This window comes from Diadema antillarum, unplaced genomic scaffold (genome assembly GCF_040938485.1).
Source record: "Diadema antillarum isolate AM-2024a unplaced genomic scaffold, OU_Dant_1.0 scf00000010, whole genome shotgun sequence".
In the NCBI taxonomy this organism is placed as follows: domain Eukaryota; kingdom Metazoa; phylum Echinodermata; class Echinoidea; order Diadematoida; family Diadematidae; genus Diadema; species Diadema antillarum.
In genome coordinates, this window is record NW_027270899.1 from 2,679,791 (window position 1) to 2,751,879 (window position 72,089).

Here is a 72,089-nt window from a genome sequence, read left to right on the forward strand (position 1 = left end):
TTTGTCTTTTGAGTATATAAATTCTCCTCTTTGGTAGCATAATAATCAAGAAACACTTGAAGGGTTTGTTTGCAAAAACCGATAAGTCCATTTTTGAAGATTTTGAAGTACGATCTCTGTCATAAAGTACAAACTAATACCTTTTAAATGATATATTGGTCACCTTCATATAAAGCTATATTTTTGAAGATATGGTCAAAAGAAGCAAAAATTTTCTTATTATTCTCTTTATTTTTCTTGACCTTTAATCGCAAATATCTCCATTTGGCAAATATGGACTTGTCGGTTTTTGCAAACTCTTCACTTGTATTCTACATAGGGTTTGTTTTGTTTATGACTTTAAATAAATGATTCAGTAAAGTATAAAGTCCCAATTTCTCCATCTTACATTTCAATGACGGACGAACATCTTTCATATCATGAGGCAGAATGCGGTTACGCGCTGTGCTTTTCAGAAAGACACACGGTGAATGGGATGTGGGGAAAACCCAGTACTAAGTGAAAGGGTCGCAATGAAAAGGTCACCGATCAAACGACTGAGAAGGGCGTGATGCACGCACGTACAGAGCACATTCAGTTCTATGCTCTTTGATCATGGTCTGTGTAATAGCTGCTTGTATCACCGACCATTTTGTGAGTACTCTGTAATACATCTCTCTTTTGTTTGACGTGTTTGACTAATCGTCCGTTTTCTATTTGGGCCTTACAAGCAAGACAACATTCCGTCTGACTTGTGACTTCACCTTTCTACAGGCTGAACAACACATCCCTGTCACAGAGTCGGTGGCGATCGCATGCATACGTCGGTGGCGGACATAGGCCCTACATGTAAATCAACAATATTCTGTGTGGGAAACGGCCTACATCATACTGTATACTTGGTAAGCATATGGGACATTGTTCACACACACACACACACACACACACACACTTTGTTTATGCCTAGCATAATTAATTTGTTTCCCAAATGCAACACTTAGGCCTAACACTGTATAAACATTAAATATAAGGTCACTATTATTTTTCATTGTGTCTATGTACTGTGTAGCACCCGTCTGATATGTCGAATGAATGAATAATAATAGTATATCATCATCGTCGTCCTATCTGGCGTAAACGACGTTCAAATGAACAGAGCTACCAAGTCTCACGCATTCTGAGTGAGACTCAAGCATTTAGGGGCCATCTCACGATTTTACGCATGGCATCCATTTTTCTCACGCATCGGGAAAAGTCTGCTAACTTGGGCCTACACTATAATATTAATAATGAGCATAGCCCAAAGGATTAAAGTGATAGTTGGAATTGAAGGTTTATTTCCCTTTTCTCTTTCAAAATAGGTAAGAATAGTCACTTATGTATGCACCTGATCGCACCATAAGAGCTAAAAATTGAAAAAGCTCCCTACCGTGGGAGGGATAAAAAACTCCTCCCCCCCCCCAAAAAAAAAGAGCTATATATATATATATATATGGAACGGGTTTTTGCCCCTCCCCGCGTGTCCCATGTAACAAATAATCTACCAAATAAAAAAAGGCGCTTTTCTTTCTAAAAGTTGTCAATTGAGTATATGAATATAAGAACGACCCAAGTCCATGGAAGACCATTTCGAGTAAACTAAAAAAACCTTCATATCTTTTTTGTTTGTCCAATGATCTATTTAACTGTGATGGGATGGCAACATTGTATATACAAATTAGAACATATATTAGTATGACAATTAACATTAACATTAATTGTGGAGAGGCCATTTTGTGTGATGGACTTGGGTCGTTCTTTGATTCATATACATGATATTCTGCTATAGAGATGAGAGGACGAGAGAGGGCGCTATGATATGAATGTAAGAATGACCCAAGTCCTTCATTCTTACATTCATATAAGATTTAACTCATTTATTTCAGGCACTTCCGGGGTTAATTAGGATTTATCATTTATACACAAGATGAGTCCATGCATAAGCTACAATTTCCCATGTCAAACTGAATTTGGCCAAAAATTGGACTTGGGTCGTTCTTATATTCATATACTCAATTGTCAATTTCATAACTGAAAATTCGCAAACCATAATACACTATTATATACATTATAATATATATACACTAATATTTACTTATGAGTAGATTTAGTGCATACATGGTGGCCTCGCGTCCTCGAGTGTGCTTCCTGAGACATACCTTTAGTAAACCTTACATTTTCCCTTTCTTCTATACTTTTTGGCAATATAAGAAAGAAAAATTATTGCTCAATGCGACCACTTTTAAAGGGATGGTACAGTTTTGGTGGAGATGAGAATTAATCTTTTAACTTATTGCGACATACCAAGAAAACACTTATGATATAGTACAGAACATACCGTTTTAAGAGGAATTCAAAGTTTATTTGATGAAAATCGGGTTTGGAATGACTAAAACATCCAAAAAATCACAAAATAAAACAAAGCTATCGTAATAAAATGCGGGTCCCACACTTCTTTGGTAGAATCGCTCTTTTTTGGATATCTCAGCCATTTCAAAACTAATTTACATCAGATAATTAAAACGTTGAATTCCTCATACAATGATACATGCTCTTTCATATTTCATGAGACTTTTCTCATTATCTAACACAAAAAAGTTAGAAATGTGAAATTAGGTCTCAACCAGGACTGTACGATACCTTTAAGCTTTTAATGAACATATTTCAGACGAATGGCAAAGTGAAAGTGTCTCGCTCGCTCTGCCCGTACTTATAGTAAAATGAACAGTTTTAATTAGCGCCCTCCCCAGGCAGGTCCTTCCACGTCCCCCTGCTTGGTCGCTTCGCTCCCTCGCCGAGAATCTCACACCGCCACATAAATGTACCCCCGTATAATGATAGTTCTTTCCTTTTTAATTCTTTTCCACTATGTTTAATTTCCTTGAAATTTGCTTTTAGGCAAATACTCGATAAACGGGACTTTTTTACTCTGTTTTTACAGAAAACATACACACACACAAAACAAAACAAAAAACAGAAAAAAAACAGAAGTGTTCCGGCACGCTTGACCACCTGTAGCTATGTAGGCGCAAGGAAAGGTATGACTTGGAGAGTTTTGTGTTTTTACATTTGGATTCAGCTTCACTGACATGTTACAGAAGTCCCGTGCCTTCCTGGAAGTGTTGTTAGCGATCATCTATAGGCCTATATGTCACAAAACACTTCTTTTTTTCTTCCCCATTAGAAACATTTCTCTCTGACCTATATGTCCAAGACGTATTAGGAAAAAAAAAAACATTTGCAAAGGGCTTCCAAGAGAGGTAAATCATCGTTTGTTAAGAAATCTGAAATGATAATATTTGCCCGTGCTTATTTTGTATTAAAGTCACCTTGGAAGAATTGCTGAAAAGAAAGACAATGACGAAATTACATCGAAACTGACGTTAAATAGGATGCCATGTTACACGATATGCTGACAGTCAAACGAAAATAATCTGCTGAAGATTCTCCATCTCATTTTACTCAGATTAGTAATTGAAGTTATCATTTTACATTGTAAAGAAAAAAATGAATAAATCGTGCGCTGTGATTTTCACATACACAGTGTGTATATGAGATGTTTGGGAAAACCCGCAACTATTAATAATAGGGTCCCAGTGAAAAGGTCATACGGTAAGTACTGACTTCCTTTGAATCGTCCCGCCATTTTGTGAGAGCCTCGCAATGCATCTCTCTTTCTAATAACTAACTCTCAGTGCTCTGTTTGAGTCTTTAGAGTAAGACCGCACTCATTCTAATTTCTGATCTCACGTTCCTACAGGCCTAACATAAAGTATGTTGTGATTTTATGCATCACTACACTTCGGAGCCCGACAGAAAATCAACAAAATTCAACCCGGAAGCGCAGCATACTTGGTAAGCACATGAAACATTACTCGATCACGCAAGTTATTCATGCCTGTGTAAGTGCACAATGGATCGCCATACAAATTTATGGGGCCACTAATATTCCTCATTTCATCAACGTTATTAAAATCGCAATCATATAGCAGTTTATACCACGTATACTATTCGTTGTTAATTCCAATATTATACAAATGATGCACAGGATAGAGTGCGTTAGTGTAGGCGTAGTGCACTCGAGGGTATTTACAATTGTGAAACATGCACGAGGCGAACACTAACGCCACGAAATAATCCTGTGCATCATTTGTTTTATAAAATGGGTCGAAAATTCGAAAACTAACATCATTTTTCAGCGTTTTTCACGTACCTTTGTGGGTCAAGACGTCCGAAGATGTTCGTCCCAAACTTTTACGCACGTCGCACTCGCGGAAGTCCCGCACATACAGTATAAGTATAATGGGGGGTTGGGTTTCCGGACACCCGCATGAAAACTTACTTATTTTACATGGAATATGCACCCTTTACCTTAAAGACTTGATATAGACTCCTCATATAGGCCTACTAGACAACATACTCTGAAAACGGCGTGAGAATTAACCTACTAAATCGTTGGATTTGCTCTTCAAAGTGACTCCATGTACGCGCGTCCGGTCCCATAACGCTTGGTCTACTGTACTGTACAAAGTGTACGTATAGTACAGTATACGTACGTACGCCACATATGTTATGCACAAGGGAAGACAGGCCGGCCGGCCGGCAGCCCGAACTAGAAGTTGTTTACAGGATTGACAGCGCGTACGCGTATGCATGCAATTCATCATTGGAGCCGCCGCGCGCACAGACGATCGGCAATCTACCATAGGATTACAGGCAGTGCAGTTGTACTGAAGTAAAGGAAGGATGTGTGTCTCATTTCAGCGCTTCCTATTGGCTACATTCTTGAACCCATTTTATAAATTATTTTACTGCCATTCCAGCGTTTCTCCAGCTCCTGAACTTGTTGCCAAATCAAGCGATTAATTCATTCATGTTATTGATTTGGTGAAAGACAACAAGTTATGTATTAGTTTGAAAAATCTTAAATGATCTTCCCAATCCAATATAAGCAGATGAGAGCCCTACAACTGAAGCTATTTTGCAGTTACTGACTAAATTCGTCAATGTCTCTCTTGACAACACATTTTCTTGGAACGTTGGCAGATAAATCTAATAAAACTATTTCCCGTACTATCAGAGTAGGAGACAAACTTGGTGAATTTAGTTGTCGCCGGTAAATATGTGCTTGGATTTAAATGCTATACAAGGAAACTGATAACCCCAGAAATTGAGTAGAATCAGTTCTGAGAATTTCATTTTCCATATCCAAATAACGAAAGATTATTGGAAAGTAACAATGATCATTTTTTTTTATTGGAAAAGCAGATAAACATGGTACATGGGGTTAGTACAATAAAGTAAATACAAATAGATATCAAATTCATCACGTTAATATCAGTATCATTTGATCGTTGTTATTATAAGAACTTGAAGTTGTTTTAATGGTATACAAGTAGTGGAATTTTAAAGACATGAACGTGCATTAGCATGATCAAAAACGGATATTTTGTGACGCACATTACAAGGTAAAGACAATGGAGATCCAATATAATAAGCTGAAATACCAGCATGACCATCAGGGTCTTCAAAACATCGGACAAGGCGTTCAGCGGAGATAACCATTGTATGCAAATAAGGAATGAATCACAAATAGATAGTATTGTCTCGCCAATTCCGTAACGCTCGAAGCTGTCATAAAATAAAAATGTTATGATAATTAGACAAGAGAATGAGAAAGTTATAAAAGAGAAACGTATTTTCTTGTATATTTTCTTTATACTGTTGTACGCATATGACTCATAAGCTGTAGTAGTCTCCTCTTCCAGCGGTTCCAACACAAATATGTTAAAAATTCATAACTTTTGCATCGATTGTCCAATTTTCCTCAAACTTTCACTGATGTGTTCTACTAATATTGTTGCACTCTCTCAATCCTTATGTTTATGAAGGTGAACTTGTCCTTTAACGTATTGGTCCCTCTAAAGCAAGTGTCTCTGCCAGAATGTGGGGAAACCCATTTCTTAAAGACAAAAGGTGAAAGAATACGCCCAGGCTTTCATTCACCACTCGACCATATAGGGCTTGTTTTTATTTTCTAGTTCTCTTTAAGGTTGCACTTACTTGATATTCAAGCTCTTTTGTTCATCAACCATCAGAGCCAGCAGACATACAGTAGGTTCTAATCCTAATCCCTTTCATATGAAACATACCAACAGTGCAGGCGATTGTTTATCAATGTACGATATGATTTTTTAAAGGATGGATTCTATTCCAAAAAGTCTCTAACTTTCGATGAATTGTGTACCTACCTGATACATTTTGCAAACGTTTTATACTATACAGATGCAATTTATTGATTGTTATCACAAAATAATAGTATGAAATGAATTGAAAAGTGAATGCATTGAATTAATCTTTGCCTCGTATCGCTATTCGATCTTTCCCTTTTCCTTTTCTTGTCCTAAATATGATATTTGTTAACATGTATTACTTCTTATATTTCTTGTTTGCTAAAATTCTGCTAGAACTGCCAATACCAAATAATAGCTAATTATTATGTCTTGTGGCTCTTTTTTTTTCTGTTCAACAGACCAAAACTATGGCAACGTTTAATGAAGTCATTAGTCAAGATCTCGAGTGTCCTATTTGCCTGACACTTTTCAACCAGCCTAAAGAATTGGCATGTTCACACACTTTCTGCGAAGATTGCTTGGAGTATATCTTTCAAGATCAACCCAACCAACGAACGCTTAAATGCCCTGTATGCAGGAGAGGAACACCCTTACCCAGTGGAGGTGTTGGTAAGTTACAAACAAACGAACCAGTGAGTTCTCTTTTGGAGGCATTGAAAACCGAGAACCCAACGTGCACAGTTTGTGAGATGGACGAAAAACCGCCAGCTGTGTCCCACTGTCAGGATTGTGGGAAATATATGTGTAAATCGTGTGAGAAAAATCACTCTACCTGGGAAACGCTCTCCAACCACGAAGTGGTGCCCATGAGCGAGGTGCTCTCGGGAAAAGTTCGGCTTAAGAGGAGAAGAAAGTGTAAGAAACACCCTAACGATGATGAAGACTGTTACTGTATCGGATGTCGGGAGTACATTTGCTGTAAGTGCGGGATGTTGGAGCATTCGCAAGCTGGTCATCAGGTGGAAGGAGCACCTATTCATGCGGAACACATTCTCAAAAATATCAAGGAGTTGAAAGAAAGAGTAAATTCAAAGAAAACGACTGTTGAAAACCATATCAAGTTCATAGCCACACAACGCAATGAAATAGCAAACATATTGGAAAAGGTAAATGATGACATTGACAAGGCATACGAGGAATGCATTCAACTATTGTCAGACAGAAAAGAAGCACTGAAAGGTCAAGTGAAACGATGGTCTGAAAAATTCGAGAAGGAATTATACGACATGGATGAAGAGCATCGGCGAACAATCCGTCACATAACCTCCACGGAGGAGCTTGTCACTAATGGTATGAAGGCACCTCTGGAGAATGACGCATTGTTTGCACACGACACGCTGCGCGAAAACTTGACGAATCTCCTGGGACGAAATGATCCAGACGACCAAATACCTAGACGTGTGAAAGAACGAGCTCAGAGGATGTCATTTACTAAACACGTGAAGGCCAATGAACTTTGTCTCGGTGAGCTAACAGATTACAAGTGGGAAGTCAAAGCAGACGTAAAGCTCACTGGTGTAGGACCCACCTGCTTCATGAGGTGTATAGCCGCAACACCAAACGGGAAAATGGCGATGGGCAGGATGGGAAGTTATGAAAGTGGAATCTATCTCTACTCCCCTGATGGCAAGTTACAACAGACGGTGATGGAACATGTTTTTGCTTATTCAATGGCATTCCTGTCTGACGGACGAAGTGTTTTGGGCCTACGTGGTAAAATCTACAAGATATCACTGTACACTCCACACTGGGAGAAGCTTGACGTCACGTTCGAGACTGGAAGCCAGCTAACAGCTGCTGATAGTGTGACTGTTGACGGAGATGATAATATATACGTGAGTTGTGACATACGCCAAAAGATCCAAGTATTTACCCCACGGGGAGGGAAGGCTTTCAGAGAAATAATGTATGATAAATTACATATCTCACCAATGCAAATAGTCTCATTTCTAACAACGGGAAACCTGATATGCGGTGTGCTCAATCGTGTCATATGCCTTGATGGTAATGGGAAGATAAAGAAAGTCTTCAGGGAAAATGGTAGGGATGGCTACCCGGCAGTTTGTCGAGATGATTCGGTCATTATAGCCTGGGTGGATCAAGGGAACGGTCTTGTCAGTATCGATCGATACGCGAGGGATTTGGAGTACGTGCACAATCTCATCACTGATTTCAAAGTGCCAAAAAGTTGTCGGTACGTGTGCCTCCTACAGGTGTTCAAGAGTGGTGAGATAGCCTTGTACATGCCTCCGCAAAGATTCTACATATTTGACACCGTAAGAGCATAGTGTGAACATTGACGATATTTTGAAATTGCCCTGGAAAATCTTTTATTTCCCTTTCTATTTGGGGCTGGAGGTGATGGAGTGGGTGAGGAAATAAGACGGGGGTCTAGGGCAATTACCCTCTGGGCAATTACCCCGTCCCCTTCCCCTGGCCTTAATCCAAATCCTAATAATGAACCTAATCCTAACCCTAAACCTAACCCTAATCTTTTATTACTCCTACCTTAATTACCACTAACCAGTATTTAGCGGGGGGGGGGGGGGGGGGTTATTGCCCTTTGGGGGTAATTGTCCGGATACGGTATTGTGTTGCAACCAAACCCTCCATGCAAGGACAGGCCACCGTCTCCACAAATGGGGGTCACTCGGCTAGCACGGCTTGTGACTGCAGCCATCCTGACCAAACCCTCCGTCACATCGTGGAAGACTGCCACATGTCTGTATATGTATGTAAACACAATACGAAGATTAAATAGCGACGGTTCATAAATACACACGTATTGCACGTTATCTATTGTACAGGCCCTACAGCGCGGGTCTCACGAACCGGCGCAATACAACTTTTCATACGTCGGTTCGTGAGACCCGCGCTTTAGTACATAACCTATGGTGCGCGCAAGAAACGATGGGTTTACGAACCGACGCAGGGAGTTTGAAGACAGAGATATCGTAGATTTTTGAATTCACACTAAAATTACACTATGAATAGGAAGAACAACTTCCACTCTCATCACCCTGTCAAAATTTTTACACACAAGACAGGAAAAAAACATTGAAAACGTTGTCTGAAACTTGTGAGATCTTTAAACGCGATTTTCTCAGAACTGCATTTTCGCTCAAAAACGAAATAGCGTCGTTTCGTGAAACCAACGACGAAATGTTCGGATTAATAAACCCTTTTTCATTTTTCGGATTAACGAACCTCTAGGCATAGGGAATTTGTGTGTTTCGGATTAACTGACCTTCGGAATAACGAACCTTCGAAATAGCGAACAGCACACAATAAGACATGACGTCATTGAAGTGGAATAAGAGTAAGGCCTCTTCAAATTTGAGGGAACTTTTAGCAAAAGAAATGAAGAAAAGAAATTGTGAATATGCATGGAAATGAATGTCTGTAACACTTCTTTTAGAATAAAGTTATAATCTGATACGTCGTCTGAATAAGTTTACCCAAAACACTTTATTTTGGTGTAAATTAGCCACTTGAAGCAACATTCGAGCAGAGTATATTTTATTAATGCAATATTATTGCTCCTTGTAATGGACTGTGTTCAGCATTGGAATCAAAACATTCCAGTCAAAAAGACTTTATAATCATACGCAAATCAAAATTTCCTGTTTGGTAATCATTCCGTTGGTGGGCACTGCCGTGCATTTTAACAACGTCCTTCAAGCATATCTACAGGAAAGGAAAATCAAACTGTGTACATTCTTATCGATTTGATGATTTCGACTGACTGAAAAAAGTACTTTCCTATTCGGTTTGTAAATAGCTGAATCTTGTTATTTCGATATGCTACTGATCATGTACTTCTCTGTCTAATATTTCACGAAGTGTGCTTATAATTGAGTCGTTATTTTGCATGACCCGCAGTGCAGCATCCATAAAGATTCAAAACTCATAATCGGTATGATTTGAATTTTATAGTAAAATTGGATTTGATGTTCCCTTTGAATGCTTTAAAATGTATATAAGAGTAATGTATGTCATGATAATATTGTAAAACGTTTCTCAGCTGTTTCATCCACGTGTCTGTCTCATGCTGCCTTTAATATTTCTAATGTGTGCAATAAATTTCAGAGCGTTTGTAAACAGAACGATGGGTCTGACATCACTTGGTCAGACGTAGTAATATGGAGTGTTGCATTTCCGACAATGTACCAAGTATAAAAGAGTGATTACGTTTTACTATGTGAACATCGTTTACAGAATTGACTTTAACTACAACGTATCACCACATTTTTTTTGGATCTACACTTGTATAAGATATTTGTGTTGTTATATACTTGCGCCTACTATAGGATAAACAATCGTTTTTTTCCCCTATTCATCTTCTGAAAGTTAATGAATATTTATTAGATCACTAACACTTTCTGAGAACTTTATTTCCATATTAGTACCATGTCTGTGTCATAAAATGGGTGTATCTGCGCGCATACGTGTTCGCATGTATCTGGAACAAACATTTAATCCAATTATACAACAGACCCTACTACACTTTGTGACTTCAGAATCTAAAGAGTGTGATCACAGTAAACTCTAACATTAATTCCTTAGTTTTATTTTGTTGCAGTAAGCATAATAAAACATTCATGTAGAAAGCCATCTGCATAAGAATTTTAAAATATGTTTTACCTTCTTTCAGGGCCTTCATAATATGTATGTGCTCATAGAAGAAGACGGTCAAAATGAAATGTATGAGTTTCATTTCGTAACATAATGCTCTTATAGATTTAAACTGATATAAACCATTCGATATAAACTAATATTAAAGGGACTGTAGAGTACTGGTTGAGGTGAGGATTCAGGTTTATAACATTCCTATAAGTGAGATGATGAGAAACCTTTTCTGAAATATGAACGAACATGTAATTTTAATAAGGATTCAAGGTTTTTGATGAAAATTGGTTTTCAAATGGTTGAGATATCCAAAAAAAATTATATTAATAAAAGGCGACAGGCCACGTTTTTTATTAGGATCTCTTTGATTCACCTTGTTTTTGGATATCTCAGCCATTTCAAAACCAGTTTTCAACAAACAAACTTCGGATACCCCTTAGAATTGCATGCTCTTTGACATCTCATAGGGTGGTTCCTAAATATCTCGCAAAACGTTAAAAGCTAAATCCTAACCTCGACGAGAACTGTACAACCTCTTTAATGTTGTTTTATTGAAATTCAATATCTGCATTGAAATTTAACTAATCAATTTCCCGTTTTATAATGCGGATGACGTGAGGGGCAATTCATTTAAGCAATAGTTTCATGGATTATTTACAATTCAGAAGAAAGCCGAGGGGGATCATCGGCAACATTGTTGGCAAAATTGTGTAATATGATTGTATTGTTTGTGTGTGTGCGTGTGTGTGTTTGCGCGTGTGTGTGTCTGTGTGTGTCTGTGTGTCTGATAGAAAACTAATCATGAATAATGTTTATAATCTTCACCTTGAAACCCATATGGTACAACTAAACAATACAGAAGAATCTAATGTCCATGTAACATTATCCGATATTCTTGTAAGAAATATTTTCACCTATCGGTACAATACATGGCATTCTATACATTTTAATTATTTATCAAATTTTCATGAAATATGTTATTACCGAAAAGTGTAGTAATCTCAAACAAAAATACAATTTGAATTTAGTGTATGTAGAATTGTGGAGCTCATTGATACACATGAAAGGGAAAAAATATTGTACTTCATTGACTTCGTTCATTTTCAGTATTTCTGTTCATTTTATGGATACTTTATTTTCTCGAAGGGTATCCCAACTTTCATACCAAGAGTTGCTCATATGAAAGAGCCTGTAATTCCAAGAGGGAGTCAACGCTTAATTAATGAAAATTATCCTTATAAAAGTTGTGACACACCTTCCATTACGATCCCTTTGTTTTGCTTTGTATTTGGATGTCTCAGCCATTCCAAAACTTATTTTCATCCATTAAAAAAAATGAATTCCTGTCATACAGAATGGTATGTTTTGTATTATTGAAAACATGATCTCTTGGTGTTTCACCAAAAGCTATAAGCCCAATCTTCATCTTCATCTTCACCAACAGGCCTAGTACCATCCCTTCAAGTCCTCATTACCAATTAAATTTACATTGACCTATTGCCTCATGAAGGGGCGGAAAGTACAATATTGTTACAGGGTAACATTTCTTTGCAGTAGTAAAAAAAGAGGGAGTAAAAAAAAGAAATAACTGTGTATGTTTATCAAAAGAAAAATAGTTCGAATTCATGCATATTTCTTTTACCCTTCTTAATGTCAGATAGTCACTTTGATCATCGAAAACTCAAAGTCTATAAACTTGATAGTTTACAAAAATTCTTTATTACTCAAATGAAAACAATGTCTCGATTGACATTTTGAATTGGCGTACAATATAGCATGGCATTCTTGCATAATTATGCTGGCAGACAAACAGACGTTATTGCTGGAACTTATTCTCCATCTCATTTTCCTTAAGATTATCATTGAAGTTCTTATTCAACTTCGTATATGCACACATTCAAATTTTTTGGCTCACGCTGATCCCATATTTTATCGCCTAAAAACTTTGAAGGCCCATGATATACATCTATACCTAACTGCCATATTTATGTATAAACACACTCGAAATTTATTACCATTTTTTCATAATACCCTATAGTAACCAATGACCATATTCACTCATACCCTACCCGTCGTTTCCATGATTTTCATTTAAGTAATCCGAAGCTTTTACTTGCTCAAAATTCGATTAGACATCAAGGTCCGGATACATGGAACACTCTTCCTGAGAAGTTGAAACAGTGTGCCTCCTTGTTTTCATTTAAAGCAAAGTTAAAGAAGTACATTTTATTACAGTATACTTCAAATACGAACTAAAAACAAATAAATTATACAACTAATGTTGGTCTCCCGATAGCAACAGCGCATATCGTCCCCTCTTTCAGTAAACCAATTTCATTATTCTAAATTCCAGCCTATCTGTCATTGTGCACCCTCAAGCACCTGCACACACATTCACCACCACCACCATCACACACCAGAGTTTATTTTTCCCTGCTACCTTCGCAGCAGAATTTATATTGTTACAAATCTAGTACGTCCTTATCTTTCCCTCGGGCCGGCCATATTTTCAAGCAATGCTTATAATGGCGGCCCTCTGCATAATCGTTTCTTAACTACAAATGTTATTCGTATCACTGCTGCATAGACATGCATACTGTATATTAAATCTCTTTCATATCGTTGTTTATGCAAGTCAATAGACTGTGTTAAATTTATTTCATATATTTCCTACATGTTCATGATTATGTATTATATGTATCGTGGTTTATGCAAGTCAAACGATTCTGCGTTGAATTTACTTTGTATATTTCCTGCATCTTCATGATTATGTAACTTATGTATATTGATTTGCAGAAAATAAAGTGTTAAATCTATTTTATATATTTCCTACATGTTCATGATTATGTACTTATATGTATTGTGGTTTGTGCAAGTCAAACGACTCTGCGTTGAATTTACTTTGTATATTTCCTGCATCTTCATGATTATGTAACTTATGTATATTGATTTGCAGAAAATAAAGTATCTATCAAACAAACAACTTCAGGATATTTGTTTACATCTTTGTCTTTTGAGTATATAAATTCTCCTCTTTGGTAGCATAATAATCAAGAAACACTTGAAGGGTTTGTTTGCAAAAACCGATAAGTCCATTTTTGAAGATTTTGAAGTACGATCTCTGTCATAAAGTACAAACTAATACCTTTTAAATGATATATTGGTCACTACATATAAAGCTATATTTTTGAAGATATGGTCAAAAGAAGCAAAAATTTTCTTATTATTCTCTTTATTTTTCTTGACCTTTAATCGCAAATATCTCCATTTGGCAAATATGGACTTGTCGGTTTTTGCAAACTCTTCACTTGTATTCTACATAGGGTTTGTTTTGTTTATGACTTTAAATAAATGATTCAGTAAAGTATAAAGTCCCAATTTCTCCATCTTACATTTCAATGACGGACGAACATCTTTCATATCATGAGGCAGAATGCGGTTACGCGCTGTGCTTTTCAGAAAGACACACGGTGAATGGGATGTGGGGAAAACCCAGTACTAAGTGAAAGGGTCGCAATGAAAAGGTCACCGATCAAACGACTGAGAAGGGCGTGATGCACGCACGTACAGAGCACATTCAGTTCTATGCTCTTTGATCATGGTCTGTGTAATAGCTGCTTGTATCACCGACCATTTTGTGAGTACTCTGTAATACATCTCTCTTTTGTTTGACGTGTTTGACTAATCGTCCGTTTTCTATTTGGGCCTTACAAGCAAGACAACATTCCGTCTGACTTGTGACTTCACCTTTCTACAGGCTGAACAACACATCCCTGTCACAGAGTCGGTGGCGATCGCATGCATACGTCGGTGGCGGACATAGGCCCTACATGTAAATCAACAATATTCTGTGTGGGAAACGGCCTACATCATACTGTATACTTGGTAAGCATATGGGACATTGTTCACACACACACACACACACACACACACACACACTTTGTTTATGCCTAGCATAATTAATTTGTTTCCCAAATGCAACACTTAGGCCTAACACTGTATAAACATTAAATATAAGGTCACTATTATTTTTCATTGTGTCTATGTACTGTGTAGCACCCGTCTGATATGTCGAATGAATGAATAATAATAGTATATCATCATCGTCGTCCTATCTGGCGTAAACGACGTTCAAATGAACAGAGCTACCAAGTCTCACGCATTCTGAGTGAGACTCAAGCATTTAGGGGCCATCTCACGATTTTACGCATGGCATCCATTTTTCTCACGCATCGGGAAAAGTCTGCTAACTTGGGCCTACACTATAATATTAATAATGAGCATAGCCCAAAGGATTAAAGTGATAGTTGGAATTGAAGGTTTATTTCCCTTTTCTCTTTCAAAATAGGTAAGAATAGTCACTTATGTATGCACCTGATCGCACCATAAGAGCTAAAAATTGAAAAAGCTCCCTACCGTGGGAGGGATAAAAAACTCCTCCCCCCCCCCCAAAAAAAAAGAGCTATATATATATATATATATATATATATATGGGGGGGGGGGGGGGCAAAACGGGTTTTTGCCCCTCCCCGCGTGTCCCATGTAACAAATAATCTACCAAATAAAAAAAGGCGCTTTTCTTTCTAAAAGTTGTCAATTGAGTATATGAATATAAGAACGACCCAAGTCCATGGAAGACCATTTCGAGTAAACTAAAAAAACCTTCATATCTTTTTTGTTTGTCCAATGATCTATTTAACTGTGATGGGATGGCAACATTGTATATACAAATTAGAACATATATTAGTATGACAATTAACATTAACATTAATTGTGGAGAGGCCATTTTGTGTGATGGACTTGGGTCGTTCTTTGATTCATATACATGATATTCTGCTATAGAGATGAGAGGACGAGAGAGGGCGCTATGATATGAATGTAAGAATGACCCAAGTCCTTCATTCTTACATTCATATAAGATTTAACTCATTTATTTCAGGCACTTCCGGGGTTAATTAGGATTTATCATTTATACACAAGATGAGTCCATGCATAAGCTACAATTTCCCATGTCAAACTGAATTTGGCCAAAAATTGGACTTGGGTCGTTCTTATATTCATATACTCAATTGTCAATTTCATAACTGAAAATTCGCAAACCATAATACACTATTATATACATTATAATATATATACACTAATATTTACTTATGAGTAGATTTAGTGCATACATGGTGGCCTCGCGTCCTCGAGTGTGCTTCCTGAGACATACCTTTAGTAAACCTTACATTTTCCCTTTCTTCTATACTTTTTGGCAATATAAGAAAGAAAAATTATTGCTCAATGCGACCACTTTTAAAGGGATGGTACAGTTTTGGTGGAGATGAGAATTAATCTTTTAACTTATTGCGACATACCAAGAAAACACTTATGATATAGTACAGAACATACCGTTTTAAGAGGAATTCAAAGTTTATTTGATGAAAATCGGGTTTGGAATGACTAAAACATCCAAAAAATCACAAAATAAAACAAAGCTATCGTAATAAAATGCGGGTCCCACACTTCTTTGGTAGAATCGCTCTTTTTTGGATATCTCAGCCATTTCAAAACTAATTTACATCAGATAATTAAAACGTTGAATTCCTCATACAATGATACATGCTCTTTCATATTTCATGAGACTTTTCTCATTATCTAACACAAAAAAGTTAGAAATGTGAAATTAGGTCTCAACCAGGACTGTACGATACCTTTAAGCTTTTAATGAACATATTTCAGACGAATGGCAAAGTGAAAGTGTCTCGCTCGCTCTGCCCGTACTTATAGTAAAATGAACAGTTTTAATTAGCGCCCTCCCCAGGCAGGTCCTTCCACGTCCCCCTGCTCGGTCGCTTCGCTCCCTCGCCGAGAATCTCACACCGCCACATAAATGTACCCCCGTATAATGATAGTTCTTTCCTTTTTAATTCTTTTCCACTATGTTTAATTTCCTTGAAATTTGCTTTTAGGCAAATACTCGATAAACGGGACTTTTTTACTCTGTTTTTACAGAAAGTCCCTACCCTACAACCGCTCGATCGCTTCGCTCCTTCGGCGAGGATCTCACACCGTCACATTATATGCCCCCGTCGAGATTTTGCCCCCCCCCCCCCCCCCCCAAAAAAAAAAAAAAAAAAAAAACACACACACACACACAAACACACACACACACATACACACACACAAAACAAAACAAAAAACAGAAAAAAAACAGAAGTGTTCCGGCACGCTTGACCACCTGTAGCTATGTAGGCGCAAGGAAAGGTATGACTTGGAGAGTTTTGTGTTTTTACATTTGGATTCAGCTTCACTGACATGTTACAGAAGTCCCGTGCCTTCCTGGAAGTGTTGTTAGCGATCATCTATAGGCCTATATGTCACAAAACACTTCTTTTTTTCTTCCCCATTAGAAACATTTCTCTCTGACCTATATGTCCAAGACGTATTAGGAAAAAAAAAAAACATTTGCAAAGGGCTTCCAAGAGAGGTAAATCATCGTTTGTTAAGAAATCTGAAATGATAATATTTGCCCGTGCTTATTTTGTATTAAAGTCACCTTGGAAGAATTGCTGAAAAGAAAGACAATGACGAAATTACATCGAAACTGACGTTAAATAGGATGCCATGTTACACGATATGCTGACAGTCAAACGAAAATAATCTGCTGAAGATTCTCCATCTCATTTTACTCAGATTAGTAATTGAAGTTATCATTTTACATTGTAAAGAAAAAAATGAATAAATCGTGCGCTGTGATTTTCACATACACAGTGTGTATATGAGATGTTTGGGAAAACCCGCAACTATTAATAATAGGGTCCCAGTGAAAAGGTCATACGGTAAGTACTGACTTCCTTTGAATCGTCCCGCCATTTTGTGAGAGCCTCGCAATGCATCTCTCTTTCTAATAACTAACTCTCAGTGCTCTGTTTGAGTCTTTAGAGTAAGACCGCACTCATTCTAATTTCTGATCTCACGTTCCTACAGGCCTAACATAAAGTATGTTGTGATTTTATGCATCACTACACTTCGGAGCCCGACAGAAAATCAACAAAATTCAACCCGGAAGCGCAGCATACTTGGTAAGCACATGAAACATTACTCGATCACGCAAGTTATTCATGCCTGTGTAAGTGCACAATGGATCGCCATACAAATTTATGGGGCCACTAATATTCCTCATTTCATCAACGTTATTAAAATCGCAATCATATAGCAGTTTATACCACGTATACTATTCGTTGTTAATTCCAATATTATACAAATGATGCACAGGATAGAGTGCGTTAGTGTAGGCGTAGTGCACTCGAGGGTATTTACAATTGTGAAACATGCACGAGGCGAACACTAACGCCACGAAATAATCCTGTGCATCATTTGTTTTATAAAATGGGTCGAAAATTCGAAAACTAACATCATTTTTCAGCGTTTTTCACGTACCTTTGTGGGTCAAGACGTCCGAAGATGTTCGTCCCAAACTTTTACGCACGTCGCACTCGCGGAAGTCCCGCACATACAGTATAAGTATAATGGGGGGTTGGGTTTCCGGACACCCGCATGAAAACTTACTTATTTTACATGGAATATGCACCCTTTACCTTAAAGACTTGATATAGACTCCTCATATAGGCCTACTAGACAACATACTCTGAAAACGGCGTGAGAATTAACCTACTAAATCGTTGGATTTGCTCTTCAAAGTGACTCCATGTACGCGCGTCCGGTCCCATAACGCTTGGTCTACTGTACTGTACAAAGTGTACGTATAGTACAGTATACGTACGTACGCCACATATGTTATGCACAAGGGAAGACAGGCCGGCCGGCCGGCAGCCCGAACTAGAAGTTGTTTACAGGATTGACAGCGCGTACGCGTATGCATGCAATTCATCATTGGAGCCGCCGCGCGCACAGACGTCGGCAATCTACCATAGGATTACAGGCAGTGCAGTTGTACTGAAGTAAAGGAAGGATATGTGTCTCATTTCAGCGCTTCCTATTGGCTACATTCTTGAACCCATTTTATAAATTATTTTACTGCCATTCCAGCGTTTCTCCAGCTCCTGAACTTGTTGCCAAATCAAGCGATTAATTCATTCATGTTATTGATTTGGTGAAAGACAACAAGTTATGTATTAGTTTGAAAAATCTTAAATGATCTTCCCAATCCAATATAAGCAGATGAGAGCCCTACAACTGAAGCTATTTTGCAGTTACTGACTAAATTCGTCAATGTCTCTCTTGACAACACATTTTCTTGGAACGTTGGCAGATAAATCTAATAAAACTATTTCCCGTACTATCAGAGTAGGAGACAAACTTGGTGAATTTAGTTGTCGCCGGTAAATATGTGCTTGGATTTAAATGCTATACAAGGAAACTGCTAACCCCAGAAATTGAGTAGAATCAGTTCTGAGAATTTCATTTTCCATATCCAAATAACGAAAGATTATTGGAAAGTAACAATGATCTTTTTTTTTTTGATTGAAAAAGCAGATAAACATAGTACATGGGGTCAGTACAATAAAGTAAATACAAATAGATATCAAATTCATCACGTTAATATTAGTATCATTTGATCGTTGTTATTATAAGAACTTGAAGTTGTTTTAATGGTATACAAGTAGTGGAATTTTAAAGACATGAACGTGCATTAGCATGATCAAAAACGGATATTTTGTGACGCACATTACAAGGTAAAGACAATGGAGATCCAATATAATAAGTTGAAATACCAGCATGACCAGGGTCTTCAAAACATCGAACAAGGCGTTCAACGGAGATAACCATTGTATGCAAATAAGGAATGAATCACAAATAAATAGTATAGTCTCGCCAATTCCGTAACGCTCGAAGCTGACATAAAATAAAAATGTTATGATAATTAGACAAGAGAATGAGAAAGTTATAAAAGAGAAACGTGACCACTAGTTATAGAAATAGTTTTCTAATGTACCTCTTTAGGCTGCGAATAGAGATCGACCATATTTTTTCTCTCTTACTCTTTCTCTTTATCTTCAACTTTCGCAATCCCTTTTTTCTTCTTAGCGTGATATGTGTTCATTCTGTTATTGCTTTGATTTGTGAAATAGTTATTGTTTTGTTGTAACTAATCACATCGATAGTTTATCAAAACTAGGCCTATTACTCTTTCTGTGTATCTATTGAGGCCCCAAACATTAGTCTTTGTTTACTGGGGACCCCCCTGCATCGTAACTTCACTTTTTTCATAACTCTGTTTTCTGTCACTATGATTTTTTACTAAAAAAAAAAATGATTTGCATAACTTGGTATATTTTCAAGTGATATGTTAAATTGCACTATGCAGAAACAGCAAATTATATGAAAAATATGATTATTCAAATCCAGCAACCATATAGTTTCCCCATGATTCTGGATTTCCAATGTGTCGTTTCACGTACATAAGAGTGTGCAGAAGATGGGAATTAATATTCAAAACATGTGTAATTTGACGACAGTGCCTTGTACGAGTGGACAAGAACCTAATTACATATAGTTAATGCACCTCACGCTCAGGGAAGAGGCTCCTCAATCAACAGCTACTATATTTCGTAAGCACTTTGAACTATGAATGATCATTTCTTGGGATTGATATTTATATTTCTTGTATTGCTATTTCGGCCACAAATGTCAGGTGTTTTCTTTTGCATAATCCTCTCTATTGATCTCTCTCCGTTTGGTCCATGAAATATGCCAGCCCCCCCCCCCCTAACACACACAAACACACACATAAACATATGCATGCTTTAAGGACAAGTTCACCTTCATAAACATAAGGATTGAGAGAAAGTAGCAATATTGGTAGAACACATCATTGAAAGTTTGAGGAAAATCAGACAATCCGTTTAAAAGTTATGAATTTTTGAAGTTTTTGTGCAGTAACCGCTGGATGAGAAGACTACTGCGGTGTATGAATAAGTTATGTCACATGCGTACAACAATAAATGGAAAATATAAAGAGAATTTCACAAAATTCCATCTTTTGAAACAAGTATACATTCCCTTGACTCGTTACCAACAAATTTTATGGGTAATATTATTCCCCCTGCCTTTAGAAAGAGGCAAGTCAAGTGCACTGTAAAAACATGGGTGTTAGATTTAACACCACGGGTGTTAAATCTAACACCGATCAAACTTCAATAAAGGACCACACCCACAGGTGTTAAAAATCCACTGTGATGGTGTTGAAAAGTGTTCACCTGACACTTCGTGGTGTCAATTTGACACTGTATCTGGTGTTATTTTGACACTGTACTGGCGTTAATTAAAAAATGACACCACATGGTGTTGATTTTATATTTGTTGGTGTTCATATCAATGGATTAACACCCGTCCAGCTTCAATAAGGGACCACACCAGCTGGTGTTACTTCGGTGTAAATTTATTTTCACATATTTTCAAAAATCTAGTATTTTAATGTAAAATTCTTGATCGTCTTGTTTAAATTAAAAAACAACAAGAAGTGCAGTTACTAAGAAACTCTTCAAAAAACAGTTTAAAATTTGGAAATGACACCCGGGGGTGTTAATTTAACACCATAAATGAGCACCGAAAATTTAACACCAGCTCGGTGTTCACTATTTAACACCGGACTTTTTGCAGTGTGCTTTTTTATTATGCGAAAAAAATGAAAATATGTTGAATTTTCTTCTATATTTTCTTTATACTGTTGTACGCATATGACTCACAAGCTGAAGTAGTCTCCTCTTCCAGCGGTTCCAACACAAAAATGTTAAAAATTCATAACTTTTGCATCGATTGTCCAATTTTCCTGAAACTTTCACTGATGTGTTCTACTAATATTGTTGCACTCTCTCAATCCTTGTTTATGAAGGTGAACTTGTCCTTTAACGTATTGGTCCCTCTAAAGCAAGTGTCTCTGCCAGAATGTGGGGAAACCCATTTCTTAAAGACAAAAGGTGAAAGAATACGCCCAGGCTTTCATTCACCACTCGACCATATAGGGCTTGTTTTTATTTTCTAGTTCTCTTTAAGGTTGCACTTACTTGATATTCAAGCTCTTTTGTTCATCAACCATCAGAGTCAGCAGACATACAGTAGGTTCTAATCCTAATCCCTTTCACATGAAACATACCAACAGTGCAGGCGATTGTTTATCAATGTACGACATGATTTTTTTAAGGATGGATTCTATTCCAAAAAGTCTCTAACTTTCGATGAATTGTGTACCTACCTGATACATTTTGCAAACGTTTTATACTATACAGATGCAATTTATTGATTGTTATCATGAAATAATAGTATGAAATGAATTGAAAAGTGAATGCATTGAATTAATCTTTGCCTCGTATCGCTATTCGATCTTTCCCTTTTCCTTTTCTTGTCCTAAATATGATATTTGTTAACATGTATTACTTCTTATATTTCTTGTTTGCTAAAATTCTGCTAGAACTGCCTGATACCAAATAATACCTAATTATTATGTCTTGTGGCTCTTTTTTTCTGTTCAACAGACCAAAACTATGGCAACGTTTAATAAAGTCATTAGTCAAGATCTCGAGTGTCCTATTTGCCTGACACTTTTCAACAAGCCTAAAGAATTGGCATGTTCACACACTTTCTGCGAAGATTGCTTGGAGTATATCTTTCAAGCTCAACCCAACCAACAAACGCTTAAATGCCCTGTATGCAGGAGAGGAGCACCCTTACCCAGTGGAGGTGTTGGTAAGTTACAAACAAACGAACCAGTGAGTTCTCTTTTGGAGGCATTGAAAACCGAGAACCCAACATGCACAGTTTGTGAGATGGACGAAAAACCGCTAGCTGTGTCCCACTGTCAGGATTGTGGGAAATATATGTGTAAATCGTGTGAGAAAAACCACTCCACCTGGAAAGCGCTCTCCAACCACGAAGTGGTGCCCATGAGCGAGGTGCTCTCGGGAAAAGTTCGGCTTAAGAGGAGAAGAAAGTGTAAGAAACACCCTAACGATGATGAAGACTGTTACTGTATCGGATGTCGGGAGTACATTTGCTGTAAGTGCGGGATGTTGGAGCATTCGCAAGCTGGTCATCAGGTGGAAGGAGCACCTATTCATGAGGAAAACATTCTCAAAAATATCAAGGAGTTGAAAGAAAGAGTAAATTCAAAGAAAACGACTGTTGAAAACCATATCAAGTTCATAGCCACACAACGCAATGAAATAGCAAACATATTGGAAAAGGTAAATGATGACATTGACAAGGCATACGAGGAATGCATTCAACTATTGTCAGACAGAAAAGAAGCGCTGAAAGGTCAAGTGAAACGATGGTCTGAAAAATTCGAGAAGGAATTATACGACATGGATGAAGAGCATCGGCGAACAATCCGTCACATAACCTCCACGGAGGAGCTTGTCACTAATGGTATGAAGGCACCTCTGGAGAAAGACGCATTGTTTGCACACGACACGCTGCGCGAAAACTTGACGAATCTCCTGGGACGAAATGATCCAGACGACCAAATACCTAGACGTGTGAAAGAACGAGCTCAGAGGATTTCATTCAGTAAACACGTGAAGGCCAATGAACTTTGTCTCGGTGAGCTAAAAGATTACAAGTGGGAAGTCAAAGCAGACGTAAAGCTCACTGGTGTAGGACCTACCTGCCGCATGAGGTGTATAGCCGCAACACCAAACGGGAAAATGGCGATGGGCAGGATGGGAAGTTATGAAAGTGGAATCTATCTCTACTCCCCTGATGGCAAGTTACAACAGACGGTGATGGAACATGTTTTTGCTTATTCAATGGCATTCCTGTCTGACGGACGAAGTGTTTTGGGCCTACGTGGTAAAATCTACAAGATATCACTGTACACTCCACACTGGGAGAAGCTTGACGTCACGTTCGAGACTGGAAGCCAGCTAACAGCTGCTGATAGTGTGACTGTTGACGGAGGTGATAATATATACGTGAGTTGTGACATACGCCAAAAGATCCAAGTATTTACCCCACGGGGAGGGAAGGCTTTCAGAGAAATAATGTATGATAAATTACATATCTCACCAATGCAAATAGTCTCATTTCTAACAACGGGAAACCTGATATGCGGTGTGCTCAATCGTGTCATATGCCTTGATGGTAATGGGAAGATAAAGAAAGTCTTCAGGGAAAATGGTAGGGATGGCTACCCGGCAGTTTGTCGAGATGATTCGGTCATTATAGCCTTGGTGGATCAAGGGAACGGTCTTGTCAGTATCGATCGATACGCGAGGGATTTGGAGTACGTGCACAATCTCATCACTGATTTCAAAGTGCCAAAAAGTTGTCGGTACGTGTGCCTCCTACAGGTGTTCAAGAGTGGTGAGATAGCCTTGTACATGCCTCCGCAAAGATTCTACATATTTGACACCGTAAGAGCATAGTGTGAACATTGACGATATTTTGAAATTGCCCTGGAAAATTTTTTATTTCCCTTTCTATGTGGGGCTGGAGGTGATGGAGTGGGTGAGGAAATAAGACGGGGGTCTAGGGCAATTACCCTCTGGGCAATTACCCCGTCCCCTTCCCCTGGCCTTAATCCAAATCCTAATAATGAACCTAATCCTAGCCCTAAACCTAACCCTAACCCTAATCTTTTATTACTCCTACCTTACCACTAACCAGTATTTAGCGGGGGGGGGGGGGGGGGGGGGTTATTGCCCTTTGGGGGTAATTGCCCGGATACGGTATTGTGTTGCAACCAAACCCTCCATGCAAGGACAGGCCACCGTCTCCACAAATGGGGGTCACTCGACTAGCCCGGCTTGTGACTGCAGCCATCCTGACCAAACCCTCCGTCACATCGTGGAAGACTGCCACATGTCTGTATATGTATGTAAACACAATACGAAGATGAAATAGCGACGGTTCATAAATACACGCGTATTGCACGTTCTCTATTGTACAGGCCCTACAGCGCGGGTCTCACGAACCGGCGCAATACAACTTTTCATACGTAGGTTCGTGAGACCCGCGCTTTAGTACATAACCTATGGTGCGCGCAAGAAACGATGCGTTTACGAACCGACGCAGTGAGTTTGAAGACAGAAATATCGTAGATTTTTGAATTCACCCTAAAATTACACTATGAATAGGAAGAACAACTTCCACTTTCATCACCCTGTCAAAATTTTTACACACAAGACAGGAAAAAACATTGAAAACGTTGTCTAAAACTTGTGAGATCTTTAAACGCGATTTTCTCAGAATTGCATTTTCGCTCAAAAAAACGAAATAGCGTCGGTTCGTGAAACCAACGACGAAATGTTCGGATTAACAAACCCTTTTTCATTTTTCGGATTAACGAACCTCTAGGCATAGGGAATTTGTGTGTTTCGAATTAACTGACCTTCGGAATACCGAACCTTCGGAATAGCGAACAGCACACAATAAGACATGACGTCATTGAAGTGGAATAAGAGTACGGCCTCTTCAAATTTGAAGGAACTTTTAGAAAAAGAAATTAAGAAAAGAAATTGTGAATATGCATGGAAATGAATGTCTGTAACACTTTTTTTTAGAATAAAGTTATAATCTGATACGTCGTCTGAATAAGTTTACCCAAAACACTTTATTTTGGTGTAAATTAGCCACTTGAAGCAACATTCGAGCAGATTATATTTTATTAATGCAATATTATTGCTCCCTGTCATTGACTGTGTTCAACATTGAAATCAAAATATTCCAGTCAAAAAGACTTTATAATCATACGCAAATTAAAATTTCCTGTTTGGCAATCATTCCTTTGGTGGCCACTGCCGTGCATTTTAACAACGTCCTTCAAGCATATCTACAGGAAAGGAAAATTAAACTGTGTACATTCTTATCGATTTGATGATTTCGACTGACTGAAAAAAGTACTTTCCTATTCGGTTTGTAAATAGCTGAATCTTGTTATTTCGATATGCTACTGATCATGTACTTCTCTGTCTAATATTTCACGAAGTGTGCTTATAATTGAGTCGTTATTTTGCATGACCCGTAGTGCAGCATCCATAAAGATTCAAAACTCATATTCGGTATGATTTGAATTTTATAGTAAAATTGGATTTGATGTTCCCTTTGAATGCTTTAAAATGTATATAAGAGTAATGTATGTCATGATAATGTTGTAAAACGTTTCTCAGCTGTTTCATCCACGTGTCTGTCTCATGCTGCCTTTAATATTTCTAATGTGTGCAATAAATACCAGAGCGTTTGTAAACAGAACGATGGGTCTGACATCACTTGGTCAGACGTAGTAATATGAAGTGTTGCATTTCCGACAATGTACCAAGTATAAAAGAGTGATTACGTTTTACTATGTGAACATCGTTTACAGAATTGACTTTAACTACAACGTATCACCACATTTTTTTTCGATCTACACTTGTATAAGATATTTGTGTTGTTATATACTTGTGCCTACTATAGGATAAACAATCGCTTTATTCCCTATTCATCTTCTGAAAGTTAATGAATATTTATTAGATCACTAACACTTTCTGAGAACTTTATGTTCATATTAGTACCATGTCTGTGTCATAAAATGGGTGTATCTGCGCGCATACGTGTTCCCATGTATCTGGAACAAACATTTAATCCAATTTTACAACAGACCCTACTACACTTTGTGACTTCAGAATCTAAAGAGTGTGATCACAGTAAACTCTGTAACATTAATTCCTTAGTTTTATTTTGTTGCAGTAAGCATAATAAAACATTCATGTAGAAAGCCATCTGCATAAGAATTTCAAAATATGTTTTACCTTCTTTCAGGGCCTTCATAATATGTATGTGCTCATAGAAGAAGAAGATCAAAATGAAATGTATGAGTTTCATTTCGTAACATAATGCTCTTATAGATTTAAACTGATATAAACCATTCGATATAAACTAATATTAGAGGGACTGTACAGTACTGGTTGAGGTGAGGATTCAGGTTTATAACATTCCTAAGTGAGATAATGAGAAACCTTTTCTGAAAAATGAACGAATATGTAATTTTAATAAGGATTCAAGGTTTTTGATAAAAATTGGTTTTCAAATGGTTGAGATATCCAAAAAAAATGATAGTAAATAAAAGGCGACAGCCCACGTTTTTTTATTAGGATCTCTTTGATTCACCTTGTTTTTGGATATCTCAGCCATTTCAAAACCAGTTTTCAACAAATAAACTTCGGATACCCCTTAGAATTGCATGCTCTTTGACATTTCATAGGGTGGTTCCTGAATATCTCGCAAAACGTTAAAAGCTAAATCCTCACCTCGACGAGAACTGTACAACCTCTTTAATGTTGTTTTATTGAAATTCAATATCTGCATTGAAATTTAACGAATCAATTTCCCGTTTTATAATGCGGATGACATGAGGGGCAATTCATTTAAGCAATAGTTTCATGGATTATTTACAATTGAGAAGAAAGCCGAGGGGGATCATCGGCAACATTGTTGGCAAAATTGTCTAATATGATTGTATTGTTTGTGTGTGTGCGTGTTGTGTTTCCGTGTGTGTGTGTGTCTGTGCGTGTCTGTTTGTCTGATAGAAAACTAATCATGAATAATGTTTATAATCTTCACCTTGAAACCCATATATGGTACAACTAAACAATACACAAGAATCTAATGTCCATGTAACATTATCCGATATTCTTGTAAGAAATATTTTCACCTATCGGTACAATACATGGCATTCTATACATTTTAATCATTTATCAAATTTTCATGAAATATCTTATTACCGAAAAGTGTAGTAATCTCAAACAAAAATACAATTTGAATTTAGTGTATGTAGAATTGTGGAGCTCATTGATACACATGAAAGGGAAAAAATATTGTACTTCATTGACTTCGTTCATTTTCAGTATTTCTGTTCATTTTATGGATACTTTCTTTTCCCGAAGGGTATCCCAACTTTCATACCAAGAGTTGCTCATATGAAAGAGCCTGTAATTCCAAGAGGGAGTCAACGCTTAATTAATGAAAATTATCCTTATAAAAGTTGGGACACACCTTCCATTACGATCCCTTTGTTTTGCTTTGTTTTTGGATGTCTCAGCCATTCCAAAACTTATTTTCATCCATTAAAAAAAAAAATGAATTCCTGTCATACAGAATGGTATGCTTTGTATTATTAAAAAAATGATCTCTTGGTGTTTCACCAAAAGCTATAAGCCCAATCTTCATCTTCATCTTCACCAACAGGCCTAGTATCATCCCTTCAAGTCCTCATTACCAATTAAATTTACATTGACCTATTGCCTCATGAAGGGGCGGAAAGTACAATATTGTTACAGGGTAACATTTCTTGGCAGTAGTAAAAAAAGAGGGAGTTAAAAAAAGAAATAACTGTGTATGTTTATCAAAAGAAAAATAGTTCGAATTCATGCATATTTCTTTTACCCTTCTTAATGTTAGATAGTCACTTTGATCATCGAAAACTCAAAGTCTATAAACTTGATAGTTTACAAAAATTCTTTATTACTCAAATGAAAACAATGTCTCGATTGACATTTTGAATTGGCGTACAATATAGCAAGGCATTGTTGCATAATTATGCTGGCAGACAAACAGACGTTATTGCTGGAACTTATTCTCCATCTCATTTTCCTTAAGATTATCATTGAAGTTCTTATTCAACTTCGTATATGCACACATTCAAATTTTTTGGCTCACACTGATCCCATATTTTATCGCCTAAAAACTTTGAAGGCCCATGATATACATCTATACCTAACTTCCATATTTATGTATAAACACACTCGAAATTTATTACCATTTTTTCATAATACCCTATAGTAACCAATGACCATATTCACTCATACCCTACCCGTCGTTTCCATGATTTTCATTTAAGTAATCCGAAGCTTTTACTTGCTCAAAATTCGATTAGACATCAAGGTCCGGATACATGGAACACTCTTCCTGAGAAGTTGAAACAGTGTGCCTCCTTGTTTTCATTTAAAGCAAAGTTAAAGAAGTACATTTTATTACAGTATACTTCAAATACGAACTAAAAACAAATAAATTATACAACTAATGTTGGTCTCCCGATAGCAACAGCGCATATCGTCCCCTCTTTCAGTAAACCAATTTCATTATTCTAAATTCCAGCCTATCTGTCATTGTGCACCCTCAAGCACCTGAACACACATTCACCACCACCACCATCACACACCAGAGTTTATTTTCCCTGCTACCTTCGCAGCAGAATTTATATTGTTACGAATCTAGCACGTCCTTATCTTTTCCTCGGGCCGGCCATATTTTCAAGCAATGCTTATAATGGCGGCCCTCTGCATAATCGTTTCTTAACTACAAATGTTATTCATATCACTGCTGCATAGACATGCATACTGTATATTAAATCTCTTTCATATCGTTGTTTATGCAAGTCAAAAGACTGTGTTAAATTTATTTTATATATTTCCTACATGTTCATGATTATGTACTTATATGTATCGTGGTTTATGCAAGTCAAACGACTCTGCGTTGAATTTACTTTGTATATTTCCTGCATCTTCATGATTATGTAACTTATGTATATTGATTTGCAGAAAATAAAGTGTTAAATTTATTCTATATATTTCCTACATGTTCATGATTATGTACTTATATGTATCGTGGTTTGTGCAAGTCAAACGACTCTGCGTTGAATTTACTTTGTATATTTCCTGCATTTTCATGATTATGTAACTTATAGTTGATTTGCAGAAAATAAAGTATCTATCAAACAAACAACTTCAGGACATTTGTTTACATCTTTGTCTTTTGAGTATATAAATTCTCCTCTTTGGTAGCATAATAATCAAGAAACACTTGTATTCTACATAAGGTTTGTTCTGTTTATGATTTTGAATAAATGATTCACTAAAGTATGAAGTCCCAATTTCTCCATCTTACATTTCAATGACGGACGAACATCTTTCATACCATGAGGCAGAATGCGGTTACGCGCTGTGCTTTTCAGAAAGACACACGGTGAATGGGATGTGGGGAAAACCCAGCACTAAGTGAAAGGGTCGTAATGAAAAGGTCACCGATCAAACGGCAGAGAAGGGCATGATGCACGCACGTACAGAGCACATTCATTTCTATGCTCTTTGATCATGGTCTGTGTAATAGCTGCTTGTACCACCGACCATTTCGTGAGTACTCTGTAATACATCTCTCTTTTGTTTGACGTGTTTTACTAATCGTCCGTTTTCTATTTGGGCCTTACAAGCAAGACAACATTCCGTCTGACTTGTGACTTCACCTTTCTACAGGCTGAACAACACATCCCTGTCACAGAGTCGGTGGCGATCGCATGCATACGTCGGTGGCGGACATAGGCCCTACATGTAAATCAACAATATTCTGTGTGGGAAACGGCCTACATCATACTGTATACTTGGTAAGCATATGGGACATTGTTCACACACACACACACACACACACACACACACACTTTGTTTATGCCTAGCATAATTAATTTGTTTCCCAAATGCAACACTTAGGCCTAACACTGTATAAACATTAAATATAAGGTCACTATTATTTTTCATTGTGTCTATGTACTGTGTAGCACCCGTCTGATATGTCGAATGAATGAATAATAATAGTATATCATCATCGTCGTCCTATCTGGCGTAAACGACGTTCAAATGAACAGAGCTACCAAGTCTCACGCATTCTGAGTGAGACTCAAGCATTTAGGGGCCATCTCACGATTTTACGCATGGCATCCATTTTTCTCACGCATCGGGAAAAGTCTGCTAACTTGGGCCTACACTATAATATTAATAATGAGCATAGCCCAAAGGATTAAAGTGATAGTTGGAATTGAAGGTTTATTTCCCTTTTCTCTTTCAAAATAGGTAAGAATAGTCACTTATGTATGCACCTGATCGCACCATAAGAGCTAAAAATTGAAAAAGCTCCCTACCGTGGGAGGGATAAAAAACTCCTCCCCCCCCCCCCAAAAAAAAAGAGCTATATATATATATATATATATATATATATGGGGGGGGGGGCAAAACGGGTTTTTGCCCCTCCCCGCGTGTCCCATGTAACAAATAATCTACCAAATAAAAAAAGGCGCTTTTCTTTCTAAAAGTTGTCAATTGAGTATATGAATATAAGAACGACCCAAGTCCATGGAAGACCATTTCGAGTAAACTAAAAAAACCTTCATATCTTTTTTGTTTGTCCAATGATCTATTTAACTGTGATGGGATGGCAACATTGTATATACAAATTAGAACATATATTAGTATGACAATTAACATTAACATTAATTGTGGAGAGGCCATTTTGTGTGATGGACTTGGGTCGTTCTTTGATTCATATACATGATATTCTGCTATAGAGATGAGAGGACGAGAGAGGGCGCTATGATATGAATGTAAGAATGACCCAAGTCCTTCATTCTTACATTCATATAAGATTTAACTCATTTATTTCAGGCACTTCCGGGGTTAATTAGGATTTATCATTTATACACAAGATGAGTCCATGCATAAGCTACAATTTCCCATGTCAAACTGAATTTGGCCAAAAATTGGACTTGGGTCGTTCTTATATTCATATACTCAATTGTCAATTTCATAACTGAAAATTCGCAAACCATAATACACTATTATATACATTATAATATATATACACTAATATTTACTTATGAGTAGATTTAGTGCATACATGGTGGCCTCGCGTCCTCGAGTGTGCTTCCTGAGACATACCTTTAGTAAACCTTACATTTTCCCTTTCTTCTATACTTTTTGGCAATATAAGAAAGAAAAATTATTGCTCAATGCGACCACTTTTAAAGGGATGGTACAGTTTTGGTGGAGATGAGAATTAATCTTTTAACTTATTGCGACATACCAAGAAAACACTTATGATATAGTACAGAACATACCGTTTTAAGAGGAATTCAAAGTTTATTTGATGAAAATCGGGTTTGGAATGACTAAAACATCCAAAAAATCACAAAATAAAACAAAGCTATCGTAATAAAATGCGGGTCCCACACTTCTTTGGTAGAATCGCTCTTTTTTGGATATCTCAGCCATTTCAAAACTAATTTACATCAGATAATTAAAACGTTGAATTCCTCATACAATGATACATGCTCTTTCATATTTCATGAGACTTTTCTCATTATCTAACACAAAAAAGTTAGAAATGTGAAATTAGGTCTCAACCAGGACTGTACGATACCTTTAAGCTTTTAATGAACATATTTCAGACGAATGGCAAAGTGAAAGTGTCTCGCTCGCTCTGCCCGTACTTATAGTAAAATGAACAGTTTTAATTAGCGCCCTCCCCAGGCAGGTCCTTCCACGTCCCCCTGCTCGGTCGCTTCGCTCCCTCGCCGAGAATCTCACACCGCCACATAAATGTACCCCCGTATAATGATAGTTCTTTCCTTTTTAATTCTTTTCCACTATGTTTAATTTCCTTGAAATTTGCTTTTAGGCAAATACTCGATAAACGGGACTTTTTTACTCTGTTTTTACAGAAAGTCCCTACCCTACAACCGCTCGATCGCTTCGCTCCTTCGGCGAGGATCTCACACCGTCACATTATATGCCCCCGTCGAGATTTTGCCCCCCCCCCCCCCCAAAAAAAAAAAAAAAAACACACACACACACACACACAAACACACACACACATACACACACACAAAACAAAACAAAAAACAGAAAAAAAACAGAAGTGTTCCGGCACGCTTGACCACCTGTAGGGATGTAGGCGCAAGGAAAGGTATGACTTGGAGAGTTTTGTGTTTTTACATTTGGATTCAGCTTCACTGACATGTTACAGAAGTCCCGTGCCTTCCTGGAAGTGTTGTTAGCGATCATCTATAGGCCTATATGTCACAAAACACTTCTTTTTTTCTTCCCCATTAGAAACATTTCTCTCTGACCTATATGTCCAAGACGTATTAGGAAAAAAAAAAAACATTTGCAAAGGGCTTCCAAGAGAAGTAAATCATCGTTTGTTAAGAAATCTGAAATGATAATATTTGCCCGTGCTTATTTTGTATTAAAGTCACCTTGGAAGAATTGCTGAAAAGAAAGACAATGACGAAATTACATCGAAACTGACGTTAAATAGGATGCCATGTTACACGATATGCTGACAGTCAAACGAAAATAATCTGCTGAAGATTCTCCATCTCATTTTACTCAGATTAGTAATTGAAGTTATCATTTTACATTGTAAAGAAAAAAATGAATAAATCGTGCGCTGTGATTTTCACATACACAGTGTGTATATGAGATGTTTGGGAAAACCCGCAACTATTAATAATAGGGTCCCAGTGAAAAGGTCATACGGTAAGTACTGACTTCCTTTGAATCGTCCCGCCATTTTGTGAGAGCCTCGCAATGCATCTCTCTTTCTAATAACTAACTCTCAGTGCTCTGTTTGAGTCTTTAGAGTAAGACCGCACTCATTCTAATTTCTGATCTCACGTTCCTACAGGCCTAACATAAAGTATGTTGTGATTTTATGCATCACTACACTTCGGAGCCCGACAGAAAATCAACAAAATTCAACCCGGAAGCGCAGCATACTTGGTAAGCACATGAAACATTACTCGATCACGCAAGTTATTCATGCCTGTGTAAGTGCACAATGGATCGCCATACAAATTTATGGGGCCACTAATATTCCTCATTTCATCAACGTTATTAAAATCGCAATCATATAGCAGTTTATACCACGTATACTATTCGTTGTTAATTCCAATATTATACAAATGATGCACAGGATAGAGTGCGTTAGTGTAGGCGTAGTGCACTCGAGGGTATTTACAATTGTGAAACATGCACGAGGCGAACACTAACGCCACGAAATAATCCTGTGCATCATTTGTTTTATAAAATGGGTCGAAAATTCGAAAACTAACATCATTTTTCAGCGTTTTTCACGTACCTTTGTGGGTCAAGACGTCCGAAGATGTTCGTCCCAAACTTTTACGCACGTCGCACTCGCGGAAGTCCCGCACATACAGTATAAGTATAATGGGGGGTTGGGTTTCCGGACACCCGCATGAAAACTTACTTATTTTACATGGAATATGCACCCTTTACCTTAAAGACTTGATATAGACTCCTCATATAGGCCTACTAGACAACATACTCTGAAAACGGCGTGAGAATTAACCTACTAAATCGTTGGATTTGCTCTTCAAAGTGACTCCATGTACGCGCGTCCGGTCCCATAACGCTTGGTCTACTGTACTGTACAAAGTGTACGTATAGTACAGTATACGTACGTACGCCACATATGTTATGCACAAGGGAAGACAGGCCGGCCGGCCGGCAGCCCGAACTAGAAGTTGTTTACAGGATTGACAGCGCGTACGCGTATGCATGCAATTCATCATTGGAGCCGCCGCGCGCACAGACGATCGGCAATCTACCATAGGATTACAGGCAGTGCAGTTGTACTGAAGTAAAGGAAGGATGTGTGTCTCATTTCAGCGCTTCCTATTGGCTACATTCTTGAACCCATTTTATAAATTATTTTACTGCCATTCCAGCGTTTCTCCAGCTCCTGAACTTGTTGCCAAATCAAGCGATTAATTCATTCATGTTATTGATTTGGTGAAAGACAACAAGTTATGTATTAGTTTGAAAAATCTTAAATGATCTTCCCAATCCAATATAAGCAGATGAGAGCCCTACAACTGAAGCTATTTTGCAGTTACTGACTAAATTCGTCAATGTCTCTCTTGACAACACATTTTCTTGGAACGTTGGCAGATAAATCTAATAAAACTATTTCCCGTACTATCAGAGTAGGAGACAAACTTGGTGAATTTAGTTGTCGCCGGTAAATATGTGCTTGGATTTAAATGCTATACAAGGAAACTGATAACCCCAGAAATTGAGTAGAATCAGTTCTGAGAATTTCATTTTCCATATCCAAATAACGAAAGATTATTGGAAAGTAACAATGATCATTTTTTTTTTTATTGGAAAAGCAGATAAACATGGTACATGGGGTTAGTACAATAAAGTAAATACAAATAGATATCAAATTCATCACGTTAATATCAGTATCATTTGATCGTTGTTATTATAAGAACTTGAAGTTGTTTTAATGGTATACAAGTAGTGGAATTTTAAAGACATGAACGTGCATTAGCATGATCAAAAACGGATATTTTGTGACGCACATTACAAGGTAAAGACAATGGAGATCCAATATAATAAGCTGAAATACCAGCATGACCAGGGTCTTCAAAACATCGAACAAGGCGTTCAGCGGAGATAACCGTAGTATGTAAATAAGGAATGAATCACAAATAGATAGTATAGTCTCGCCAATTCCGTAACGCTCGAAGGTGTCATAAAATAAAAGTGTTATGATAATTAGCCAAGAGAATGAGAAAGTTATGCAGGAGAAACGTGACCACAAGTTATAGAAATAGTTTTCCAATGTACCTCTTTAGGCTGCGAATAAAGATCGACCATATTTTTTCTCTCTTACTCTTTCTCTTTATCTTCAACTTTCGCAATCCCTTTTTTCTTCTTAGCGTCATATGTGTACATTCTGTTATTGCTTTGATTTGTGAAATAGTTATTGTTTTGTTGTAACTAATCACATCGAAAGTTTATCAAAACTATTTCTCTTTCTGTGTATCTATTGAGGCCCCAACCATTACGCTTTGTTTACTGGGGACCCTTTTGTATGGTAACGTGATTGTCTTGATTGTTTTGTATAACTGTATTCTGTCACTATGATTTTTTTAAATACATTTTTAAACTACTTTGTAAAATCTGTATAATGTGTTGATTGACACCAAGCAGAAACAGTAAATGAAATGAAATTCTTGGTTATTCAAAACCAGCAACCAAAGAAGAGTACACACACGATGGGAATTAATGTTCAAAAGATGTGTAATTTGACGAAAGTGCCTTGTAGAGGACAAAATTATAATCCTATAGTTATTACACCTTACGGTCAGTGGAGAAGTTTTAATATCCAACAGCTGTTCAACAGGCTTGCTGACCACAATTAAGTGTTTAAGCGCCATTTATATTTACTATTTTTTGGGATTCGCTTTGTCGTACATTCCTTGTATTGATATTTATAAGGTATACATTTTAGTTTTCTTCGTAGAAAATCTCTTTTTTTTCTGAGTGATCTTCTCTCTTGATACATCTCCGTTTGGTTCATGAAGTATGCCAGACCCGCTCCCCCCACCACACTCACACACACACACACACACACACACACATAAACCCAGGGATCCTTGTCTTATTTTCCTCAGGTTCGCGTCGATATCATTGTATTAAGATCAATGTCACAAGTATTGGTTTCCCTATTAAAGCATGTGTTCTTGCCAGAATGTGGGGAAAACCATTTCTTAAACACACAAGGACAAGGTCAATATGAAAGAATAGGCCCAGACATTCTTTAACCACACAACCTTTTTTAATGTTCTTTCATTCTGTAAATAACTTTTTATACAAGGTCTAACTCACGTGATATTCAAGCTCTTTTGTTCATCCACGAACAGACTCAACGGACAATATGTGGTAGGCCTAATCTCTCTCACATAAAGAATACCAGCAATGCACGCGATATTCACAGACGACTGATTGTTAATGTACGATTTGATTTCTTGTAAGACAAATTATGTATCAACAAACCTCTTGCTTTCACTACTCACTTATACCTAAAACATTTTGTAAACGTTTTATACTGTACAGTATGTCCCAAAAAATTACAACGGGACCCCCCGCAATGATATCTTTAAAAATAGTGAATCAGTCTAAATACAAATTCAGGGTATGAAACTATAACTCATTGCCCACATCTTACAGAAAACCCCATTCGATTTGCTTCAGTGGTCAAAGAGAAATGAGGAATTTTGTAGAAAATGTCGGGAATCTCTTTTGTCCAAGTTCTGTCTATTATTCACGCGCTAGAGCATTGAATTGCTAAAATGACATGCTTTACAACAATCTATATTTCTCTGTGACCGCTTAACCAAATTGAATGAGGTTTTCTGCAAAATAGAGCTAAGATGTTATGTTTTAAGGCCCCGAAGTAGCACTTAGACAGGTCGATCATTTTGGATGTTATCAATTCGAAAATTTGATTGTAATTTTTGAGGGACATACTGCAGTATGTCCGACAAAAATTACAATCAGATTTTCGCATTGATAACATCCAATATAATTATTTTTTTTTCAATGCTACTTCAGGGTCTTAAAATATAATATCTTAGCTCTATTTTGTAGAAATCCCCATTCGATTTGGTGAAGCGGTCACAGAGAAATGGGGATTGTAGTAAAGCATGTCATGAGTCTGATTCTTCCAAGTTTAGCACTTCGATGATTTTGTGTGTGAACAATAGACAGAACTTGGACAAAAGAGATTCCCGACATCCTCTACAAAATTCCTCATATCTCTTTTAAATTGACCACTGAAGCAAATCGAATGGGATTTTCTGTAAGATGTGGGCAATGAGTTATAGTTTCATACCCTGAATTTGTATTTAGATTGATGCAATATTTTTAAAGATATCATTGCGTAGGGCCCCGTTGTAATTTTTTTTGGGACATACGGTATATCCAAATGATTGTTATCATTGAATAAATGTATGTAATAAATTAAATTGAATTGAATTATTCTTTTATTTAACCTTATGTGATCTTCCCCTGTTCCTTCTTTTTTGTCAGAATATGATACTTAATAATATATATTACTCTTTGGTTTCTTGTGAGATATGCACTGAGTGACATCAAATATGTCTTATTGCTCTTTTTCTCTGTTCAACAGGCAAACAGCATGGCAACGTTTCATGACGTCATCAGCCAGAATCTGGAGTGTCCTGTTTGTCTAATGCACTTCAACGAACCTAAGTTACTGGTATGTTCCCACACCATCTGTAAAGACTGCTTGGAACGCATTTTTCAAACCCAGTCCGATCAACAAACTATTACATGCCCTGTATGCAGGAAAAAAACGCGCTTACCCAGTGGAGGTGTGGGAAAGTTACAAACAAACATACCGCTGAGTTCTCTTGTGGAAGAAGTGAAAACCAAGAATATCTGTTCAACATGTACAGTTTGTGACACGGAGGAAAAACCACCTGCAGAGTCTTACTGTCTGGATTGTGGGAAATATATGTGTATATCGTGCGAGAAAAACCACTCCACCTGGAAAGCGCTCTCCAACCACGAAGTGGTGCCCATGAGCGAGGTGCTTTCGGGAAAAGTTCCTAAGGTGAGACGAAAGTGTAAGAAACATCCGACTGATGATGAGGACTGTTTCTGCATTGGATGTCGGGAGTACGTTTGCTGTAAATGCGGGGTGTTGGAACATTTGGAAGACGGCCATCAGTTGGAAGGAGCAGCCATCCATGAGGAGAAAATTCTCAAAAATATAAAGGAGTTGAGAGAAAGAATTAAATCAAAGAAAGCTACCGTTGAAAACTATACGGAGTTCATAGCCACCCAACACAATAAAATAACGAAAATGTTCAGAAGGCTCAATGATGACATTGACAAGACATACGAAGAATGCATTCAACTATTGTCAGACAGAAGAGACGCCCTGAAATGTAAACTCAAAGGTTGGTCCGAGAAATTCAACAAGGAATTATATCACATGAATAAAGGGAGTCGGCAAACAATCGGTCACATGAACGCAATGGAAGAGCTGCTGGTAACTGACAGTATGAAGGTACCTATAGAGAAAGATGCCTTGTTTGCACACGACACACTGTGCGAGAACTTGGAGACCATTCTGGGACGAGATGATCCTGACTACCAATTACCAAGAGATGTGACAGATCGAGCTCAGAAAATTTCATTTCGTAAACACGTGAAGGTCAATGAACTTTGTCTTGGAGCGCTGGAAGGTTACATTGAGTTAATTAATGCACAAGTACAGCTCACTAAAATTGTTAGATTCATCACACGTGCTCCACACTGTAGGATTGCGTTGGTAGAACGGGATAAAAAAGGTATCGATTTCTACTCTCCTAATGGCGAATTACTGCAGACGGTGCGGATGAATTATTCTGTTTGGCTAGCTCGATTTCTGTCTGATGGCCGATGTGTTGCATGTCATAGTGGAAGCAATGCGATTCTATTGTACAATACACAGTGGGAGATGCTTGACGTCACGTTCGGGACGGGGAATTTCGATGAGACACAGCTTGGAGGTCTCAGAGTAGATAGAGATGATAATATCTACGTGATTGGCTGTAAGTATCCCAAACGTATCCAGGTATTTACCCCACGGGGTGGTAAGGCAGTCAGGGAGATTATGTTTGATGACTCTTCGACCTACCGACTATGGATTATATGCTACTTTAAAACCACGGGAGACCTGGTACTGAAAGATGAGACACATGTCGTGTGTGTTGATGGTAATGGCAAGGAGAAAAATGAGCTGAAGGTAGAGAAGGATATGTCAGCCTACCCAGCTGTGTGTCGAGATGATTCAGTTATTATAGCCTGGGTGAAGGACAAGGAGTGTCTCCTCAGTATCAATCGGTACACGGCAGATTTTGTGTACGTTTCCAATGTCATAACTGATTTCAAATTACACAAATTTTATAACTGCTGGCTAGAAGAGTTTGAGAGTGGTGAGATAGCCTTCTGCTGCTTTGACAGACTATATATTTTTCACGTTGCATAATATGAGAATCGACGATGTTTTGTCCTGTCGTTGTATAGGAAAGACATCTTTTCCCCCTATTGTTGTAGGGGGTGGGGAAATTTTTTATGTACCTCCAGTTTACATCAATTCTTCCTTCGCGTATGCCACGCAAGCATATTATGACAATTTACATAAAATGTCACTACCTAGAAATGTACTTCGTAATGTGAATGACAATGCCTGCAACGACGAATCTTTATGATTGCATTTTAAAGACCAGTGCCTTTTGAAGGCAGACTTTCATGTTTTGTTTTTTCTTCCGCTTCTTCATCTTCTTCTATTACGGTGATGTACTTGTATCTTCAGTCTTTTTGCTTTGATGTAAAGCGCCTTGAGCATCTAATCTATGTATTATCATTATTATTATTATCATTGTTACTATTATTATTATAATTATTATTATTATTATTATTATTGTTATAATTGCTTGATTTTGGACAATAAACCGTCAAGAAATCACGTTGACGAGATTTTGCTCTTTAGATGAAATCAGTTTGTATAGCCATCATCATTTTTTTTTTTTGTGCATGTTCTATTATGGGGAACATACATCTTTTTAGTGAAATTGGTGAATACATACATTTCTTACTGTGTACTACCCATGTCTACTGTAAGCTTGTCTGTGTGGTAATTCGTATTTTCTTTCCAATTCTCTGTATCTCTAGCCCTCTAGTTTGTCTGGACCCATTTCAAATCAAACATCCAGCTAACATTCAATGATTGAGTGTTTTGCAAAACATCATTTAGGTTCCTACTTATCTAGAAGGTTTTCATCGATATACCTGTTCATTACATCAATATCATGCATGTTAGCATGTACTTATGATAACTTGACCGGCATTAACATAATTAATGCAGAAATGAGTTCAAAATCCGTTACTCTGAACAAACAATATTGTAAATATCATTGCTTATCATTCTACTTTGGATACATGAATATACAGCTAGACCGCCATAGAGTCGTCACAATCAGTCCAGAGCAGTTCCGTGATCACAACGTCAGGTACATGTAGTATGGTTTCACCTATTCATGACGTCACCTAAGTGGAATGAAAGTAGAGCTTCTTCAAACTTTTCCAAATTACACGCCAAAAATGTGACGATGCTTCGAAATGTTTAAATGTAGATACAATCTATATTACCTTAAAATGTCACTATGATATGTATTACAGTGGTAACCTGACGGTTCATATATAAAGAGTTTGGGTAAAGAATACATTGTTTGTAGTAAATGTCTAATGTGGTCAACGGAAGCAAAAACCGTTGCCGTGTGTTTTATTACTAGAATTATTTAATGAAATTACTGCTTTCAACATCATTGGTCACAATTTTCCTGCCAAGGAGACATCGAGTTCATGGCTCGATTGAGTGGGATACATTCTTGACTATCTGTGCTATTGGCAAAGCATTCTATTTTGAGTAAGTCGTGATCATGTATGTCTCGTCTATGTAAAAATACATGAGGTGTGATTTTAGAGGTATTGTTTTGCATGACTTGCAGTGATGCTACGATGTTATTTCAAAAAAAAAATGAAGAATTTACATCTGACAGTGAAATAGCCAACATTTGTTTTTCGTTCTTGTATGTTTGATTCAGTAGAGTGCATTCAATTTATAACGTGCATAGTTATAACGAAATTCCGGTCACAACGAAACAAAAAATCAGGCCCCAACATCATCCGTTTTGTCTTTCAGTGTTTTTTTCGTATGTAACGAAATTTCGATGTGTCGAAAGGGAACTGCCAGTTCCCAGGACTTTGTTATAACGGGAGTCCGCTGTATTTTAAAGTATTGCATGCAATCCCAATTATGTCGACCATTGTGTGATGAGAGGACGTTCGGTTTAACAGCACGAGGATTTTAATAATGATTTCTTATCCTTAAACAGCGTTGATGTTGGCGGATTTTCATCTTCTCCTCCTCGTTCTGTTTGCCTTCTTTTTCTACTTCTTGTTCATTATGGAGAGCTTTAATGTATTGCTATAGCGGACCGGAAGCAACTGTCTGCGTAGAAAAGAATGTCTTGTCAAAATCTAATTTAATTTCGTTAATGTTTAACAATTTGAGATGCGAAGAAAATATATATTGTGTCTTCCAACTGTCATTCTCCTCTTTTCAACCACCTCCCCCGGTTTTTTTTTTTTTCTTATCTGTCTTCTTGTATTCTTTATTTTCTATTTCATCCACGTTTCTATCATTGTTTCTCATGTCAAGTGTGTATGATACAAACGAAATAATCTCCACTTATGTATACTTCAAAACAAAACAGTGGAGTCTGGCGTATTTGTCTTACTAACACGCAGTAATTCAAATTGTTGTATTGATTATTTTCTATTAGCTGTACCAAGCAGAGTGATCAAGTCATATCATGTTAACATTGCTATGAAAAAGTGAATTTAATTACGATGTATCCTTCACACTATTGTTCTACACGAGTCACGTAAGATAGACTGCAATGTATACTAGTGCACCCTGTAGTCCTTAAAACGAAATTCCGCCCCATTACATTTCCATTTAAAGTGCATGGACGGAAAAAAAGTATAGCAACGATACCATACAAAGTCGTTTTACTATCGTTTTATATCAGTTCCAATCGCATGGACTGAGTCTACATTTCCGCTAAAGCTGCAGGTGAGCTCACCTTACTGCATCCGTGACGGTTGGTAGATCATTGTTTTATTTGCAGACATATATCCTGAGGACCCATATGTGTAGCTCTATAATTATGTAAATCGTATTGAAAGCACTGTGAATATTGCTGTAAATTATAATTGCATTAAGTTTGTCAGGACCGTGTGACTTATCTATTCTCGTAGTCTGTATTTGAGAAGACTTATCCAAATCCCAGAGTAATGTTGTGTATTTCTTTTCTTTTCTCTGTTTTTGACCTACGTTTCCTGCTTGAAAGAGCACGGTGTCTCACAGTGTGAAATACAATTTGAAACAAACTCTGAACACATTCTGAACACAATGTGAAATCTATTCAGAATGTGTTCACACTTTGTTTCAAATAGTATTTCACACTGAGACACTTTGCTCTTTTCAGAAGGAAACGTTGGTCAAAAATAGAGAAAAGAAAGTGAATTATATTCAAGCATCTTAAAGGGATGGAATAGTATAAATTATAAAATGGGCTTTAGAATACCTGTAATCTAATTGGTCGATTGGGATTGCATTGATTGTTACTGATCCACACTGAGTTGTGCGTCTGATAAAATCAGAACGCATGACTTAAGTCTTGTTTAGTGTAGTAGGTGTACCGGACGCATAATAGGGAAAACGGTTGCATACTATGAATTTACGGACCCATTTTATACACAAAATGATGAACACGCCTTTTTCGTGGATCACTGAGAATTTCATGCTCTCGTTTAACTTTGGAACAGTCTAAAACCTACTCGCTGCGCTCGTGCCTTTGAACAGTTCCAAAATTAAACTCGCGCATCCGATTCTCACCGATCCACTCTGTCCTGGCAGTGCATCATTTTTATATTGGTTGAGGTGAGGATTCTAAGTTAAACCTTTTTTTTTTTTTTCCAAGGAAGCACTTCATGAAATCCTAAAGGGCATGTATTTCTAAGAGGAATTCAAATTTTCATATTTGATGAAAATCAGTTTCAAAATGGCTGAGATATCCAAAATCAAAATAAAACAAAGCGATCAAAATGAAAGGATGGTCCTATCTTTTTGTTAGGATCACTTCATTTGGGATATCGCAGCCATTTCAAAACCGATTTCCATCAAGTAAACTTTAAATTACTTTTAGAAGTACATGTTTATTCAGTGACTTTGAAAGATCATGAAATTATAAAAGGAATTTAAATTATTAGTCATAAATACAGGTTCCTCGTTAACGCTAAGTTGTACGTCATTTTTGTCATTTCTATTTTATCTCTTTCCTGTGGTACTTAAAGGAAATTAAGATATCGCAGTTTTCTTGACAATCCTTTATTAATTATCCTGATAATCCACGGATTCTTAATGTTTTTGTGATGACAGCACGCATCTACAATGTCCGAACATCAAACTGGTAGTGAATAAAATGGAAAGGGTTCTTCATTGAGCTTTTATTTCGCTGGGAATTAGTTCTGAAAATATGTGATTTGTAATGAAATAAAAGGCGGACATTTGAAATGGATTCTTAGTTTTTCTTGTCATTGTTGTCATGGATGTATAAAGAATGATATGAATAAGACAAACCTCACTTAGTTCCTCTATAAAATGTAGGTTAGGTTTAGTATAGGGTTCTTACCATTATTATTGTACAGAAAAAACCCCCAAGAGGATTGGGTAAAACCAGATGTCTCTGAAATTGCATATTAATCTAGAAGTGCATTGTATCGAAGTATGTCCCCTCCATAATAACACCATATAAAGTGAAATTTAAGACTTAATACCTGAAAGAAAATGCTTCTAAACCACATTGAAAATTACTTTTTTATCATATCCCACGGACGAATAGCCTCCGTATTACCACTCTTGCCTATACATCTCTCTCTCTCTCTCTCTCTCTCGCTCTCTCTCTTTCTCTCTTTCTATTCTTTATACACGCTGAATGAGTCAAGGAAAATGCATCAGGCAATTTTAAAAAGTCATTTGTATCCTTTAATGCCGATATTAAAATTCTAAAACATTATAAACTACACCTTCATTCACATTGATGTTAATTCAAATTAGTGTTTTCATAGAAATTAAAAATTCAACCACTCTTTAACAAGGCATCCCATTGATATTGACACATTTGAATCATTCCATAATACATTATACTCTTAACAGCATTGCATCATTCTTGCTGCTATGAAATCTAAAACTCATAGGAACACGTTAATAATGTCTATGTGATGATTTGATCAATATCAGCACAAGAATAAAATCGTCAACAAATTCTCACAATATTCTCTCTTTTCTGCAGAACAGCAAAGCTACGTAGACAAGATATGACATAATTTCATTTTCTCTTCTGCCATTCCTTGCTTCATTGCAAATGCTTTTGCAATCTTAATTAATTTTGACGTTAGGTGACAATTACATACATTTACAGAACATCATTTTACTCAATTACTGTGCTTAGAAAAGCACAATGACTTAAAATAAGTCCATAATGACCACATCATGGATTTATATTCCTATCATTTCGATACCATTTTATGTATTGAAGGGTGATCTTTTGAACATAATTGGCAAGGTGGCAAATATAGCAGGCCTTCTATTGATATTGGCAGCCAAGAATAATTTGACATAAGAGACTTAGAGATGGACAGAGATGGACTGATATATATATATATATATATATATATATAGAGAGAGAGAGAGAGAGAGAGAGAGAAAGAGAAGGGGAGGGAGAAAGGATGTCTTCAATATATTGATAGATAGACTGATAGATAGATAGATAGATAGATAGATAGATAGATAGAATGAATGAGGGGGGGAGAACGGATATCTTCAGCATCTATACCCCCTTTCTTTGCTTCAAATATGGGTTCAATGTTCACGGTAGGCCTACTGCATTCGCCCGTTATCACACTCACTAAATTCATCGTTTACGGTCAGGATGTAGTCTTCCCTCAAGTCTGTTTAATCGTCATTCGCTGAAAACACCCCGAGTTAAAGTCACCGGACAGTAAATGCCAACGAATTCATTTACACATTTACAAGGGAAATTGCTACAATCAAGAAGCGTACACAAAGTTTGTATTTCGAGATTAGAATTCCCATGCACGTGATAAAATGCGAAGCAAATATGATGTATACGGAAAAATAATACAAAGCGATATTACACCCAGTATTGCAGATGACACCTCAGTAATGATTATGTTTTCATAAGCAGTGATAGACTATGATGATATCCATTGATATCACCGTATCAAAAATACCGAAGAAATATTGTTTACAGTCATAGAATGAAGTGCTGCGAACCCCACAATACATTTCGTTCCTCACAATGTTTTTTTGAGGAAGACTTAGTTAATCTCAATTGATCACCAGAAATAATAACAACAAGAGCAACAGCAACAATGCGTAATGTATTAAAACAAAACATACGGCATGTAGGAATGAAGTAAAAGTGCATGTCGATTTGTATTTTTACTTTTGTATTATTTCTACCTTTTTAAACAAAATGAGAACGAAGAAACATGAATCTTTCTTGATGTCTTTAAAAGAGTTAGTAGAATTGTAAATAAGCGTCTTCCGGTAAAGTCTAGTCAAGGCTTGTAAGCTGCAATCAAGACGCATTCCACAAACCAGACTATGAGGGCAGTATTCCTAACTGGCTCCATTTCTTTGCCAGACTGAAAATAACGTGATTGATTTCTTGCATTTAGTTTTTTGAGGACGACTTTTCTTTTTAATCTCCTAGCGAACTTTGCACAGGCTTTTGAAACCCCATAACCAGATAATAATCATAGTGAAGAATAATAGTTTCAAAGAGAAATAGAAATGAAATAATTTACATTTAATATGGATTAAAGAAAAAAAGTATAGAATCATTAAAAAAATCGTTGACAGACTAAAATCAAAACAATCTTTAAAAAAAGAGAGAAAGTAAGGACCACTTTAACATTAGCGATTCACCACGCGCGTCATTATTATAGACGCTTCGTTGTTTTAATCCTAGTGTGTTCATTAAATTTATTTCCATTGATTTATATAAAATGCCTCATCGGAAGAAAGCCTGTTGGTGTTAAGATGTAACATGCTCTTACCGACAAATTGCAAAATAAAAAACAAAACAAAAATTATTTCCAAGTTGACGAACTGCTGTTTTATAAGTGGAATATACCTTCTTACTTCTGGAAAATGAATACAAAAGGGTGTTGAGATGAATCTGCGGGAATGGTAAAATAGATTTAATCATTGAATAATCGTCCTTGAATGATAATACCAGCCGAATACCAGCTCCGTACAAATGTGCCAGGCAAACATCCAAACATTCCTCCCGTGTAGATTACGCATGCGTAGATAAATTCATAATCACGTACACAGCTTTCAAACAGTTTGTTCTGCGCATGCTCAGTGGGACCTGCTGAAGAACTTGATTTCTCGTCTGCTCGATCAGGTGGTGCATGGAGTCAGTCACGTGGCTTCAATGAATTGCGTCTCTTATACCTTGCGAATAATAGGTGCCATCCCTCAAGAGGGTGATGCAGTTTTCCCGACGTTAAAACGATGAATGTGCCAGAATGCCCTCTTGGTTAGATATAATACATACCATGGTCCCTGCCGTCGGCGTGTTATGTCTTGTATATTTCATTATCCTTTACAATCTGTAAGAAAAATATAGAAAACGATTATGATGAATTTCTACTCGTCTTTTTATGCCTATTGTTCCCCGCCTGGAAGCTCATTTCTGTGGCATAATCAAACTCTGATTGTTTTATTTTCTGTTTTTCTGCATTGATGATTAACAGCAAACTGCTTACATTCATTTAATTGCTTCCAAAGCTCTTGATATCCCTTGAGAAGATTCAATAATTTCTTTGCAGCATTTTACGGCGGAATATGGTGTCAAAGAAGAGTAATCCCGAGTTTGTAATATATGGAAATAAAGTCAGCATTCACCAAATAGATAGAGACTCGTCTAGACATATACATGTAAGCTTCAAACACCCAGGTTTCCAGATACTTTTCTTATAGCAGATAATACACTTAAATGTTTACAAGAATCTCATTGAATGCATGAAAGTTGTCGTCAAATCAAGAATTGTGATTAGACAATTCCGATAGAGGCACGAAGACACAAGAAGCGTTCATTTGTCAAGGGTCGAGTCATTGATGAGGGATGTTTCTGGCCGGAACACATGATGCCTTTGAACCAAAGATGGCGCTCTATCGTTTGACTGCCTTTTTTTTGGGGGGGGGGGGGGGGATGGCGGCATTCATAGTATTGGTCACTTTGTCCTACTACCCACAGTGCCCGACATCCGAAATGCAGAGCAAAGCAACATTAAACGCCTTCTCAAAAAAGAGTTTATAGGAAACGGAGACCAAGGTTGAGGCGATGGCAATCTTCAGACTCCGAGACTCGCACCACACACAAGACTTTAAAAATGTAATTTTGTTGGACTGTGGTTAAACACGACACAGGTATATCTGAACTGTCAAAAAGAATGATTATAAAATCGGAAAATGAACGTGCCCTTCAAAAAGAAGAAAGATATAAAGGTAATTACCAAATGAAAGCAAAAACAAAGAAGCAAAATTCCATGCGAATGGTGTCATACACCAAATAATAAAAGAAAAGACAGTGCAAGAAAAATACTGGTGAAACAAACAAACAAAATACAAACAAGGCATAAATAGAGCGTATAATGCATAAAATGAAATAAACAATGTAAATAATCATATAAACTGTCAGCTTTAACAGTGCTGCCCTTTACTTACCGACTTTTCATCGAGAATCTAATACGATTGCATGAGTATGAGTAGAAATATAGACAAAAATATGGAAACATGAATCGTTTATGTTATGTCAAGTGCTGTTATTCAGTGCATGACCCTTACATGCTGTATATTGCCTGATTATGTTGACCTTCTAGCTTTGCTATCTTGACGTAATTAAAGATTATGATTGTAATCTCAGAGGTTGTTTGCTAGTCTTTGTTTTCGAAAGTCATTGAAAAATAACAAGGAAACAAGATGAATTGTATTTGCTTGCCTTGAAAGCACACATTATACCCCACCACTGCAAAAGACGTATTCCGAATTTCCTCCTCAGTGAATTTTGCGAATCCTGTTTGAAGTATAGTATGATTCAGTTCTAGATTAAGTACTTATAATGGAAATCAACCTACTAAGTATCTTCGGATGTGTATAAAACACATAACTTGTTTCTGTGTGGTTTTCTTGCCTCATATTACTGTTGCAATGATCTTAATCATGTCTACAAGAATAAAGACCGGGTAGAGTGGCGAAAGAATGATGGCCCGATTGAATAAACCAGTTCGTAGTTAGGTCATGTGCACGTTGGTATAAATGACTTTTCTTTTTCCTCATTTGGTCAGGCACTTCATTGTCATTTTCAAAGCGACAATACCAAATAATGAAATTGATGCCTGCTATGTTAACTGACCGACAATTCCGGTGAACTTGTCTACGTGAAAGTTCATTCTTTGTTTAAACACGAACTCCATAAACTGTTACGTTGGACAAGCGTATGCCGCTGCGTTGAAAACGAGTGAAATGCCTATAACCAACTGAGAAAAAAAAAAGAAGAAAGGTAATTTGCACCAATGCGTACATGAGTTGATTACGAACTGGTCTATTGATCTTTGTGCGCTGACCAATGGGGGTTGATTAAAAAAAAATACTAATAGCGCCGGCCTGTTAGAATAGAATTGCTGTCAGCAATATTGTGCATCGCAGCGTACGGTGTTTGTACACTATTCGGTAACGTTCGACTCCTGTCGGTTTTCTTCGATTACCTGTGTATACTCGTATAGAAATCAGTGATAAAGCTGTACAATTATTCCTTACGAGAATTCCAAAATACCATATGTCCCCCCCCCCCCCCTCAAAACAAAAAAATACAACGGGACCCTCCGCAATGATAACTTTAAAGATAATAAACACAATTTCTTGATACAAACTACAACTCATTGCCCACATCATACAGAAAACCCCATTCAATTTGATTCAGAGGTCAAAGAGAAATGAGGAATTTTGTATAGCATGTCAGAAATCTCTTCCCTCCCAGTTCTGTCTATTGTATTCACACACAAGAGCATCCAAGTGCTAAACTTGGAAGAATCAGACTCATGACGTCCTTTACAACAATCCACATTTCTCTATGACCGCTTAACCAAACTGAATGGGGTTTTCCGCAAAATAGAGCTTAGATGTTGTATTTTAAGACCCTGAGGGAGCATTTAGACAAATTAATCATATTGGGTGTTATCAATGCGAAAATCTGATTGTATTTTTTTTTTTGACATACTGTATATCCGACTCGGGCCAGCCTTGACAATTCATGGCACCCCCCCCCCCCCCCCCACCCACACATACTAGGTATTTAATGTCTGAAGTCCTAAAGGTGTTATTGTTAAAGAAAAAATTGTTCTGTCATATCCAAGAACTAAACTTTTGTGATAGATACAACAAGAAAACTTCGACTTTAAGGGCAGAATCGTGATGATAATAGAAAAAAAGATCGATGCAAATAAACGGGTTTTTATCCGGGTTTCCATATGGGTTTCTAATTGACTCACCTCCGAACGTCCGGGGCAACAACAACTTATGCAACAGACTAGCATGTCAGTGACCGAAAAGGGCGTGGTCATCGCATTGGCTGTTGACATGGCTTCCGTCATATTGGTTGAGCTCGCGTTCGAGTTCATCATGGTGTCATTCATCATGGCGGTGGTCGTATCGTTCATCATGGCGGTGGTCGTATCGTTCATCATGGTGGTCGTCGTATCGTTCATCATGTCCATTCCTATGGCTGTGACGTTCATCATACTCGTCATATTCGAGTTCGTTCCGTTTATCGCGCCTGTGGTCGTTTCGTTCGACGTGCTGTTCAAAAACCCTTCTGATGTCATCCCCACTGTCATAGCAGCTGTTGTCGCCGCCGTCGTCGCTACCGATGTCGTAGTAGTCGAGGAATTTTGAAATCTGGGAGGGATCTCGACGAAGTAGCCCCCCTCGTATAGCTGCCAGGCTGGGAGTCCCACAGCAGCCAAGGAGCAGACAATGGTCAGTAAAGCCAGGATCGAGAGACCACGTGTACTCTGCATGTCACAAGAAAAATTATGAAGCAACAGAAGTTGATACAATCCATGGAGGGCTCACACCTGTAAATAAAATGGAATGTCCCTGACCGCCTCACCAATTCGTACCAAAGATATTAACATAAATGAAGAAAAAAAACATAGTAAAAATCAGAAATGCAGTTTGGCAAAAAAAAAACCTGAAAATAGGGCCTATTAGGTGCAGATATTGAGTATTAATTCCTCTACAAACTGCATTTTGGTTGGAAGATGACAGCTTTTCTCATGGAATTTGAAGGGACTATATATATTTCACTGTGTGTACGTACAGAAAATACGTGATTTTTTGTTTGTTTTTTTTTTGGTGAAAAGAACTCGTAGTTGCCAGGGCTTTGAGAATCCCTGGAAAAATTCAGGTTAGTGAAAATGAAACACCTCATTTCTCCCAGCTATTTTACAGAATCGTTTGAAATGTGAATCTTAACACACGTCTCTATGGGGAAATATTTACTCGTGTGAGCCCTGTAATAAACATGTGACTATTCACTGAAGAGAATGCGCCCTCTTTCGACAGCTATCATATATTCACATAATATGTGAATATTATTCCTACTGTACAACATAATAATTCTCTCGAACTTTCAATGTGTTCCCATCAGGTCACTTGTAAATGTTAAGCAGGTCGATATGCTAAGGCAACCTTGTTTGAAAGACGCTCGTGGTGGAACATATTTGTCTAACTATCATTGACATCAGGTACCAGACGTTTTCTTTAATAGTAATGAGCAAAGGGATAGGGAGAGGGAGGGGGATAAAGTATGAAAAGTCATGTTTTCATCGTGTTCTGTATTGTATCTAAATTGTATCGGTCATTTAAAATTGATTTCATATGCACTTGGCAATGAATTGAGGTAAACATTGCATGTATACTGGTATCTCCATTATGTTAAGAGTTTTTATGTGTATGATTTCCCCAAAATGTTTCTCTCTCTTGTCACTTTTGAATTCATTGCCAATTGTGTGAAAATTATGTGATTTTGATTTAATTTTAAACAACACATCAATAGAAAAAAAAATACATATTTGCCATTTTCAATATGCCCTCATGATGTGTTTCGGTACTTTACTATAATTCCTCGAGCGAACAAATTTTGCGTGGGATGTGTGAACAAACATTATAAGTCCAATTTCAACTCTCTTCTACATTGTAGCTTCACGTAGCGAGTACTTACATCTCTCTCTCTCCCTCTCTCTCCCTCTCTCTCTCTCTCTTTGTCAATGCATTGACGTGTAGAAGACACCAGGCGGAGATCAATATGTAAAACAATAGCAGGATATGTCCGCGAACATATGGTATTGTCGTATGATATATATCTATCACACTTCAGTGATAAATTAATCTTCATCCCTCCGTTCCCTCTCTCTCCCTCTTTCCCTCTCTCTCTTTATCTCTCTCTTTCTGCTTGCAGTCTAGATCATAATTATATTACTCCCGGAGTATTCAGATTATTAAACAGCCCCTATGAGACACAGACAGACAGACAGATAGACATGCAGACACACGAACATACAACCACACACAAAAGCTACGTACAATAAACTTTAACTACCGTAAACTTGCGCAATTTGGCCTACTTTGTTGTCATAATTTGCAGATGATATTGACAGAACAAGTCTAGTATAAACTTATGTTTAAAGATTAAAAAGTGATGACTCAACAGTGAGGGATCGTATGGGCGAGGTGGGCGAGGAGCATTTGTAAACAAAGGAAGTTAACGTGTCAGGAAAATTGAAAGAAGACACTTAGGAAAAGAGAAAAAATTCCAGTATTTTGTAACCTGAAAGTGATCTGAATGAATAGAAACATTGATAAAATAACATTAGTAAAGGACATTATAAATGACCCCGTATTATCATTATCATTATCATGAGTATACAAAGCGTTTTCTTTCACTTTGGCATGAACATTGACTTAAGAAATTTGAAAATTTAAAGTTGTACCACGACATTGATGAATCGTTCTCAAACACAGAATGTAACAAACTCACGCAGCCGTCGTCACTCCACGTCTTGGCCATGTGTATCGCCCCCAGTCCAGTAACCACCGCCTGGAGGAGGATTGAGAAATATGAAATAGTATAGTATATATTTTGAGATAGGTATATAGATAGAAAGATGTCTGCAGATAGATAGATAGATAGATAAATAGATAGATAGATAGATAGATAGATAGATATATGGATAGACAGATAGATAGATAGATAGATTGATAGATTGATATACGGAAAGATAGATAGATGGGTAAATATATATATATATATATATATAATTTATATATATATATATATATATATATATGGATAGATAAATAGATAGATAGACAGATAGATAGATGAATAGATAGATTGATATACGGATATAGATATATAGATGGATAAATACATGTAGGGTAGATAGCTAGATATTATATCTAGGGATAGACGGATAGATATATAGATAAATAGATATGGAGAGATGATAGATAGATAGATAGATAGATAGATAGATAGATAGATAGATGATAGATGATAGATAGATAGATAGATAGATTGATAGATAGATGATAGGTGATAGATAGATATATTTAAATAGATATACAGACAACTGAGTAGATTATAATGGAGCGGTAGATAAACAAAGAGAAAAATAAATTTTATCTATAAATGGACAAAGAAAAAGAAAGAGAGATACACAGAGATAGATAGATACACAGATGAATAGATGGACGACAGACATGAAGAGATAGGAGATACATAATATGTATCAATAGAGTAATAGATAAATTGATGGATAGATATCGATTGAGGAACAGGAAAATTGACAAAACAAAATGTGTAGACAGATATGACGAAAAGAGAATACTGACCAGCTCAATGAAAATGTGATAAATTATTATTGAATAAGTACTTCATTTTGTGCCTCCTCTCAGGAAAATCAGAATCAAAGAGGGTTTATTGACGAGTAAGGGGTCTGTTTAAACCCCTAAGCATTGCTCATTGTAAGGACGTCCAGCTCGAAACCATTATGACTACACGGACGATCACACGTTGCAGTATGTTACCTTTTATGATGCATTAATGGATTCGGGGAAAAAAAGAAATTACAAAAAAAAGAGAGATATGAATTTGTCTCTGGTCAAATAAAGATACGTCTCTTTCCAAGTTATTGGCGTTCGTTTAAGAAATACATGTATATCAAGATACTGTGTGAGTGTCTGTGGGGAGGGTGCATGTGTGTGCTCAGTTGCAGTATTGGGATATTTGTCCGTATTCATAAATTATGTGTTTTGATGCGTAGATGTGATTTTGTGTATCAAAATACCATAAGTTTCCAGTCAAACTTCTAATAGTGTAAGATGTCTTACCGCTATCCCTGTGGTCGTGACGAGGACGAAGTAGAGATAGTACTCCGCCATGACATCGGGGAGAGTCACGTAGCTGTCGATGAAGAAAGCGATGGCGATGCCGGCCAGGGCGAAGATGATACCTAAGATGATAAGGAACGCGCCCGACGCTTTCAGAGTGCGGAGTCGGCAGTCGACCGACTCGAAGCTACAGCAGCGGCAACACATGCTGAATGAGCGGAGGAGGTTGTGGCGTATCGCTGGTATCAATTAGGGAGGAGTAGGAGCTGAGATGGACGCCGGTACCACGGGGGACCTATGAAGAGAGAGAGGGGGAGGTCATTAGTGGAGAGATTTCGTCGCTTTGTCAGCAATATGACCACACAGAACACGTAGCAGTCTACTGTCATTGGAGAGAAAACGATTTCGAAAAGTGTCATAGGTGTGAATAATTAAAGGTACACGTGAATCGAACTGAAAATGGTTCATTGTGAAGTTACATGACATATATCATTTTATGATGTGTACGGTTTTTTTTTTTCTGCCACTTTCTATGCATTAGATTAGAATAAAAGTACTCTCTGAAAAAAAAATAGAGTGAAAATACTCACTCTCAAAAGAGTGAATACAAAAAAGAGTGAATTTAGAGTGAAATTGGGGTGAATTTTGAGTGAAAATGTTCATTTTCACTCATTTTGTAGTGACCTCAGGGATCACTCGAAGATTTTGGAGTGATCCCTGAGGTCACTCTAAAACGAGTGAAAATGAAAATTTTCACTCAAAATTCACTCCAATTTCACTCTAAATTCACTCTTTTTTGTATTCACTCTTTTAGGAGTGAATATTTTCACTCGATTTTTTTTTTAGAGAGTAGCCTCGAAGGTTTCAGAAAAGTGGTTCAACATAATTCTGAAAACGTAATTATGACAGCACTTATAAAGTCAGAGGTAATCTTAGTTCTTTTCTTTTTCATCCTAGACAGTCAGATCTTGGAAGTGATAATTGCAAATTATTGCAATCGTGTGAATATTTAGAACAAGTTTGAGAAGTTTGTAGTTAGAACCGATTGCTGATAAACCCCTTCCCATTATTTATAGCAATCGTAGAATTAATTCAATGTTTGAATGCTCTCTTGTAGATCTTCTTTATTTTTGAATACATTGTAATTCTGTCATCAGGGACTGCGAAATCGCACCCCCCCCCCCCCTCCCAAAAAAAAGGGGGGAGGAAGAAGAAGAAGAAGAAGAAGAAGAAGAAGAAGAAGAAGAAGAAGAAGAAGAAGAAGAAAAGGTAGTTAGACGGGTAAAGGTCTAACTATTCGCTTGGTTCCATACGTTTCTGAATGAGAAACTAATGCGCAAGAATTCCACGGGATACCTTGAGTGTTAAAGGACAGATGGGCGCGGGCATAATACCATACAATGTCGCCAATGACTGTTTATGATGTCATCAATCCCCAATTGTGATGAATAATTATCCGCAAGACTACAATGAAAGAAGTATCGTTTACATTTGAATCGGCATGCATACAGTGTATACAGTGTATTTCAATTTCAGTTTCAGCCTGCTACATTTGTATGTATATTTGCCCACTTCTACAACCACAAATCAACAACTTTACGTCAAAATTTGAGTGAAAAAAAGTATAGACATGGATATGATTACGTGAATATATACGCGAACATATAAGTCTCTACATTTTGGTCGTTTCTTATGCTATAGTGTAGGATGGCACTGCCGGAAGAGACCGTTATATTGAGAAGAACGGGCAGCTGGCATACACGTACCAAAAATTTTTCAGTTCAGGCAAACAGCTTTAGTGATCTATAACAAGTGAAATGCACATCTTTGTGTATTCCGAGGACATTTCGGAGCGACTGGTGAGCGAAAGGTCTTTGGACAACTATTGTTGGACATAGACGTACACTAAAGTTCTATTCTCTGCTTTCAACGTTTACCAACGTCCCGCTAAAGTTCCGTAGGCTGAATATCTCTTATCCTTGCAATACAGGGGCTTGCATGACACAATGCGTTCCCTCTGCATATAGCGAGTGCTGTGCTGTACTCGCCTATAGTCGGGGAAACAATTATGTACTAAACTATGGGAGCGAGCACCTGCAGTCTCCGAGGCCAAAACAGTTTGGGACCCTCTGACGACACGACGACGCCGCTTTCCGGTTTTTTTTTTTCTATATAATCCATTCACAAACACAAACACACAGACACACACATACACACACACACACACACACACACACACACACACAAATGCATTTATACGCTGCCATACAACACATATTTATATAAATACATCGTATGTAAACAAACACACATACCGATAATTATATTTGAGTTATGACTCCCTCTTTGAATAATGTACAACATCGAATGGAATAACCCAAGTGGAAGAAAAACCTTTTTTGTGGCTGACTATTGGTTGAACCAGGCACAATAATCTTCTAAAATTTGCTGCATAGTTTAATCTATCCAGTTCTTATGCGGGCTGCAATATGTAAAGAAATGATCAATCTAATAAGAAATAAAGTAGTTATTAAACTAGCATTTCAGAGATTGCCAGTTCTATGCCTTGTTCATCCCCACCCTCCAAACTTACCCCTCCCACAGCTACCAGCATCATGTTTAGTGTCTTACTATAACAGCCTATAGAGGGCGACAAATTGAAGAATATCACACCTGAACCTTCATCCCGCTGAATAATATCTTTCTTTCATACACTGTATGTAAACAGCCTAATTGGAAATCTCCATTGTACCAAAAGGTGTATCAGCCTCGCAGGCTAGGTCATGTTATTAAAACTCGGGTCGTTCCACATGATGTTTCATGTCCACGGCTCCCACCTTGTGCATTGTGTAAGGCAGTGACAGCCTGTACAAATCCGTTTCACTGCACACCAGGTAAAACCTGGAATGCATGAAGACCAACCATGGAGGAGAGCATTAAGCTCCATGGACCACCATGGATCTATAATATTGCTGTGGTTCCAGGGATGAAAGCCTGTCATAACAGGATACAAACTTGCTGCACCTGTACCTCAACAAGACGAACAATAACGATTCCTCATTATGATGACGATAACAGTAATACGAAAACTTAAGGACTTGTGATGATACTACTATGAGTAATGACTGTCAGAATAAAGATGATATTATAAGAAGGTTGATTATAAAAGTCACAAAGGTCGTATCTTTCCACAGTTGATAACTTGAATATAGTGTCAGCCCAAACCAATGCAATCACGAAGGCATTTAATTAGCATTATGATTGACGCATTGTGCAACTTGGTTGGGAGGGGCAATAACGGTGAGTAAAAAAACCTGCTGTCCCAGAACTGGGATTCGAACTCCGAACCTCCGTTTTGAAAAGGAATGGTCTTATAATATCGTACCACTATGCCCTCTCCCGCTCCCCCATTTTAACCGTGAGGAATGGAGATTGATTAGCTGCTGAGAATGATACAGTGATACCCCTGTTACTCACAAACGTGATTACGTTGTCGTAAAGTTAGTGTGTTATAGCTTCTGTGGTGAACGCCCAATATGCACAATGTTCTCTCAAAAAGCAATGTATACCAGTACTGTTCAACCAGACACATTCCATGCATAGAACTTTGGCAATTCTTGGTATCGTCAATGAGCAAAAATACAAACAAACGAACAAACTTCTGCGCTCGCTGAAGAGCCCTGTCAAAGATGTGTTGTGGGACTCATCGGGAGCATTTCAGCTTCCGATTGCCTTGTGGGAGTCTTAATTAGTTCCTATGCGATTCCGTGCAATTTTCGTCACGCCCCTACTTTTCTTTCTTTGTTATCTTTTTGTTGTTGTTGTTGCTTCGTTTAGAATTCAACTAAAAAAAAATCAAAGTTTCAAAATTTTACTGGTTTGCGGCTTCTAGAGTCATGGTTCACTACTGCAATGCTTCAATGTGCTGGTCGCATGATAGAAAGCGAGAAAATCTTCAACAAAAAATACCCTTGGATAGAGACGGCACATAATCTGAGTGCATGTAGCAGCCAAAAACTGGGGCAAGTTTGTCCCTTAATTGAGCTATCCCACAATGCACCTACAACGCTGCTCTCTGTACGGCACGGCTCACACGGGTAAATAATTCCCCATGGAGACGTGTGTTAAAATTCAAATTTCAAACAATTCTGTTAAATAGCTGGGAGAAATGAGGTGTTTCATCTTCACTAACCTGGATAAATGAGCTATACCTGTCATCCATCAAATTTGCAAGGCAGGTTCTTCGGCTCAAACTCTGTCCAAGGGTCCTCAAAGCCAGACTACGAGTTCTTGTCACTCAAAAAAATCACCTATTTTCCGTACACGCACCCAATGAAATATAGTCCCTTCAAATTTCAGTAGAAAAGCCTTCATCTTCAAACCAAAATGCAGTTTGTAGAGGAATTCATACTCAATATCTGCAGCTATTCAGTTTTGTGCCAAACTGCATTACTGATTTTTTGTAATTTTTTCTTCATTCATTTTGGTATCTATGGTTATAGTTATACCCACATGAATTTCTGATGTACTTCCCAAGCACTGCCATGACTAAACTGTACCTTGGCCCCAGTCTTATACATCCGAGAAAGAGCCAGATGATAAGTAAAAATATTTTGCCTAGCATAAATGATCGCTAGTCTCAAACCCTAGTCCTCTTGCTCCCCAGTCTTGGAGATGTTTCACGACGCAGTTAAAATTATAGTATACCATTGGCTTCCATATTCAATTTTACTTGATGCTTTCAGCATTCACTATTTTTGTTATCATCGTTCAGAGAAAACTTGTTTGTCCCTTATTATAATTTGCATGCAAATGTCTGCATGAAAAAGTTTCTAAAATATTCAATTTCATTTGGAAGTTAAAATACTGATGACACACACAGCATAAGGTAATTTCACGTTGATCTGAAAAATATATTTGATAGCTAGACTTCAATTCCTTTTTGGAATACTCGCTGTTGTTATACTTTAACCACTTTAGTACAATACTGTCACTGACTGTGATGAGTGCTACCATACGCTACAGACAGGTTTGACTGTATCATTATCAGTCATCATCACCATAATTGTTATTGCCACTATTACATTGTTATGATGATGATGATGATGATGATGATGATGATGATGGTGATGATGATGATGATGATGGTGATGATGATGATGATAATAATCATGATGTAGATGATTGTGATGATGATAATGCTGATCATTAACCGCAGTGACTACAAAAATATGGAGATAAATAGCGGGGTGGTGGGAGGGGAAAAAAAACTAAGCCTGTAGATTGGGAAAAAAAACCTCCATCAAACCGTTATGGCATCATTCAAAGTAATCATGATAGCAAATAAGAGTTACCACGTGAGTTGGCTCAGTCGGTAGCGCGTCTGCCTCACGACCACGCGGCCCGGGTTCGAACCCGAGTCTGGACTGAGCAATGTTGTGTGTAAACATACCGTCCCCTCTAGCAAGAGGCAAAACACTCTGTCCCTCGGATAGGACATAAAATGGAGGTCCCGTGTATGAGAGAGTCACAGCTCATGCACGTAAAAGATCCCGCTTCATTCATTCATCGAAAAGAGCAGGGTGTCTAACCCGGTGAAGTGGTTCCACCCCACATCCAACTGGACCCCATGGAAGACCAGCTTAGTGTAGCTGAATATGGGCTATCCAGCCATCTTCACAGATGGAAAATGAACAACAACAACAACAACAACGTGTAGATCACAGACAGACTGCAACATTTGTGTATAGAAAATCTTCCTCTCTCCCTCTCTCTCTCTCTCTCTCTCTCTCCGTCCTTTATCAAACACAATTCGCCCGCAAAATTGCCCTTGGGATTCTCATTCGGGAATGTATTGATCCTAGAAATGTGTAAACAAACCAAGTGTACAAAACATATCTCTGTAAATCTCGCAGTTTCTATTTAGAAGAGACATTTGTTTCTTGAGCATGTAAAAGTGATGCAAACACATTCGGTGGCACGAAATATGGAGACAAGCTATAAGAATTCTCAAAATGATATTCAAACAAAACAAATTTGAATAAAGATCCTATGAAATGCTGTTAATGGACATTGCGTTCTATGAATACAGTGACGTTTATACGGGTGAAGGCGGGTATAATGAGATTATTTATTATGACATTTTTATGCATTGTCAATGTATAATTGAGGGCAACGTAATATCTAAGTTAACAACGCTATTTACTTCCAGCAATAATAATGATAACACCGCACTAAATCGTAACGTAGACAGCTTAATTAACAGTGCGACCACTGAACGACTTGTGCTACACATGTATTATTATTTTTATCTATCTCTCCATTTTCTAGCTCTGTCTTACCCAGCCTTTTCATAGAAAGTCGAACAACTTCATGCTCACTTCAAACCACTCCCTTGTCACACAAACATACCGAAAAAGAGGAATATTGTCATGAACCTATAGATTATTTACATTCGCTCGAAAAGCAAACATTTACAGAAAAGATGATATTTTCAAGCTCCATAATGGTCTGTATTAAGGATGATTGATTAGCTTGTAGACATACAAATATAAGACATGGTACTTGTCGAAAAGTACTGTTCCAGTGTATCCAGTACAGAATCAAAGTCTGCCTGAGTGTGTGCACTGTGTACTCTCTAAAAAAAATCGAGTGAAAATTTTCACTCTAAAAAGAGTGAATACAAAAAAGAGTGAATTTCGAGTGAAATTGGAGTGAATTTTGAGTGAAAATGTTCATTTTCACTCATTTTGGAGTGACGTCAGGGATCACTCCAAAATCTTCGAGTGATCCCTGACGTCACTCCAAAATGAGTGAAAATGTGCATTTTCACTCAAAATTCACTCCAATTTCACTTGAAATTCACTCTTTTTTGTATTCACTCTTTTTAGAGTGAAAATTTTCACTCGATTTTTTTCAGAGAGTATTTGATGCGTCTCAGTTGTATTGCATTCTTCAACCCAGGCTAAGCTGTTCATCTTTTTAATACCTTAAGAACGGTAAGCTTCTTGCCTACTTGATTCGTTTTGTGGGCCATATCATTGTGGGAACGATAGAGGCGTTTCCATTTCGGGAGAAGTATATTACTTCCTTTCTAGTTTGGAATATTCACTGCAATTTACAATTTAGTATATAGGCCACCTAAAGTCTTGAAAAACCATTAAAAAATACGTAAACACAATCCACATGTACACTACACAGACACAAATACACATATGCAAAGCACTCACGTTCTGCCATACACTACCACACATAACTATCAATCCTCGCACATCCAGTATCAACACATGATATGAAGAGTTTGTTCGCAAAACCGATAAGTCCATTTTTGAAGATTTTGAAGTACGGTCTCTGTCATAAAGTACAAAATAATACCTTTTAAATGATATATTGGTCACTACATATAAAGGTACATTTTTGAAGTTATGGTCAAAAGAAGCAAATATTTTCTTATTATTCTCTATATTTTTCTTGACCTTTAATGGCAAATATCTCCATTTGACAAATATGGACTTATCGGTTTTTGCAAAGAAACTCTTCATATATCTATACGCCTGTAACATGTGTAAGATAGCTAAACCAGTGCCACCACCAAGACCAAATCAACAGCAATACTTGATACACCCAAGGAGGTACTAGGCTCGCTCGCCTAGTACCTCCTTGATACACCTAGATTAAAAGCTACGAACTTTTCCTTCTTTCTCTCTGTTTAAAGTGACCTTTCTATAGTTCAGGCCATCAGATATACTCATTATCCCAAGCTTGGTTGTTGTTATTCTTCTGGTTCTTGTGCTTGGTCTTTATTCCTTATTTTTTATTTCCGAAGAGGTAGGGCAGGACAATAATTATACCATGTCATTGAGAAATTTCACCCTGTATGAAGCAACTACCCAACCGTTGTTCAGACGCACAAACAATCTCATATTGTAGCATGGCCTTTACTTCAATAATCAACCCTCCTAAACACCATGTCGTCACTGAAGCGTGTAAAGCAGGAGAAAAGAATCAGACATTTAGACATGCTTGCGCGCCTCTCATGAACTGCTTTTGTTTTCCTATAGGCCTGTCAAAGTAGGCAGACAAATACACTGATTCATAATGATTTTCCTTCTTTTTTTCCAGTAACCCTTATAATACATTGCGCCAGACATGATTGAGTCGACGGGGAACGGATTGTTTTCTTCAGCTATCAAACGACCTTACACAGATTACGGTCATTGAACAGGCAACGATATTTGCCTCGTTAGAAGTATGCTCCTCTCCACTAATAAAACAGTGTACGTTGTATGTTACTCTTTTCCACACTGTTGTGTATGAGGAACTGCGAGTACGCTATTGTACAAAGTTCGTGTGTTGGCATTCTTAACTGCCATCCTGCGTAAGTATTATATAAAGGATTCTGTCCTGTAGTATAACACATCGTCTGATTAACTCGTCCACAGAACTTTGCAAGTATTGCAAACTTGATTTCTCAAACGAGATAAAACGAAACCCGCTTAAAACGCGAATAGAACAATCCGGCATTACGAGACAACAACCACCAATGTTAAAGCATGAAGGAATCACATCTCCTCTTCATGAGAAAAAGAAAGGAAACAAACAATAACGAAATCTTCCAGAATTCTCCCAAACAGAGTATTTAACAGTGATGTTGTCTTTCGATCTGTCATCTTAAAACTGTTTTTTCTTTGTACCAATTTGGAGTCAAAAAAGTTCACCGAAAAATGGCATTTTATTAATTGTCTGTTTTTGTTCACATGAATATTAGCTGATATTGACATTGTGCTACCCGACTTGAATGGATTAGAATCATCTGCTTGACATTCGCCAATTTTCATTGTTACAGTAAAAACTGAGTGACCACGGACCTTGGTGTTTGAACACAGAATTATTATGATAATTATGCTCTATTCCCTTTTATCTGAAAATTGATGAATCAATCGCTTGTACTTGGGCAAGGAGCGACAACAAACTTGATATCAAGCAAATAACAAAACGGTATGGCGTCTCTTTACCAGAGGCAAAATCAAACGACCATGTACTATGAGCAATATATTCAGTGACGTCTTTCGGTAAATACTAAGCGAAGCGGTGATAGAAAAGATCGCTTGCTTTACAAATATTACTATCACCAGACTGGGTTTCGTTGAATAGTGTCAACCACTGAGAGGCGCACCTTCTACAAGTTAATAATGCAAAAATATACAATAGAACAAACGCTTGTTTTCAAAACTATTTACGCATGTTTGGAACACCTCAAGGTCATAAAATTATTTTCCTTTAAACTATAGTGCCAGCGGCATAGAGAACCTAAATCTATAGTTCTGACCCTCGGATATAGGACATAAAATGAAGGTCCCGTGTGTGAGAGAGTCACAGATTACAGCTGTATCCACATAAAAGATCTCGCAGAAGCAGGGTGGATAACCCAGTGAAGTGGTCCCGACTCATATCCAGCTGGACCCCACGGAAGACAAGCTAGTGTACATAGCTGAATATGAGCTATTCACGCATCATCTAAGATGGAAAATCAAAAAACAAACACACAAACACACAAACAAACAAACAAAAACAAACAAACAACCAATTACTGGTATACCTATGCTGATTTTCCATTCCTCGTCCCACAATGTCTCTCCCTATAGCCCTAATACTCATTATATTGATGGATGGATGGATAGATAGATAGATAGATAGATAGATGGACAGATGCATAGCTCTCTACAAGTAGATGGATAAATAGACAGATGGATATAACTATATATAGATAGTTGAATAGCTAGATGAATAGAAACATACATACAAGTTTTAATGTGTCAAGGTTAACATGCCTGTACAGCGACAGGGCGTTCGGTAACAGCCCGTCACTGTACAGGCATGCTAACCTGGAAACATTAAACTGCACATTACTTAAATATGAGACCATTCTGAAGCAAATCATTTTCACACAACAATAGATATAAAATGTACTCTTAAATGAATCCCACAAGGACTGGAACAATCATCCCCCATCATTCCCATTGATTCCCACTGATCAGTTACTAGCCATCCCCTTTAAGTTCATTTGATACGTAAGAACATTGTGACAACAAAAAAAAATCCTGCCTAATCCATTGTCATAGTGGAATGAGAGAATGAGTTGTGAAATAGGATTCGATTTTAATACATCATGCCACTATATGTAATTGTGTTTTGTTTCGCTTATTTTTTTTCCTAACGACTGGATGAACTGATGACGAATGACCTAACACAAAACACAGTACACGAACCAAACCCTGTGCACAGCAGGTATGGAGTCGTATACGCCACGACTGCCTGTATCTCAATACCAGCAGACAAAACCATGCAGTTTTTGGTATACTTGGCCCAGATTCGTTTGACATCTGTCGAACTTAACCACTGTTATACATGTATTTCTACACTTGTATATGCCTGTTACTTTTTTCATCTTTACACAACAATTATGTACAAGCGATGGAACATGCGCAGTTGCCATAATTATAGAACGTGAATGTCCAAGCCGACTTTACATTATAATGTTAACATTTTCTACAGGTATTTTTATGTTTATTGTTTGTATTCAAACTTATACTTTTGTATGTAATTATGCATAATGTTCATCCACCCACATAATTATTCTATAAAGAGATATTTTCATAGAGGAAGGGGAAAAGAAAAACGGACAGGTATTACACATGTATATATATATATATATATATATATATATATATATATATATATATGATATATAATATATGCAGAGAGAGAGAGAGAGAGAGAGAGAGATAGAAAGGGGGGGGGGGACCAGAGATTGGCACTCATTGGTATACAAGACAATATGCGAAGGCTTCGCATGAGCAATGAGCAATTTGTAATAAACGTTAAAGGACGCATTTTTGTACAAAGTAAATAAACAAGTCATTGCTTTGCTTGCCATTATGTTTTCCCTGAATTTCAAAGCATATGTATGCTTTCCTATAGCTAAATTTGGCATTTATCTAAAATCAAAAAATGCTGAAAAAACAGTAAAATGAAGAGAAAAAGATGTGTAACGTATTAAGCAAAATTCTTCAAAGCGCTAACCTTCTCCTGTCTTATAGAGCGGTAACTTTGAATCTGCACAAGAGATACAGAGTAAAGCTGTTTTCGACATCACCAATGCTATCAGTACTTGTATCCTGGAAGCTGGTTGGTAATGATGATGATGTTTTCTCATGGTCTTTTGTTCTAACCTACTATAGGACTTCCCACTCTCTGCTCTTGCCAGTTAGCCCAGAGACTCTTGAAAGTTAGCCCGGAAAATAATCCTTCTTCCTCGTTAGAGTCATTCGCTACCTTCACTCCTGAAGGCTTCTTGGAGTTTATCATACCTTATATGGGAAGACCAGGCTTGTCCTTCAAATCATATCATAATACACTTCTGGGTAAATCTAAAAGAAAATGATCACACACACACACACACACACACACACACACACACAAACAAACAAACAACAACAACAATGGAGTATCTTATGAAGAACTACAGTAGGTCTCGTATTCATAATGTAAGAGGAATTACGTTGAAGGAATTGCCCAAAACTTAACCAAACTTTTAGAGACTCATATCATGATTAGAGTAAATAATCGGAAAATAAAGAGCCATTCGAAATTTTGCAATGTAAAAGGGAAGTGAGTACCAATAATTAACCCATTGAACACGGAACTTTTAAAAAAAAAACTTCATGGGATTCGCCGAGTTCAAGTCAGTCTCGGCAATGAGCGTCGGAAAGACAACACCAGAGATTCACTTATTTAACAAGAATTGAAAGACGCTATTCTATTAACCAGAGTACTAGTAAATCTAATATCAAAGCTGCGACATAGAGGTAGGTCTTTATAAAAATATTTCTGCTGGATACCGTTTCTGAAAGTGTTTTTTAATGTTTTTCGTTTATGATAGCTTAGGCATTTTACTATATATATTATTTTATATAAATAATTATTTTTGCTGTCATAGTCACTTTTACTGCTTTCATAGTTAGTAACAGCTGTATCTTATATGGCCATATATCCTTTTAAAAATTGATTGCGACAGGAATGTCAGGAAAGAAGTATATACAAGTATCAGAGAGCTTGCTTCCAAAAGGCGCTACATGTAAATCCATAATTTTTAATGGATTAAGCGCCTTTTGGAAGCAAGCTCTGGATTATTGTACGGCAGAGACAAAAATGTGAATCAAGAGTAGGTTTTTTCACACTTGAAAGGATTTATTGTCCAATATGGCCTAAATGATTTGTGCAGGTATACAAAAGTGTACATCAACCCACTTCTGTCTTGGTGTCTACAAGACAGTAATGAAACACTATGCTCTTGTCAATATGTGCAGGTAAGAAGAACACAGACGTCACACGATCATTAAGACAAAAAACTCGGAGCATTATGACAAAAACCTATTCGTGTAACAGGTGGAGGTGGTATCATGTAAGCGATATATAGACAATGATTATGTACACGTAATCACATCATCGAGACTGCTGGTCACAGTACTCTCAACTCAAAATTAGTATAAGAACACTGATCACAAAGTGCGAGTAAACCCTAACTCTATAATCAGTATATATACGAATAAACTATCCCTGATATAACTTTATGACTTCATGAATTGCTTAAGAATGTGTGTGCTCATTGATAAAGAACACCCATAACGTGGTATACACTGTTCAAATTTCATATCGTTATTTGTTAGCGATTACGTAATTAAATATAATAAAGTCAATGATATTGATCTTAATGGAAGGTCCGATAAAAGTTTTATGTGACTGTACAACCCCGCTTCTAAGTCTTCTGTCATTCTTCTTCTTCTTCTTCTTCTTCTTCTTCTACTACTTCTTCATTTTTGAAAGTACAGTCCACTATTGGTGATTGTGATGTAGTCGTACTCTTAATCAAACGAATAACACGAAAATAATCCACGTAGATATTTACTCCACGGTGGTGGATTAGGTTAAGAAATAGGGCGTTACGGATAAACAATCACAACGTTGTAGAAATCTTTAAGTGGTAAGAGGGATAAACCGAGAATTTGTGTTAAGGTTCGAATTCAGGTTGGATAGGCCAGTTTGAGAGGGGATAAAAAAGGAATTAATTTTCAAATTATGCGTGTTACCAAACTTACAATCTCTTAACCAACATTATGTTTTTACTGATTTCTGCTATAGGGATCGCAAATGGATATAGGCCCATGAGGTGCACTCTTAAAACATCCGAGTCAGAACTGACCCGGAACTGGGTCCGTTGGGGTCATACACCGTTCCGGGTCAGAAATGACAAGGAATGTGGTCAGATATGACCCATTTAGAGTCATGAATCGGGTCAGGATGACCCCATTCGGGTTCTTCATGACCAAATTCCAAGTCATTTCTGACCCGGAACGGTGTATATGACCCTAACGGACCCAGTTCCGGGTCAGGTCTGACTTGGGTCTTTTTAGAGTGTGCATTGTACGCCCTGTGAATGTCATTTAATGGCAATTGATATTATTACTCATTGAAACCACTGTCTGGTTTCTTACAAGACAGTGAGTAACTCGTTTTAGAGTGACCTCAGGGATCACTCCAAAATCTTCGAGTGATCCCTGAGGTCACTTCCAAATGAGTGAAAGTGAACATTTTCACTCAAAATTCACTCCAATTTCACTCTAAATTCACTCTTTTTTGTATTCACTCCTTTAAGAGTGAATATTTTCACTCGTTTTTTTTTAATTTTTTTTTAGAGAGTAAAAGAAAAAAACGTACCGGGGCAGAGGTCAGCTGCATCTACTTAGGGCCTATACAACGTGTGAAAAACTGCTTTCGTTAACTGGACATTTTTTGTTAAAAGCAACTTCAGCATATTATAGTGGATTATCTTCTAGAGTCATTTAGGCTAGAATATAGAATAAGAAGAGGGCAGGAAGATTTAGGAGGGAACGCAACAACACAACAAAAGAGGCAATGGATTCAATCTGTTGATAATCGCAGTTAGTATAAACTGTTCATGCAGAACAGCGTAGCAGTGGTGGTGGTGGTATAGGTCTATAGGCCTATTATAAAGCTGACATAGCTTAAGAAGCGCCTCCGAAGCAGTAAGTAGGTCTGGTAGCATAAATGCCCCGATTCAGAATTTAAGAGTATACCGAGCATATATAGTTTTGGAAGTCGCCTACATGTGGTATCGTAACTGAAAAAAGTAGTTTCGGTAGCTGCTTTAGAAGTTGCATAGCTACGATAGTAAGTAGTAGCAGCAGCAGCAGCAGTAGTAGTAGTAGTAGTAGTACAAAAGTGTAGTAGTAGTAGTTGTTGTTGTTGTAGCCGTGGTATAGTTAAAAAAAAGATAGAAAGAAAGGAGCAGTGCTAAGTAGTAGGCTTGATTAATGATACCTTTATCAAACCTATATAATAATATGATAACCGACGGCAAATTACATATGCCCCATATCACTATTTTTGTTCGATATCGATTTTTTTTCTAATAGTTGGCTAAAATATTTTACTTGGCGCACATAAGCACAATCAAACACACACACACACACGCACACACACACACACACACACACACACACACATATATATATATATATATATATATATATATATATATACACACGCAAAACAGTAACAAAATGTTCCTTTTGCAGCTACAAAGTTAATAAGGCCTACTTACCAGGAATTGCACTCTCAAAGTTCCTCTTTTGTGGTGTGTCTTCGTTTGAGTATGCGCAAAAGTAATATAAGTTATCCAAACAGGGGTTATAGACATCCGATGCGAAAGAGAAAAATATGGATCTAAAACATGCTCCTGTACAGCTCTGGTACTTTGGAAAACTTTCCACCAGGAGCGTGATCTACAATACTGTACACGTTTCCAGTCTCCAATGTGTGTGTGAGTAACATGCTTGGACGCAAAACTAGCTATCACGCACCGGTCGACACGAAGGTAAAATCACGGTTCGCCAAAAATCGACAAAAGGGACAGGGGCACACACACATTCACACACGGCAAAGCCATATCTGCGGTGCACGCATTCCCCTTTTACGACGCGTGTGCTTTTCGTGTACATGCTATTGTGTGTGTATACAGCGTGTGTGTGTGTGTGTGTATGTGTGTGTGTGTGTGTGTGTGTGCGTGTGTGTGTGTGTGTGTGTGTGTGTGTGTGTGTGTAGTCATCGGTGGTACATGAATGCATACACAGACGAGCGCACAAAGAGCATACGGTTGCCTGTGTAGTATCCTTTTCTTTTTCTTTTTCTTTTTATTGCGTCTCGGGCAAGACCGCATTCTTCGTTGCTGATGCGATGTGAGCGAATGGGATTATCCGAGCAATGACGCCATTCCTAGCTCATACAATCCGTGGCGACATTTTTTACGCGTACCGCACCCATATGGGAACAAAAGATCCACAAGTGGACTTCGAGGCCAAACAAGGCGATATGGTTTACTCAGCAGTAAACCTTGAAAAGGGTCTTCGTTTGTCCCCCTACACTAATGCCATTGTTCATTAACGACATTGCAAAGATGATGCCATAGGAAATCCAGAAAGAAAAAATATCAAAATTAAGTTTTTGGTTTGCAATTCTCAGAAAAGTAACTGTGTACAATGAGCGTGGCAAATGTATAACCATGATAAGAGGAAAGCTGCATTTGGACAATTTAATGTTCCGATAAACAGATTAAAACATTTGTCATTTTCTGAGAAATTACATTTGAAGTCTCTTCACTCAAAGAATTGAAATGGTAATTATATATTTCAAATGTTGTCACTCCTTTAACTTTTTGTCAAAGGCTACTAAAAAATTCAAGACTTGTTTTGAGTATTAGATTTGATCTAACAACAAAATAACTCATCCAACCTTTTGTTAAGCGTTAGATCTAACTTCGATCTCGAGATTCGAGTTTAAAGGTCCAGTTTACCTTTGGGAACAGTGAGTTAAACATTTTTCAAGATATGACATTTAATGCATATTATTGTGTAGGTATGTTGTGCCACAAAACATCCTAGGCCTACTATACAAAATTTTCGCGATAAAGCCTGAAATATAAGGAGATATCTGTATTTTTCTCAATAAGCCTTAACTGTAGACGGTTTAATCTGGAAACATTTCATTATAACTATTGTTCACGTTTAGTATATCTAACAATACCTAACATCAATTTTACGGATTCAAATTTTTACAGTTGGTTGTTCATATCCCCATCTCACATTTTAGAACTCTTTCAAAGCACTAATGCTGGGTTTTTGTTTCATCTGCAAATGATGAATTATGCCTTCAACATTCGAATAGATAAAAAGGTTGGGGGAATGACAACATCTAAAATGTAACCATTTCCTTTTCAAGAGTGTTTCCAGGACAAACATAACAGCGCATGTATACAGTCGTATTAGATACTTTATAGTATAACCCCGAGTAAGGATTTATTGCAGAAAGTCTGGGGTTCGAATCCTACTGGTATATTCACATATTCTTCTTCCTCTTCTTCTTCCATCTTCATCGATGTATAAGTAACCATCATTTTTTTATGTCTGTTTCATATTTTGTTTTATGTTTATGTTTATATTTTGTGTATCTTCTGTATAAAACTGATTGATGATCTCTGAAAATAACTTCAGATTCAAATTTTGCATAATTTTTTTATGACGGTGTATAACGCGCGCCTACAGGCCTTATTGGCTTTTTATGTGTACACCATTTTCCATTTTACCTTTTGCCTGTTGTAATCTGTAACAATCTATGACCGTGATGACTGTAAACTTGATGTTGTTTTTTCCCTTCTTTTTGGCGGAAATAGGGGCAGTTGGGATGGGGAATAAGTAGGGGATAATGGATGGATCACAAATTATTGATGCTTCTATCATTTGTTATACTTTACTGGTTAACGTGTACCGTCATTTTGAATGTAATACGTAGTTTGATTTTTTACATTGTTATATTTAATTTGTATACAGTACTATCCGCGTAATCGGGTATCGCTTAAACGGGTAATCCGTTTAATTGGGCAGTAATGTCAGAGTCAGTTCCAATGCACATTAAAATTACATGATAATCGGGTTGCCTCTCCGCATAAATGGGTTGCCTCTCCCCATAAATGGTTAAATAATTTTCTTCTAACCTAATTTCTACCCATATTTTATCACAGATATATACTTTAAGAAATCATTCATGTCAAATTTTCCACAACTAATCGCATTCTCTGCTTAATTTGCAAAGAAGACCGATCATTAATTTGGGAGTGATTAAACATGAAAACATAATGTACACGTACTGAATTGCCAGACGAAAACGAACATACACGTCATGTAGCTGACACTCACAACTGCATAGACAGACAGGAGTTGAACACACTTGCGCTCCTCCTTTACTCCGCAATAGCATTCACAATACGAGAAGCTTGAAACGAAAATCAGGCCAAGCACCAGCTCCATGATATTACTTTTCCCCAGTCGCTTCTCGAAAAGTAACCCTACGTTCCATGTGACTAGTGCACGCAAAGAGACGTGTTCATTTTGGAAAATACCTACGTACAGCTGTATTAGCGAGGAGTCTATAGTATAAAAAGTTTTCTGAAGACATATTTGTCCATAAAAAGAGTGTAAAGAGAGTTAATTATTGCTCATGACTTATGAGCAAGGATAATGTATATATAATGTGCCGTGTAAGCACGCATGTTAAGCATACAGTGTAGGTGCATGGTACAGTGTACAATACATGTAAATACATATTGTGTGTGTCAATTGTGAATGAGACCTGTTCTTTGATTAATCGGGTACTCTGCTTAATCGGGTAAGAAACGCTCTGCCCAACCCTACCCGATTTTGCGGAGAGTACTGTATCCTATTCAATTTCATATTTTGATAACTGTTTTTAACTTATTCGTTTTTTGTATTGTATTGTATTTTACTGTATGTATTGTATTATGGATTGTAATATTGTAATGATCAAAATTAATTATTGTTTCAAATTGTATGTAACACTGTATTTTAATCTTCTTATGTAATACAAGGGTCTCATGTAAAACAGTTTTATGTACTGAAGAGACTACCCTGTATAAAGAACACAGAATAAATAAATAAATAAATAAATAAATAAATAAATGGATAAAAAATCTTAAGTAACTGGTGGTAGTGGAATGTCCAAAAGAACGTGAAAAAAAGAAGCACGCGCACACACAAACACACACACACACACACACACACAAAAGCAAAATGAACTGCATCTTAACCCATCCCATACTGAATTCTAAAATCCCCATTGACGTAATACACAAATCACTAGGTTCCCGTATGGAACCGGGTTAAACACGCCCATAATTAGAGAAGAGAACAAAACAAACACAAAATCACACAGGTCTCCACATATTATTTGCTTCACCCTCAGTACCTATTTGCAGTCACCTCCTTAACCTCTCTCTCTCTCTCTCTCTCTCTCTCTTCATCCCCCCCCCCCCTTAGTTTTTCTCCTCTTCCTCTCAATCTTGGTCTTGTTTCATTACTGACTGCATACAATATATAATATAAGTATCATATAAAGTCCTATCATATAACT

At 37.3% G+C, this 72,089-nt stretch overlaps 4 protein-coding genes across 4 annotated transcripts; 3 read left to right on the forward strand and 1 right to left on the reverse strand.

Annotated features, from left to right (window-relative positions):
• Nucleotides 1-355: 355 nt before the first annotated feature.
• LOC139720371 (uncharacterized) lies at nt 356-8,670 on the forward strand. The gene is made up of 3 exons (XM_071631740.1): nt 356-881; nt 3,779-3,873; nt 6,551-8,670. The coding sequence occupies exon 3, from the start codon at nt 6,560-6,562 to the stop codon at nt 8,438-8,440; it is 1,881 nt and encodes a 626-aa protein (XP_071487841.1). The 5' UTR covers nt 356-881; nt 3,779-3,873; nt 6,551-6,559; the 3' UTR covers nt 8,441-8,670.
• A 5,453-nt stretch (nt 8,671-14,123) lies between these two features.
• LOC139720381 (uncharacterized) lies at nt 14,124-24,374 on the forward strand. Its single transcript, XM_071631750.1, has 3 exons — nt 14,124-14,666; nt 17,751-17,845; nt 22,259-24,374. The coding sequence occupies exon 3, from the start codon at nt 22,268-22,270 to the stop codon at nt 24,146-24,148; it is 1,881 nt and encodes a 626-aa protein (XP_071487851.1). The 5' UTR covers nt 14,124-14,666; nt 17,751-17,845; nt 22,259-22,267; the 3' UTR covers nt 24,149-24,374.
• Nucleotides 24,375-32,773: 8,399 nt separating this feature from the next.
• On the forward strand, nt 32,774-40,092 carry LOC139720234 (uncharacterized). The gene is made up of 3 exons (XM_071631600.1): nt 32,774-33,307; nt 37,530-39,345; nt 40,085-40,092. Exons 2-3 carry the CDS (start codon nt 37,539-37,541, stop codon nt 40,090-40,092), a joined length of 1,815 nt encoding a protein of 604 aa, XP_071487701.1. The 5' UTR covers nt 32,774-33,307; nt 37,530-37,538.
• A 6,343-nt stretch (nt 40,093-46,435) lies between these two features.
• On the reverse strand, nt 46,436-53,817 carry LOC139720078 (uncharacterized). The gene is made up of 4 exons (XM_071631451.1): nt 53,529-53,817; nt 52,174-52,233; nt 49,625-50,146; nt 46,436-46,684 (listed from the first exon to the last, which is right to left on the reverse strand). Exons 1-4 carry the CDS (start codon nt 53,733-53,735, stop codon nt 46,652-46,654), a joined length of 822 nt encoding a protein of 273 aa, XP_071487552.1. The 5' UTR covers nt 53,736-53,817; the 3' UTR covers nt 46,436-46,651.
• Between the last annotated feature and the right edge of the window lie 18,272 nt (nt 53,818-72,089).

What these genes read in the sequence shown, in the direction of transcription:
- LOC139720371 (XM_071631740.1), top strand. Translation starts at nt 6,560, where the DNA reads ATGGCAACGTTTAATGAAGTCATTAGTCAAGATCTCGAGTGTCCTATT.
- LOC139720381 (XM_071631750.1), top strand. Translation starts at nt 22,268, where the DNA reads ATGGCAACGTTTAATAAAGTCATTAGTCAAGATCTCGAGTGTCCTATT.
- LOC139720234 (XM_071631600.1), top strand. Translation starts at nt 37,539, where the DNA reads ATGGCAACGTTTCATGACGTCATCAGCCAGAATCTGGAGTGTCCTGTT.
- LOC139720078 (XM_071631451.1), bottom strand. Translation starts at nt 53,735, where the DNA reads ATGTGTTGCCGCTGCTGTAGCTTCGAGTCGGTCGACTGCCGACTCCGC. An exon ending in TCACGACCACAGGGATAGCG is followed by an intron (nt 52,234 to 53,528) that starts GTAAGACATCTT and finishes ATCCTCCTCCAG; the next exon opens with GCGGTGGTTACTGGACTGGG. An exon ending in GTTGCCCCGGACGTTCGGAG is followed by an intron (nt 46,685 to 49,624) that starts GTGAGTCAATTA and finishes TTTTTCTTACAG; the next exon opens with ATTGTAAAGGATAATGAAAT.